This window comes from Cupressus sempervirens, chromosome 5 (genome assembly GCF_028749045.1).
Source record: "Cupressus sempervirens isolate cs-2001-9-10 chromosome 5, ASM2874904v1, whole genome shotgun sequence".
Lineage (NCBI taxonomy): Eukaryota > Viridiplantae > Streptophyta > Pinopsida > Cupressales > Cupressaceae > Cupressus > Cupressus sempervirens.
The window spans coordinates 277,864,167-277,936,255 of record NC_143122.1 but is presented as its reverse complement, the minus strand read 5'-3'; the positions used below and the strand labels follow the sequence as shown (position 1 = coordinate 277,936,255).

Genomic DNA, 72,089 nt, shown 5'->3' with positions numbered 1-72,089 from the left:
TATTCATTCAGTTGGATACCTTCCAACAAAGGCTATAAGGAATTAATTAAAATAATTAGGCATTTTTATGGACTAAATGGGATAGTGGTAAGGGTTTTATATCTACCTCTTAGTCTCATTGCATACAAGAAAAATATAGAGGAGACTTGGGATTAATTGATCCAAAAATTCAAGGGTTATTAGAGTTTCTAAAGGGGAAGAACAATGGAAAATTCTTCTTTGGAAAATGATAATCCTTAGTACTATTAAGGGAAAATAGAAAGTTGTGGGTTGGTTGGACAAGTTACTCCATGCTCCTTTATTTTCTGTTAAGGCTTTGTCTTCTCTTCAATCAATCTAGAAAGTGTTACAAAGGATCAACCATCTTTTAAAATGGAGAGATGGTTTTCTCCAATAAGGTTTCAACTTTTCCACTTACTTGCTTGACAACTAAATGGATTATTGGAATTTCTAAAGGGGAAGAACAATGGAAAATTCTTCTTTGGAAAATGATAATCCTTAGTACTATTAAGGGAAAATAGAAAGTTGTGGGTTGGTTGGACAAGTTACTCCATGCTCCTTTATTTTCTGTTAAGGCTTTGTCTTCTCTTCAATCAATCTAGAAAGTGTTACAAAGGATCAACCATCTTTTAAAATGGAGAGATGGTTTTCTCCAATAAGGTTTCAACTTTTCCACTTCATCTATTTGGTCGAATAGGCATATTGTGTATCATGATGAACCTTTGTCCTTGAGTTTTCCTAAACTATCTTACTTGTTGTCCAAAAAAGGAATTAACAAGGTGGGAGATCTTTGGGACTTCAATATTTTTTATTAGTTTCCGTGGAATGTCATTAGAGCCCAATTTAATTTTAACAATAAATACAAATCCCCTTATCTTCATGGATTCTTTAGTGCCTCCAAAATTGTCAATGAAACTTTGAACTCTGATTAAATGCAATGTCTTCAAAGAATGGCTATGATTTTCAACATTTCCATTCTTTTCTTTTCCTTTGAAAATTTTATATTTATAGTTGCTTCATATTATTCCCATGAAGTCTCAACTAGATAAAAAATGGAATTGCAAATTTAGTGAATTTTTTTGGGAAAAACTTTCAGCTAAGATTTGGAAGTCAAAGATTAATGTAGAAGCCTAATTAATGTCTTGGAAGATACTACATTGCAAGTTGTTGGTAGGCTGAAATGTATTATTATTCAATCCATTAATTGTCCTTTTTGCAAAACATTTGAAAACATACAACACATCCTTTGGGGTTCCTATTTTTTGAAGAAGTTATGGAGCTCTATTTTTCATTTTCTACTTATTATCTTTTATAATACTCTTAACTAGAAGGAGGCTTTACTTGGATTTGGATTTCAAAATAATGACATTGCTGAAAGTGTTCAACAAACTATTTTATTGCACATATGGAGATTCTATTGTAAAGCAATCTTTGATAACTCCTATGATCCTCAAGAATTTGCAATTCTAAAATTTTCTTCTGACATATTTTATTGTCTTACATCTATTTGCACTCAACTATAGGTGGATTTCAAGAAGAGCATCAATACATCATACCGGATCCAATGCATCTGACATCAACTAGATTAGCTAATCAGAAATCAATGAATTGTTGTGCTTCATAGTCTTCAGCCTCTTATCCAAACTTTGAAAAAAAATGTATGTGATTAGATCCATTCATGTCTATGTATATTTGTTGTCTATATTTCCTATAGTTTCTCTAGGTTTTTGTTTTCTCTTTTCTGTAGTTCTTGGTGAATTTCTCTTCTTCCCTATATAAATTACATTTTTTCAATAAAAGAATATTAATGGAAACAAGAGAAGGTATGCAAGAAAAAAAAAACTATTATTATGGTAGTCGTGTGTTGGTTTAGTTAACTTGAGAGTGTTTTGAGTAGGGGGGTTTGTATGATGGTATTGCATTAAAAAAAATTATATTGTAGAGTTGTCATTAATGATGAGGGAAGATTGTTGGAAAATGTTTTCATCTCTATCAAAGGATGGCTATAGAGGGGAGCTTATTTGTTGCATAAAAAACTAAAGTTTATCATCTGTTCATCCACCATTGTAAAAAGGAATCAAGATTTTAAAAAATGAAATTGTTGCTTGGATTGACCCTCTTCATGTTGGCACCCCTCTTGAGGAATTAAAAATATATTAAATTATTTTACAAGAAGCCTAGTTTTTGTGCCCATTTCATGAGATGAAATTTAAATAAAATAAAATATGTGTTTTTTTAATTGGGCTGACCTCTTTGAATGTATCCCTTAGATGAAGGGGGTCTTTTGGCATGCATATATACAATTTAGCTAAGAATTTGGAAAGCAAGCAATGCCTTGAATATATTTCCAAATTTTAAAGTAGATAGTAAGAAGTAAAATTATAAATTTTGGAGCATATTTAATCCAAGTTTGCAGTAGATCTCAAGGGATGATTATGAAAATATATAAGTATAAATATTTTAGAATTATGAGAGAAATGTTGAGTGGATCCATATAGATCTTTAAAAATATATAAGAAAAAATGGTTGGGTTTAATGAATGGGTTCAAATAGACAAGTTAGAATAGAAAGAAGTTCTAAACATTTGTCATATCATTATTTTGAAGGTTTGGTGTATTCTATCTAAGGAAATTGGGAGACTTGATCTTCTCATTCAAGGAGTTTTATGTCTCTTGCCAATTTAGTGCACAATGGTGGAGATTGGTGTTTTGAGTGGGTCGGTAACTAGGAATCATCAATAGATTGGATATGTGTCTCTTCTAAGTTAGAGTCTACAAGATTTGTAGGAAGATTTATGCAGGAAATATTTTTCCATGGTTTCTCTCCCATAAGGGTATCCACATAAATTCATGTTTTTCTTATGTTAATTGGTGTATTATGTAATAGTTGAATTTTATGTTAAAATTAAAGAGAAACCATCAAAATTCATGTCATACAGATTACTTGATACTAAACATTAGAGATAAGTATGTCTATTTTTATTTATTTATTATGTATTAATGATCACGTTTAGTTAGCATAACTATCTAGTTGTTCCTTTCTTTATTATTACACATTTGTTTTGGTTGGCACTAGATATTTTATATAACTTGATTTTCTTTCCTATAATAATAAGCATCATTGTTTTATCTTTATGGATTGTCAACATCTACTTGGAACTAAGAAAACTCTATACTATGGTATTTAAACTTTAAAAAATATGATATTATGTGTTTGAATATAGTAGCTATTTATTTATGCAGGGTTGAATTTATGAAATTATTTTAAAAATGTATATATGTTACTTTAAGTCATATAATTTTAATAGATAACAATATTTTAAACATTTAGAATATAAGTAAAATAATTCTGGAAATAAATTATAAATTACAATTTGCAAATAATATACAAGTATAATTCAAAAAAAGAAAAATGGTGAAAAAAGCAGGAAATGAAAAAAAGTAGTCTTTTGCGAAAATCACTCTCGAGCTTATCAAAAACCCTTCTATGAAAAAAATGTAATACCCATACATGGCAACAAAACAACACCAACCATAGAACTAGTTAGAAGATAGGCGCACCCCTACTCAAGAATAAATTTGATGTGTTAGCAGATGGCGATCGGAAGGTAAAATTTGCACAAAATATGGCAATAGAGCATAAAGCTCGGATAGCTTAAAAAGAACCCAGAACTAGACTTGCTTCTCAATCAAGGATAAGAAATTTTAAATTAGGAAGACATCAGTCTGTTGAATTAGCGAAAATCCAAGGGTTTCAACAAAAACCTAGAACACCCAAAAAATCAATGGGGTTGGAAACCCTAATTCGGCTTCAATCCAAATGCAATGCAACCATTCAGAAATCACATAATAGTAAGAACCAATAGGAATGGAAGACTGTCATCAACAAAAAGAGAACGAGGAAAATGTATAAAAATCAAAATCCAATGACAGACAAAAGGAATGAAGGACTATATCAATGCCTCAAAGACCAAGATGTATTTTTCTTCAAAACAAAATACCCTAGTAGAACAGAACAAACAACTCCATGGAAACAAAGTAGGAATTCAATTCAGTCCCCCTAGATTTTTGAACCAAACATCATACTTATTGACCATACCCTGGTATGAACTTGGGATCCTACAAATAAGCAAGAGGTCGATGTTTCTAGGCCAAAAAAATGGAATCAATTCAGCAAGAAACCAAAGCAAGATCGAGATCAGTCTACATACGACCCCATTAAAAGATGAACAACATATCAAAAAAGATGAGTGAAGGAAAAAACCTTAAAGCAAGTAACTATACACGACCATAATCATTAGTAATATACGAGACCATAATCATCAATAATATGGAGGAGGACTATACGAGACCATAATCATCAGTAATGTGGAGGAGGACTATACGAGACCATAATCATTAGTAATATACATAGCGAAGCTAAATGGAAGGAATGCGTAGAAAAAGGTGTTTATGCTCACTGGAATGACCCAGATAAATATAGAGCCAATATAGAAAGGTATTTAGCAAAAATGTCCCATGCACAGGTAAGTACCATATTATCCCATGATAAGCATTATTGGTTTTTACAATGTCCAAATATAGAATCTAGAAATGAAATGTTGGATTTAACCAACTATTATTAAAAAGGATATCACATAGATTTCTTAGAATGGAAACCAAATTTCAATGTAAATGATAATAAACATAAATAGGAAACCAAATGGATGAAATGTGTAAACATACCACTAGAACTAAATGAAAACCACATTCTAAAAAGAATAGGTCAATCTTTGGGAACATTAATAGGGTTGGAATCAAACAAACACAAATCACATATAATTAGATTTCTAATAAAAACCAATCATAACGACTTTATAAAAAAGAAAATTATAACAAATAGATCAATATATAACTTAACATTCACTAACTACATAGGAGAAATCAATAAGATAATAGGAACTGATTTTAGGAAAACAACAATAAAAAACAACATCAAGAAGCTAACAAGGGTAGGCAGAAAAGAGGATGAGAGACTTGAAAAAAATAGGATAATAAGATCACCAAAAAGGGTCAAAGTTAAAGATGCAGGAAAAGCAAAAAGAGAGCAAGAAATCCAAACAAAGGGTGTAGAAAGGATAGAAGAGGCAGAAGAAGGATTGATGATAAATATAGACCACTAACATTCACTTGAGATATATAGAAAATGTCAAGATTGTAAATAGAGCTGGATTCAATAGATGAGATTAAAAGCAATATCAAAAAGATAAAGAAGCTCACTCATGACATCCTGCTATTACAAATGAACTGGAAGACTACTACATCATAGCATAAGAAAATCATACAAAACATAAAGGAAAAAGTATTTTGGAGACTGAGGCAGAGGAGATACCAAACAGTAGTAACATACATTTTAAACAAGAAGAGGAAGAAATTAGCAACAACGAATTAGGAAAAGAGAACTACCAAGAAGTGGAACTAGTACAAGGAAGCATCCTAGAACAAGATCAAACAATGAGGCAAAAAAAGAAAAATCTATGCATCCCACTAGCAGACTCAGCTCAATGGAGTAACATAAGCATCAGGAAAAAAGCAAAAAAGAATAGCCACAAAGTATGGCAGACACCAAGTAATGGTAAGGACATGTTCAATCAGGATGAAGAGGAGTCTAGGAAGGAGTTAGATATAGGTAAAGAGGCATCAGAAATAGAACATATAAATAAGAAAACAATTATGCAAGAAGATGAATAGGAAAATCAAGCAGTGGAAGCAAGGGAAGAATTTGGACTCTTGGTGGAAAACTCAACTAGGAAGAATGAAACAAAAGAAACAAGGTAGGAGGATTATAAGCAAAATCAAGAAGCAAAAGAGGACCTAATGAATAATCTACTTATCAAAGAAATCCTAGTAGAGGATCAACAGTCACTAGAAGTATTAGAGATTGTAGCAAAAGTAATCAACCAAACAAGGTTGGAAAACTTGGGCTTAGTAATGAATCAAGAAGGCATAAAGACACCTATATGTGGTAAGAAAAAATAGAGAAGAGGATAAAAATCATTGAAAGAATTGAGGGAAGTAGCAAGGCAGGTAAAGGATCAAACTAAAATAAAGGAAATTCCACAAGGAGGGAAGGGGAAGAACCTTCCCAAGGAACAATGAAAATCACTACATGGAATGCTAGGGGCCTAATGCCCCTAGCAAGAAATGTTTATTAAAGCATAATCTAACAACTTTTAATATAGAAATCCTATTAATCCAAGAAAAAAAACTAAGTAAAGAAGAAGGCATCATACTAGGGTAGAGACTAGGAATATGGAAATCAGAATTTAAACCATCACAGGCATTATTTGGAATAATTGTAAAGTTAATGTGGAAAACACTATTTCTCACTCAAATTGGATGGGTAGCAGAGTGTCTAGCAATAAAAAAAACCTACAAATGATAGTAATCAATGTCTATGGACCTATAAAAACAACAGAAAAATCAATAGTCTGGAGTGAGATAATCGACTACATTAGAACATTACAGGAATAAAATATCATTATTGGAAGCAAATTTAATGCAATTTTAAAGAAAGATGAAAAATATGGTGGAGTCAAAATAGTTTCTAGAGCTACAAAAGATTTCAAAGAATGGACAAAAAATAATTCTCTCATTGATATTCCAACATCTAATGGAATATATACCTGGAATAATAGGAGACAAGACTTTAATTGCATTGCAAAAAGATTGGACAGATTCTTCTTCAAAGAGAATTGTACAAGCTAAACAGAGAAATCAAGGTAGAGATATTGCCTATTGTAGGATCTGATCATTTTCCAGTAAGAATCAAAATCAAAGAACAAACTAAACCAAGCAGAAACCCATTTAAATGTGAAAAGATGTGGTTCGTGGACAATTTTTTTATAAATAATATAAAAAATTGGTGGCAAGAAGAACAATTTTAAGGATCTAATTTTTTTTCTTTGTGTCCAAACTTAAGAGCATAAAAGTAAAAATTCTAAAATGGAATAATATCCAATTCAAAAATATCTTCAAAGAAAAGGTAGATATAGAAGAGAAATTGGAAAAATTAAATAAAGAAGTTACAAAAAATGGAATGAATAATGAAACCCACCAACTTGAAAAAGAATACCTAATAAAACAAGAAGAAATATTGGCCAAAGAAGAAATATTTTGGTAGCAAAAATCTAGAGAAAAATAGCTGGCAAAAGGAGACCATAACACGAAATACTTTCATAACAGTACATTGCAACATAGGAACTATAATAACATATCAAAAATCAAAGATAAGTAAGGAGAATCTATTGATAATCCAAATAGCATAGAAAATATCTTTGTAGAACACTTCAAAGATATTCTCAATAATTATGAAGCATCCAATAGAACCATGTAGGAAGAATTGCTGAAAACTATTCCCAAGCTAATCACACCTGAGGATAACAAAATTCATAATAAACCATTTACACTACAAGAAATCAAAATAACCCTCATCAATATCAATCCAGATAAATCTCCCAGACCTGATAGATTTCAAGCATTCTTCTTTCAATAATGCTGGGAGATAATAGGAGAAGATTTATGGAAAGCACTGGAAGCAACCAGGAATGGAGGGAAACTTCTAGCAGAAATTAATAACAATTTTTTAACCCTCTTACCCAAGAAAAACAAAAGTGTAGAACCAGGCGACTTTAGACCTATAGCTCTCTGTAATACTATTTACAAGGTATTCTCCAAAACTTTAGCTAATCATCTTAAAATCCTTCTTCCTAAGCTTATATTAGAAGAATAAACAAGCTTTGTACAAGGGAGATCTATCCTAGATGGCATCTCAATCAGCCAAGAAACAATCCATTCAGCAATAAAAAATAACGAAGCACGTATGCTACTAAAATTAGATATTCAAAAAGCTTATGATAAAGTGGATTGGAGATTCCTATGCGAATCTCTTGAAGCTTCTAGTTTTTCAAAACAATGGATAAACATCATTTTTCAATGTATTTCTACCCCAAAAATCTCAATCCTTGTCAACTGAACACTAGAAGGATTCTTCAGTATTTCAAGGGGGCTCAGACTAGGTGATCCTATCTCTCCTTTTCTATTTATCATTATGGATGAATCCTTCAGTAGAGCAATCAAATCAGCACATCTCCAAAACAAAATCATAGGAGAAAAAGTCATCAATAATGCAGAAAATACCAGCCACGAGCAATTTGTTGATGACACAATTCTTGCTGGAGTAAGCATTAAAACAAAGACAAAGAACTTCAAAACTATCCTCAACAATTATTTTGAAGCTTTAGGGCAAAAAATCAATGTAGAAAAATTGGATTTTTTTTTTCTTAAATACCACAAGGGAAAGAGAAGATTATATATGCAATAGATTTGAATTGAAAAAGGGTACATTCCCCTTCAAATACCTAGGAATACACCTAGAAAAAGGAAATCAAAGAAACAAAGGCTGGAAACAAATACTAGAAAAAATAGACAAACAAACTGAAGCCTAGAAAGGAAAATGGCTAACCAATGTAGGGAAAGTGACAAAAATCAAAGCAATGTTATTTGCCTTACCTGCTTATTATCTTTCCTGCCTGCAACTGCCAAAGAACACAAATCAAAAAATTGAAAAGAAGTTTAAAGATTTCTTTTGGAATGGTTTAGAAGACAAAAAGAAAGTTACATTAATCAGATGGGAAAAGATATGTAGACCTAAAGAATTAGAAGGTCTAGGAATCAAAAACCTAGAATGGCATAATGAAGCCCTAGGAGCCAAACAAGTGTGGAGAATGTATCAATAAAGAGACAACAAATGAGCAAGAATCCTTTACAATTAATACTTAGAAATAGAGGAAAACACCTCAATATTTAGAACTAGGAATCCCCCAAAAGGGCCGACAGCATGGAACTTCCTCGTGAAGTGTCGCCCCCTCATAACCAAATACATAACATGGGATGTTGGGAAAGGATACAAAGCACTATTTTGGGAAGATTCTTGGAATGGACTTCCCCACTCGAAAAATCAGGTTTGAATCATAACATCATTAACCATTTAAAGAAAAAATGGGGATCCAAAGTTAAAGATTACATCACAGTAACTCAAACTTCTATAGAAACCTCCTGGGAATGGAAATCCTTATCCGATTGTGGTTTGATTCAAACAAATCAAGAGTTCCTAGAAAAATTTTGAAAGATAGTCTGATCAAAGTTAAAAATAGGGAAGATAGGCTAATATGGGCAACATTCAAAGATGGAACTTATAAAGTCAAAGAAGGATATAAACAAGTAACTAACTCACAAGAATGAGAAGCTTTAAACATCCCAATGAACCTGTGTTGGGACCCAACAAGGCTTCCCAAAGCTAGCATCTTTCTATGGGCAGCCATCCAAGAAAAAATCCTCACAGCAGACAAAATTAGAAAGATGGGAATAGAAGGACCATCAAGATGTATTCTATGCAAAGAAGAATCAAAAACTTCTGAGCACCTCCTTTATCAATGCAAGCTTGTAAAGGAATGTTGGACTTGGCTCAAATCAAAGCTTAATTGGATAGCACCCTTACCAAAAAGTTGGCAAAACCACGTAGCTGGATGGCCAAAACACACCAACAAAAGTGTATATGGAAAACTATGGAATATCACCCCAACAATCTTAGTATGGGAGATATGGAAAGATAGAAATAGGCAGGTTTTTCAAGATAAAGAACTTAATTCATTATCACTCTGCAACAAAATTGAAGCAAATATAGTCGAAGTTATGAATAGTGACTTAAGAAAAAAGATGATAGAAGAAGGCTCATTTACTGATTGGGATGCCAAAATCAAAACACAATGAAATATTTTAATAAATCCACCTCTAATATACAAGAAGAAGAATAAAATGGCTAGGAAAGAATGTAAATGTATACCACCCTTGAAAGGTTGGAAGAAACTGAACCTTGACAGGGCCTCCAAGCAACCCTGGCAAAGTAAGAATAGGATGTATACTTAGGGAAGAAACATGCAACTGGATCATGAAAAGAGAAAGGAGCGACATCAAATAATATGGAAAAATTGGAAGTAGTAGAAGAAGGTCTAAAGATATGCATAAAGCTAATAATTAAAAAAATTATAATCAAAGGAGATTCACATATAGTCCCAAATGTTCTTAGAAAAGGAAAAACCCCAAATTGGATTATAAATTCTTGATTGGAAGCTACTTTAAAATTATTGGAAGAATTTAAAGAAATAAGATTTTCTTATATTTTCAAAGAAGGTAATAATGAAGCAGATCAACTAAAAAATACAGGTACAGATGGAGAATATATCTTAACCTTTAATCATAGTTAAATCACAAAGTATCAATCATTAAATACTAGGCATCATGATTTTACAAATTGGTAAATATTTTAACACTTGCCTCTATGATTACACAAATTTGGCTTCTTGAAGTATAATCACCTAGTTGACACTTCAATGATGATCTAGAAGGGAAATTATCATCAAACGATCTTAGATATGGTGTCATTATGCGAAGTTCTAGATCCTTCATTCCGAGGGTATATTATACCACTCTTGAATAGACCTCCTCATTTCTACTCCCTCCCTTTTAGCAATTAGGCCAATATAGCCTCTCCATTATGGATACTAACATATGTCTATATAATGCCTTTGAAAGTAGAATGATGGCATTTTGTGCTTTGGTCAAGCTGAAAAGATGGAACTAGTTGTTTTGACCAATTGATGACATGAGCAGAGTAACTATTAGTAGGGTACTAGGAGAAGGGGTATTCAATTATGAGCATTCATGGTGAAAAAATAGTGATATATTAGGGCTTTGGATAGGATGTTTAGCTAGGGAAAGACATTGTCAAATTAAGCCTCAATATATTCGACCCTAGTTGGCTAGTAGGATTGGAGGAAGCTATCTTCAATATTGATAACAAGCTTAAAATTCCATTATCGGAGGTCAATATGGAATATGTACTAGGTAGCCTTAAACTCATAAGAAGCCCAAAATGCCCCTACTTGGTGATTTGAGACAACATTCTCTTTTATAGAGAATGGCCAAAAATGGAGGCAAGTGTACATTTTCTTCTGCAGTGGAGAGCAATCATCGAGGACCCAACTAGAGACTGGCTCTTGAACTACCTTCAAGATTTTGATGCCTACATCCACTCGGAGGTGAATTTCACCGACTTGGACACTATTGAATTCTGCCTTCCTAACTATGACAGGTCAAGTAGGGTGAGGAATACGTATGAATTCCCTCCGAGTTCAAGGGAAAAAACTTTGCAAGAAGCCATAGAGATAATTATGGTCTTCAAAAAATGGAGCTAGGTAGATTAACAACTAATGGGTGCCTTGACGTCTTTATTGTGTTTCTCCTTTCCCTATTTAGGTAATATAGCCTCGTAGATGATAATTATGTAGTTTATTCAAGGTTTTGAGAAATGTCTGTTACTTCCATGTCAACGTATATGTATTATTCTTAGACATGTAATGGCTACATTTTATCCCGGTAGCTCATATACTGTATATAGTCAAAAAAATGTCAATCTCGGCTGTTTCTAACTAGCTAGCTTAGCTTTTTGGGTTTTCTAGTATGCAAGCTTGTATTACAATATTTTAGACTATATCAATATGAAAACTATATTTAACATATCTTGTCTCAAAATCTATCTCAAACTGGGTTGATTTCTGGCAAGAAAATATTCAGTAGGGATTAACTAAAACACGTTTAACTTTGCCCAAGTTTAAAGGCAAAGATTTGGCACAAGAGAACAAGATTTCATGACAAATTAAGACTCCAAGAATTAAAATAAAAAAATGGGTACATTAATAAAATTAACATTAAATCATTTCTTTTTTAACACCTCCCAATGCATACAAGTTAGCATGTATACTCAAATTTAACTGTAAATTCAATTAATTGAGTCAAATATATTTAAATTCCCTATGTATAGGAAACCTAAGAAAGCATGGAACTGCTTAAATTTAGGCACTCATTTTTATATTATTATTAGACATTAAACCAACTTGGCTCCTTTGTGACTAACCCCTCTCTGGTTGTAACAATATGACCTTTGATTAGATTTTATTTTAGGATTAATGATTAACATTGTATGGTGGTTAGTTTGTGGTGTTCTTTGTATGCAGGAATGATAACCAAATGAGGTTGTAATCCTCGGAGTATAGGAGAAATGTAAACTTTAAAATCCATCAAGTATAAATGAAAGTATAATTTAAGATACCCATTTGTTTTTTTTTACCGGGGTATGCCCCTTTGATTCATGTATAATAAAGGACTATGGTCCCAGGCTAGACTGGAAGTTTTCTTTCTCCGTTCTTTCCTACCAGTGCCCATAAGAACAGAGACTTTTGTAATACTCATTAATTTAATATAATTTAAGGCTTTGGCCATTTACTAATCAAAAAATAATAAAAATACAAGTAACATACTATTTAAATATTACAACAAAGAACAGATTTGCTAAAATATCAAAATTAATATTTACAAAGATAAACAATATGCATATATATAAATTAAAAATTAGTCTTATCAAATATTTTAAAAATATATAAAAGGGTGGTTATCATATACTATTCATTGATTATCTAGAACTAAAGCATGCCATGGACATGCATAGATTTCATGTCTTTCTAAATATGGTTGAATTTCATTTTTGCACCATCTACTACCATTGAATGTGGTAGATGCTTTATCTTCGATTTTCGATTTTCAAGCTCCCACCTGCTTTCCAAAAAAAATTCTTAAGTTCCACAAACATTAAAACATCTTAATATAACGAATGAAAGAAAAAGTAAAACTATGCAATAAGCTATTGTCTAGTTTGAGAACTGAAGTTATAAGACATAGATTTTAGAAAATCAATATTTACAAGTTGGAAATTAGAAAATTACTTATAGTCGTTGGACACAAGATGTAAAAACATGAATAATTGCATTTTAGCAAGATTGCTTCCTGGGCACAATCTAGGACCAGAACCAAATGCATAATATGCTCCTGCCTTTGGCCTAGGTCCCTAAATAATAAGAAAAATACAAGAATTAGTTTTTTAAATAATAATAGCATATCCATTTGCATGCAAAAAGTAAAATGTGAATAGACAAAAGGTGATGCATTCACAGAGAAGATGGACAATCTAAAACCAAGACAATATCCATGAGTTACTATGGTTCTACATTACAATAATATGGAATACATTATTATAGAAGAATAAAAATAATATTGAACAAAATTGTGAAAGTGTAATGGAGAAGATAACTGGTACATAGTTTGACAACGATATATTAGCTAAAAGAAAAAACAAAGGTAAAAGTGTTACTAATTTGGTCTACTAAATTTATTGATCATCCAAATTAAACCAATGTCTACTAATTAAAATAAATTTTAATATTGAATCAACTCACTATTTAATAGTAGTTATATACTTGTCATGATATAATTACCATGTGATTGTTTGTAATTATAATGTTTCATCTTTTTGCAAGATCCTAAATACTACACATATATGCATCTAAAACCCTCTACAAAATAAATACATGATATTACATAAATTATTTAATAAATTGTGTTTATAATGGTAATATTCATAATTCTTTTTTTAATATATCTTGCACCCTCCACAAAATATAAAATGCTTATTTTAAATACTCTTTATGATTGTTAAAATTATGCACCTATAATTATCCCCCTTCACTTTAACTCATTTTAATTGGTTATCATTTTATATATTAAAAATAATTTAAATGCTATTAACAAGTAGCTTGTATGTGACCCAAGCCATACTTATTTTCCAAGTTGCACTAAATAGTAAGAATAATTTATATTATTCTTTAAATTTAAAATTAATTGTTTTAGTTGTCTGTATATGTGATTATTGAAGTTTTTCACTTTATCTTTGGGAATTTGTATAGATTGATTCTTCTGTATTTTTGTATTCAACCCTTGAGAATTTCTATAAAATGTCTTCTAATGAATATTTTTACTTAATCCTTGGAAATTTCTATAAAATGAATCATTCAAATTCATTTATGAAATATAATGAATACAAGGAGTATATTCTAGTGCTCACCACAAGGTTCAAGAAAATTATCTAATAGACTAGTGAACATATGATCTTTACTTGCATAATCATTTTTTGTATTTTGGAAAAATGATCTAGATTAGAAAGCTATATTTTTAAGTATATTTTAATATATTAATCTAACAATATCTATATCTCAAAGAAATTGATGAATCACTTGAAATAACCCAACTAAATTATATTTCACAATTAATTACTAAATAAACACTTAAATTTTTTTAAATTTTTTTTAAGTTAACTTTATTATATATTTAACATTTCAACTGCTTATTACTAGAATATTTGAAGCTAACTATGATTAATTAACCTATCCTAAGAGATTTATTTATAGAAGTAGTATATTAGTTTATATGTAAATGATTAGTAAACTCAACCAATCCCACCTTATATTTTACTTGAACAATTTATTCTATCTATTTAAAGTTTTTAGCTATAATTATTCTTAAAATTCATCTCAAGATAGTTATAATCATATATTCATTTCTATATTTTAATCATTAGTATTCCTTCCCTAACTAGAACACATAAACAATACTTATATCTACATGTTAATTATCCTTCTCATTTATTTGTATCTATTGGGCCTACTTTTAAATTATATGATAATAACACTATTTCTTTTGTATAAATTCAACTTTTCTCCCATCAGTCAGTCTTAACTCCATTCAGCTGGTAAATGCTAGCTACAACTTAACTAACCAGGATTAAGCAGATAAAAGAGACAAAGATAGAATCAGATAACACATTAATTATCTTATGGAAACCCAACTAAGGTAAAAACCACAGTGTGTGAATTGATCCTCACAAAGCTCACACTCTTCTGAAATGCATCCAGTCAAGAACTTGTCTCGATTAATAGACTAGGTGTCGTCTAGTTAAGGGATTTAGATAAGACCTCTGAAAGTCTTACTCAGTTAAGATAAACTTACTTAGAGGACTTCTGCACACAAAGTAATGTGTCATCCTATTAGGGGATTAAATACAAAATACTTGTTAGAGTCCACCCTCGATAAGATTTACTATTTTAATGATTATTAAAAAACATAGGGGATGATCTATTTAGAATAATTATTGTTATTTAGCATGAATATAGATCTCTTTGATACTCCTTGGACCTGTTTGCTACTTTCTCTGCTCTCCCTTGGCTTTTCAACTTAGACACAATCACATATGTTCTTGATCATTTGGCTACTACACACTTTATCACTTGTGTTTATTGGGATCATTGGCTTCTCCATGACACACTCTCTTTCTAACACTATTCATGACTTATCAATGTCACCCTTCTCACTCTGAGATTGCAATTATCTCAAATATGTGGCTCTCTTTCTATTCAATCTAAAATCTAACCTTCTTCCTTGAAGAACTATTCTATTTTGTAGTATTTACATTCTCTACTTCAAAACCCTAATACGTGAATTCAAATTTTGAATTCTCAAGCCTAATCCTAGCTTGTCTTCTCATAGTTTTCATGTGTTGTTCTTGTCAAATGTAGCATGTATAGATAAAAGTCATAAATATTTTGTGACCACAATGAATTTATCTATTGAAAATAATTCATATTTGAATTCTTTCGAATGTTCATGATGTGACAAAATCAACACTATTAAGTGAAATAATGAGTGCATTCTACCTTCTTTGTGATGTGGCATTCACGAGTGTCTTGATATTATCTTCCTCTTTGTAACTTGGCCTAACCATACTACATGACTATCGTCATTCTATATTGCCTATTTACTTAACATCATTCTTTGTATTCTTACTCACTTAACATGACTCTGTCTAAGTGGTTGTTCTTTATTATTGCCTTTGATGGAATTGAGCTTCACCTTTCTTTGATCACCTTTGTGAATTAGAGTTGCACATATGCTCAATGTGCCTCACCAATCTTGGATTCATACCAGTTGATGTTCCATCTTCACATTAACATCAATGGAAACATAGTAAAAATTTAATGTTTTAGTAACTCCATTAGTTAGTGCTTAGGCTTTAGAAGTTATGCCAATAATCTCCCCTTTTGGCATTGATGACAAAACCTAGGAAACACCTTGTTCAAACTTGATCGTGGCCTCTATGATTATTTCATGCTTAGTAGATATTTTCATGACTTTATCATATTCTTCACTCAAAATCTTCCCCTAAAATGATGCATCCACATCCTTTGATTGGTTTGAGTCATCTTTATGGGTTTACTTGGTTCTGTTGGACTTCTCCCTTTTGCTTCTTTCTTCCTATTCTCTATTCTTTATTGTTTCCTTTGGGCTTCTTCCATTCTTGTGATCTTCTCCTTTTGACCATCACTTATCTTCTCCTATTAAATTCTCAACTTCTCAATTAACTTATCCCCTTTTAATATTTCATCTTGCACCCCTTTTAATTCTCAACTTCTCCCCCTTTGATAACAATGCCAAAGGCACACAATATATTTATGTAATTGCTCCTCCCATGGAGTAGTCCCTATTGTTCATCAATCCATACATGTTATTTTGGTCATTTGTAGATCATGGATTGATTCCTTCTCTTATATCTCTACTTCAGGATTGATATGGGCAATACCCCTAACTTTTCTTGTATACTCAAAGGTATCCTTTTGAAGTTCAATTTTGTGGATATATCAGCTAGTTCTCTTTGGTTCACAATATTGCAACCTTACCTCTTTCTCTTGTAATTTCTCTCTTAGAAAATGATATTTTATTGATACATTCCTTTTCCTTGAGTGCATAACTAGGAGCTTTGATATGTTGATTGCACATGTGTTACCACTGTTGATAACCACATGTTCCTAATCCCTTCAAGAAGTTTTTTTATGCAAATAACTTGAGTGCATTTTATTGTTGCAGATATGAATTCTACTTCCATTTTTTATTGTGACATGTAGTTTTTCTTCTTGCTAGCCCATGCAACCACTCTTCCTCTAAGAAACAATGCAAAATCGATCATGTTTTTTATGTCATATAAGTACCTCCCCTAGTCAACATCAATAAAGAGACATAAAAAACTTATGCAATATTTGGTCTACTATGTACAACATAATACAATTTACTAATCATGAATTGGTAAATAGTTTCATTCACTTTAGGGATCTCATATTCTTTTGATAATTTACAACTGGTCACCATTAGGGTGTCTACAAGTTTATCTTTTTCCATGTTGAATGTCTTCAAAATCTCCTTTACATACTTTTTTTCCTTATGAAAATTCCTCCTTTTAGTTGGGAAACTTAAAGTCCAATGAGGAACTTGATCTTATTGATCATGGACATTTCAAATTCTCTCTTTATTGCTTCAAAAAATTAAATGTTCATCTTATCATCTCCTTTAAAGATGACATCATCTAAAAATATTTCAAAGATCAAAACACTAGCTCCTATTTACTTCTTTAGGTATATGTTGTTGTTATCGCTTGTTATTACAAAGACAATTTGTATCAAGTACGAGTGCATTCTCTCATACCATGGTCTTGGTTCCTACTTTAGTCCATACACAATTTTCTTTAGTTTGTAAACATGGATATTTCCTTCTTCATTCTCAATCCCTTCTAGTTGTTCAATGTACATTTCTTCTTCCATGGTATACTTTGAAGTTCTTGCATGCTAAGAAGGCTAGGAGTATCCTACCTCCTTCCAATCTGTGCATTACTGCAAACATCTCTCTATAGTCTACGCCTTCTTCTTATGCATATCCTTTGAAAACAAGTTTGACCTCATTTCTAACTACTTCTCCATCCTCATTCATCTTATTTATAAATACTCACTTTGTGCCATGACATTCTTGTATTTTGGCCTAGTCACCAAGGTCTATGTTTCATTCTTTATTATTTGGTCATTCTCTTCCTCCATGACCTTTCTCCAGTCTTTAACCTTGAGTGTTTCCCTTATAGCTTTGGGATCCATGTGTGAGAGAAGACATATTGCCTCTCTCATCTTTCTCCTTGTCATCACTCCAACATCCTTATCTCCAATGAACTGATTAGTTGAGTGGTTTCTTCTCACATATTTATCACTAGTTCTCCTTTAGTAGCCTCTTCTCTTGGTTCCTTAGGTTGAACTCCTTCTTCCCATGCTAGTAGAACTTCTTATACAACTTCTTCTTCCACTAGTACCACTTCCACTAAATCACTTATTGGAATGTATTCAAATAGTTTTTAGTCTTTTGGTTCCTTCTTGCTTTCCTCTTCATTCTTCTAAGAGAACTCATATACCTTTACACTAGCAGATTCTACAATTTTGTTTATCTAGAGTTTCAAACATTACTACACTTTTCTAGATTGGTAGAGTTTCCCAAAAAGACACCCTCAAAACTCTTAGGTTCAAACTTCCCTTGGTATTTGTTTGGTTTGATGTAACATTTTCTTTCAAATACCTTGAATTAACTCACCAAGGGCAAGTGTTTTAACCATAGTTCATAGATAGTTTTCTTTGTTCCTTTATTTACTTGTAGCCTATTCAAGGTGTACACAACTATACTCACAACTTCTCACCAGTAGATCTATGTAATGTTGTTCTAAATCATCTATGTCATGGTACAATCTATGATCATTTGGTTCCTTCTTTCTCCAAAAATATTTTGTTGTGATTTCCTAGGAGATGACATCTCCCTTTTGATCTCGTGCTCTTGGCAATAGCTCTCAAATTCTTGTGAGGTGAACTCACCTCCCTAGTCTGATCTCGGGCACTTCAATGCCTTACCAGTCTCCCTTTTAACCTTTTCTCTATAGGCCTTGAACATATGAAATACTCCTAACTTTTCCTTCAGGTAAACAGTCCATAGAAAAATCATCAATGAACAACATAAAATCTCTATTTCCAAATACACTCTTTGTCCTCATGGGAACACACAAGTCAGTGTGTACAAGCTCTAAAAATTATTCAAAGTTAAATGACTTGAAAAAAATCTTGAGCTTGCCAACTATCCTAGTTGACAGTCTTTATACATTACATTGTTAGGTTTAGTAATAGGAGGCAAGCCTCTTACACATTTCTTCTTTCCTACCTTAACAATGCTCTCAAAATTTACATGACATAACCTTCTATGTAACAACCAACTATTATCATTCTTAGCTACTACACATTTATTCTTAGAAATATTGAGGTAGAGAGGTTATCTCTTCTTTTTTCTCCCATAACATGTAGTCTACATGTCTTATCAAAGATTATCCAAGACCTTTTGTTAAACTCAAACTTATAACCTTTATTCATTAGCTAAGATAAACTTAGTAGGTTATACTTAAGGCCTTCTACTAGATGTATGTCTTCACAATTAATTGACTTATTTAGGGATACATTACCCTTACCTATTACCATACATGGTGAGTTATTTCTAAACTTCATAATTTCCTCTATCATAGGCTTCCACCTAATGAAATTTTCTCCCATCACCATACATATAGTGAGAGAAATCATTATAAATTATCCAATTCTTATGGATACCATTTTACTTATTAGGGCTCTCTTAATCCTTTCTTATGGTATGGAAACAAAGGATATTTCATCCTTATCTTCATCAGTCACACCCTCCTCAATAATACAAAATTGCTTCTTCTCCTTTCCCTTGGAGCTTGGCCATTTTATTTTGTTCTCCTTCTTAATAGGCTCTAGATGTTGTAACAATTGATTAATTATGTAGTGTCTTTGATTTTACACAAAATGTCATATCATTACCAGTCAGTGTATGTTGAGCTCACTCAGGCATTGAAGACAGTTTTCTGTGTCTACTGAGCATTCTAGAGTTTTCCTAGTTCAGAAGGCAATATCTATGGAGTTCACTCGGGTGTCATAGAAGAGGTTTGCAGAAGTTGAGTGTAAATCGAGCTCACTCAGTTAATGAAGGAAATATTGGATGGAACCAATGTTAATTGAGTTGACTTGGTTACCAAAGGAAATTTGCAAATATGCAGTGTTGATTGAGTTCACTTGGTTAACATAAGAAAATCATTTTTAAGTTAGTGTCTACCAGGTAGGATTGACTAACAAAGGATTTTCTTGTTTTGGCATATTAAGTTCAATTGAATTGTTTGTTGGTTCTAGCCGACTGAGGAGATGAATATTAATTATTCTAAGTTGTATTCTAGCCAACTTGACAATATGAAAGATATAAATATAAGGTCAAGTTGAGATTTAGAAAGTGTGAATGCATGGAAGATAATTGAAGATTTAATGATGCTAAGAGGAAGGAGATCATAAGGATAAGCAGAATATCCTTGAGAAGCTGAAAAGACACATTTGATCAAGAAGGATCAAGTATACAAGCCATAATTGAAATCTGTAATCAGAATTTCAATTGCATCAGAAATCAGGTCATGTCATTGTTACTCTCTAACCATTGTAGTAGTGATCAAAATCTCTTAATAGATTTGGTTTAATAACTATTTGTAAATCCTCTAACAAGGTGGCATTTCTATTGAGTTGTCTAGAGACCTCTAACAATGCCACTCCTAATAGGGTGATTAAATCCTCTAATAGGGTAACACCTAATAGTGTGTTTTATAACCTTTAATAGGGTTGGCTCCTAACAAGGCTCACTTCAGAAGAGTGAAAATTAGTAACTAGTTGCAACTAGTGGTTTTTCCCAAATTGGGTTTCCATGTTAAATCTTGGTGTCAAATGTGTTCATACTATTTCTCTTATGTGTTTGTACCTAAGTTAAAATAATAGTAATCATAGATAATATCTTAAGATTTGCATATTAAGTATTTTCCAATCATGTTCAGTGTTTACCAAGTTACAACATTTTCTATGTGTTTACCAAGAATCAATAGAGTTAAACTTTTAGAGTTTATTTTGTACTAACATCTAAGGGATATGGGATTTATTTTTTTAGTAACTGATTCACCTCTCCCCTCTCAATTACTCCTCTTATATTTCCAACACTAGACATCTAGCAACATGGTGTCATACCTTCTTAGAGTTAAAAAAAATTCAATGGAAGCTTACCTTTGTATTTCCCCTTAACTCCTATCATTCTTTTTGTGTACAAAGCCTCCAACTCTTCTTGTTCAACTTCTTCAACATAGAGACTCTCTAGGTATCTTCTATAGTTGGAAGTGCTTCCTTCCTCTCTTCCTCTCTAGGTTGCACTAAGTGCAATTGAGGCTTTGAATGCAACTTCAACCTTAGGTTAAATTTTGTCAAAGTTGCCCAGCTCAAATGCAATGAGCTTTCCTATTAAGGCATCGAGAGATACCTCCATTTTCTCTAACAACCTCAGTTCTTGAATGGTTGAGACCCTTATGGCATACTTTGGTAGAAAGGTTCTCAATGTATTTCTTACCACATCTTCTTCATGTAGGATTCCTCTAGAATCTTTGATGGTTATAATCATATCTTTCAACCTCTTTCCATAGGTTTCAATGTCTTTTCTACTCCCTGCATCCTCATCTTGTCATATTTTCCTCTTAGGATTTTAGCTTTAGCCTTTTGAAAATGCTTATCACTTCATATAGATGATTTTTAATCTTTTACCACATCTCATACACTTTTTCCAGGTCCTCTACATCTTTGTATTCAACACATGACAAAGTGTTGGCTAGAGCATCCATTGTATTAGTGCGAGTCTCCTTCTCCTTTACTTGATCTGTGTTGAGTGGGCTGACAGGTTCCATGTATTTGACCTCTACATGCCTCTAGTATGCATCTTTTGAGAGTTCTTAGATGCAACCACATTTTTCTACACCATGAACTATAGTTTTCCTTTGAAACCTTCAGTGCTCCTCTTTTAAATATATCTTTCTCCTCAAGTTGTTAGCCTATTTCCTTTAGAGGAATTGTGTTATGATAGCAATTATTGGTCTACACACAAATAAATTTATTGAGAGGGGTGGTGAATCAATTTAACTTTTCTCTCTTTATCCCACTGACTAGTCTTAACACCAATCAACCGGTACATGCTAACTACAACTTGATCGATGAAGATTAAGCAAAAATAGTAAAGATAAACATAGCATCACATAACATAGTTATTATATTGTAGAAACCCAACAAGGGTAAAAAAACCATGGTGTGTGAGTCATACCTCATTAAAATTGTACTCTCTTGAAGTGTGCTTGGTCAAGAGCTTATCTCTGTTAAACGATTAAAAGGATACTATTAGGTGTCACCTAGTTAAGGGATATAGAGACGACCTATGAAAGTCTTTCCTAGTTAAGAGAAACTTGGTTAGAGCACTTCTTAACACAAACTAATGTGCAACCCCATTAATGGATTCAATACAAAAGACTTATTAGATTCCACAATCAACACGATTTACTATTGTAGTGATTACAAAACAATAGGGGGAATGATATAACTAGAATAACTACTATTAATTACCTTCAATGTAGACCTCTTTGATTCTCCTTGGACATATTTGCTACTTATTTTACTCTCCCTCATCTTTGCAACTTAGACATTATCACATATGTGGTTGGCTTGCCTGACTACTGCACGCTTTGTCACTTGTGTTGATTAGGCTTACTAGATTCCCCATAACACACTCTTCTTTTGACACTTTCTATGACTTCTCAACATCACCCTTCTCACTCTAAGATTACACTTAGCTCAACTTTGTGGCTTTCTTTCTATTCATTCTACAATCTAATCTTCTTCCTTGAAGAAACACTCTCTTTTATAGTCTTTGTGTGCTTTGCTTCAAAATCCTAATCTGCAAATTCAAATTTCAAATTCTTGAACTTACTCCTATCTTGTTTTCTTATTTTTGTCATGTGCCATTCTGGTCAGATGTATATTCATGGATGTTTTGTGACCACAATGACTTACTCTACTAGAAATAATTCAAAGTTGAATTCTTTTGACCGTTCAAAATGTGACAATATCAACACCATTAAATGCAACTGTAGAAACTCAAAAATTGGCAAAGACATAAAAAACACAATTTTGATCAAAGGATGCAAATTAAGGATTAAATCAGAAGGAAACAAATGACTTTCAAATCATTCATTATATTAAGTAAAAAATCAATGAATCAATCAAATATCAAATAAAATGGGACCTAAATCATTTTAAAAGGAGGAAAAGCAATTCAGAAATCATTAAATGATTTTTTTTTAAAGGGAAAAAACAAAAAGATGAAAGTAAATGGAATAATAAATAAATCAACATAATCCATTTATCCTCTCAAAAGTGAAAATCCCTTTTTCCACATTTAAAAGAATTGAAAAATCCTCTTTTATCCTCACAAACTAAGTTCGTTGGACTTTTCCTCTTGGTTCTTTATGAGATATTTTCAGTTTCACCTCCATCCTCCAATCAAAGGTAAAATCTTGATTCTTACCCCAACCCCTTCTAAAATCCTATAAATAAGAGGGAGATTCAAGAGCAAAAGGACCCAAGTTTTAGGCATTTGCATTATAGGCACATTTTGAGTTATCATCTTTTAGCATTGTCATTATAGCAAGTTCATGTCATTTTGATAGCATTTTAGTTTTCTTTTCATGTTATTTAGTATCATTTTACCACATGTTTAGCTTATTTCATATTCATTTAATAGCATTCTAGATTTGGTTACACGCATATAGTTTGCATTTAGTCATAGGTCTTGCACACATTCTTGTAGATTTGCATTTTAAGCATACTCTCATTCTAGAACTATCACTGAGATGCTAGTCTAAGAGCATTCTTAGTGGTTGTAGTTAGGGAAACATAAGACATTCATAGAGTTTCCATTTTGACAATGATTTCTTGGGTTTAGTTTAGTTCATTGTCATTTTATCTGCACTCTACATTAAAGTCTCATGAATATGCGAATTCACTATGTACAACAACGATGAGTGAATTCTACCTACTTTTTGATGTGGAAGTAGCAGGTATCTTGCTATTAGCTTCCTCTTGTTGACTCAGTCTAACCATAATGCATGACTACAGGTCACTCTATCTTGCCTACATGATTGACATCATTATTTGTATGCTTACTCACTTAGCATGACTCCAGCTAAGTGGCTATCCTCTATTATACACCTTTTCTAACCTTAACCTTCACCTTTTTATGATGAACTTTATGAACTAGATTTGTGCATATGCTCAATGTGCCTCACTGATCTTGGCTTCATATCGGTCAACATTACTTCTTTTCCTTAACATCAATAACAACATAGTCATAACTAAATATGTTGGTAACTCCACTAAGTGGTCCTTAGTATTTGGATAGTTATGACAAAAAAACTTAGCACGTGGTGTTAGATAAATCCACTTGGGGTGGAGTTAGTTGTCATCTCATATCTCTTTATGTGTGAGATCCACCTTTAGAGCTCCTATCACATTATCATCCTCTCATTGTTACACATGTTGCATATATATTTTTTACAATAGAGGATGATCCATATTTGGTAGATGTGTGATTCCACCTTGTGTGAGTGATAGGTCACATGCATATCTCCTAGTTATCATGGATTGCCTATATATTTAGGTATATCTAATTTTTACTCATTGATTTTGTATCCATTATAATTTGATTAAATATTGGACCAATCTATTACTCATATCATTTTGTCTCTGATAGTTGTGTAATTAATTGATCTTCTATATCTTGGCATTTTCATTTTTTGCCTTATGAAAACTCTTAGATGGTATCAAAGTCATAGGAGTATATCCATTAAAGATCTATTTGCTTTAATTTTTGAGGGCCACAATTTAGATCCAGAGGTGTAGTAGTTATTGGGAGCATCTAGACCAAGATCTAACTTTGTCATTGTGTCTAGGTGGTAATTTTGACTATAAATTTGCCTATATTGGGAAAAAGTTAAATATAAGGCAAAAAAAAATTGCAAAATGGGCTTAAGTAGTCCGATTTGTAATTAAGCATGATTAATTTTTGTCATATTTTCAATTATTTTTATTTTTTGATCTTTATTTCCATTTTTTTTTCTATTTTTGGATCCACATTTACATTTATTTGTTCAAATATTTTCTACAAAATTTGGAGTTTTTTTGTGGGGAACCCACTTTGGTTTTTTATTGGAGATTATTAGTGCTTGCAAAATATCTAAGATCATTAAACTATAAAATCAGAGTGGCATTGTTAGTTTGTATAGGTGGTGAGATCGTCAATGAGATTTAGGCACCCATCTCTAGGTGTAGAAACACAAGTGTCATACCACATAATCGACAATTTGATACAATTCAAGCTCCACACATTTGGCAACATACACATCAACCATATATGAATCTTGAGTCACTATGGAAGGTTTCACTCTATACAATGATGAGTACCTTGTCCTAATCAATGTGGGACAAACATCTTTGTTGAATGAGTTTATATTCGTGTAGACATTAATTGCAATTTGACTCATTCAACAAAATACACATTGTGGAATTGCAATTGTCACATTACATTCAAGTATAATGCAAAAATACCTTGTTCATCAACTAAACTTATTCTAATGATGCTATCTAAACTACGTCCAACACAAAATTTTATTGCATGTTGGATAATTCTCTTAGTGCTCCCCTCTACAAACCAACTCTACTTTAGATCTATCACACTTGGAGGAAATAGGTAACAATCACATATCACCATGTGGCAAACAATAGTATGTCTAGTTACCTTATACCTATGACATGCATCAAAAAATCCAACAAATCATGTCCGACACATAGCTTCCTCTTATTCACTAGTGGACACATTAGTAGTCAGATCACCTAGCCAAATTTTTTTTGTCTAATGTCAATTATTTTGGATGATTAACTTTGATATTCATTTGGATGACATTGGGCATTGTTTCCTTTGTTCTAATAGTCATATGACCATAAATTTTAATTAGGTGGTTGCACAAACATTTTGTTATGTTAAATTTGGTGGTCATTTGACCATCATAACTAGTCATTTGAGTATTGTTGTGACATTCATTTGACCAACACATTTAATCTTACAATTTTATTAACATTAGTAGGGTGTTGAGAATTTGGACCCCTCACCATATGCAGTTTTGACTTGGTAGTCCAAATTTGAGAGGTCCTAACTTGATCATATATGATCCAAATTGAGTACCCTTTTTATTTTGGATAGAATATCTTGAATTTTAAGTGGTGGTATTTTTGTTTTGGAAGACAATTTTTGGTGACTATACCGATCCAATCCTTGATTTTGCAACTTTGGAGGCTTCATTTGAGCTAATTGAGTCTTTTTTTTTTGGTGGGGGGGAGGTTTGTCACTTGTACACTTGTGCCTATTTTTCTCTAGTTCTCTTTCATTAATCCATTATAGGTTCTCTTGTATTTCCACTATTAACTCAACATAACTATGCTACATGAATAGATAAAATATGGAGTATATTAATGGTAAATGGTTTTAATCATTGTGTTGATGGTAGAATTAAAGAGCCCATTGATGATGAGAATGCAGATAAAAGATGAATTACCAAAAACTCAAAGGCTATAGGTATCTTGAGATCATATTCTCATGATGATATCTTATATCACATCTCAACCATCAACAATGTAAAGGAATCTTGTGATAAACTTATAGAGCTATGTGTTAAAGTTGATGAGGAAAAGGGGTACTCAATTGAATTTGATCTTGTCAAATTGGATCTTAGGAACTTTGACTCAATTGAAGACTACATCAACAAATCCAATTATTATAGAGCACAACTTAAGTATTATGGTAATTTTAGGAGGGATCATAAGTCAATCCATCATCTTATTCAAAATATTTCTCTCAAATATGAGGCTTTTGTTTCAAGTTACAATAATCATAAGTTGACCATGGGAAGTGCCTTCACAAAGACTTCTTTTAAATCATTTATAGAAATGTTGGTCTTAGAACAAGAAGAATTAATAAGTATGTGGATTCTAAAGTCTTTAAATTATATTAAATTGGTGACTAATCAAGGGAATCAAGGAAAAGCAATGCAAAAGCAATGGAAGGCAAAATCACAATCTAACATACAACAAGAGGAAATCATACAAGAAAGAGTTTCTCACTTGTGCATATTGCAAGAAGAATTGACATAAAGAACACTATTTCTACATGATTGATATTGAAAAACTCAAAAATCTTCTTTACAAGAATAGAAAAAGTTCGATCTTCAAGAATAACTACTTTATCCTCTTCTTCACATTCAGATTTGATAAAGTAAGGGATCACAAAAATGATAAGGGAAAAAGTTAAGCCTTAATTTCTACCACAAGTCATGATTTAAGGAGATGAATTCTAGATTGAAGAGCTTCTTATCATATGGCATTTTTATAGTTTACTTTTTCATCATTTGATCCTTATCATATGTGACCAATTTTGATGGGCAATCATGTAGTTAAATGAATTTGAGTAGGAAAAAAACATTAATAAGGGGGAGGGAAACTTCAAAGATGTGTTGTGTGTACCTCACCTAACTCATAATATCCTTGTTACAGGATAGGGTTTCCATTACACAAAAAGATTGACCTACCAATGCATGATACAACCATGGGACTTATAGAACACATGAGGTGGTTAAGACATGTCACAAATTTTGGATGGGAATGTTGGCAATTTTTCCAACCACTCCCCCCTCCCCTTTCAACATTACTCGAGGAGATTTGAAATTGTGACCAAGCTCTAATACCACTTTTTACAAGCTAGCGTTGTCATTACACTAAAAGATCAACTTGTCAATGTCCAATACAACCACTAGAATTATAGAATACACGAGGAGGTTAAGCCATTACATGATTCCCAAAGGGGAATACTAATGATTAGTTGAACACTCCTCTCTTTCTTTCAACTCACTAAATGTGCAACAAGGAGGACTGTGGAATTCACACATAATTTAGTTATTATCAAAGACTTGGAGAGTATAGATATCATTGCTAGAGGAGTAGTTGATCATGCATCTTAGTTATATTACTTTGTAGACTTTTCTCATGATGATGAGAATGATTCTTCAATAGATTTTGAGCATACTTCCAATGTTGATTCAAACTTTGAGAACTTTGGCTACTTGAGCTTGGGTATTCTTAAATGTGATCTTGAGTTCTTGATCCATAAATTCTTTCTCCTCTCATTGAGATCATTTCTATTGTTGTTCCTGATGATGCTTCCATTCATACAACCATGGGTTCAATTGATTCAGTGGAACAAGATAAATTCCTTGCCTTCCAAATACATTTCCATGGGATGACTACTTAACAAACATTGTAGGTTTGTTTGTGGAGTCCTACATTGCATATTTGGTAGACACTATTGTTGGAATTCATCTTCTCTTTGGTGAAGATGATCCTTTTTTGTAAGGAAGACATTGACCCTCATCTTCATTCTCTACTTGATAATTCTTTCAAGGTTGACATGATGGTGGATACTTTGATACAATAGATGAAGGAGGTCACTTTATTTTTAGAGGAGACACTTGAGTATTTGAAACATGCTCTACATTCATCTACAATTGATCTTGACTTGTCCTTTTTAGCATAGTGGCCTACTATACATGATTTGGAGGAGGCACCTTTTGGTATTGACACGGGGTCACTTGAGTAAGTTTCAAAGATTCCATATATTTTGAGGTTTCTTTCTACATATTGGAGAGGCTTCATTGATGCACCTTTGGTATTGTTTCTTTGTAAGGGGAGGAGTGTTGTTCTACACCCGTGGATAAATTTCTACATCAAGCCTATAACATCCACCACATGTGTACATTATATATTGGGGGGGGCTACTTGGTCTCTCTTCCACTTCTTCAATTTTTTTGGCCATGAGATTTTTTGTCTTTCTCTTCTTTATGAGAGATTGTATTGCTTTTGTATATTGTACATGGGTACCTAATATGGTCTAGTAGTCAGGACCCATTATGCATTTTCATCTAGCATTATGAACTTAAGTGTATTCCCCTAATTTGCACGTGGGGGAGGGTGTTGGTGTAATTAAATATTCACTAATTACACTTTACTTAAGTTTACTTAGGATAATGCATTGCATATTAGCTCTCATGTAGACATATAAGATTTTCAATTCAATGTAGCACATGGTGTTGAAGAAATCCACTTGAGCTAGAGTTAGTTGTCACCTCATACCTCTTTATGTGTGAGATCCACATTTAGTGCACTATCACGTTATCATCCTCTCATTGTTGCATATTCTTTATTGTACATTGGAGGATGATCCACCTTGGGTGGACATGTGATTCCACCTTGTGTGATTGATAGGTTATCTCATGATTGAATTAAGAAAAACATATTTAACATGCATTGCCTATATATTCAAGCACATCTACTTTGTATTTATTGATTTGGTATCCATTATTATTTGATCAACTATTGAATCAATCATTGATCATATCATTTTTTCTCTCTTATTTGTGCTATCAATTGAACTTCTAGATCTTGGTATTTTCATTTTTTTCCTTGTGCAAATTCTTACAAATTATAATGGATAAATATAGTGAATCTTACCTAGAGTGACATATTATAATTCTCCTACTATGAGCCAAATTAACATAGATTTTATGGAGTTGTGTGCAATATCGACTATTGTAGTAAGAGCATTATTCATTAGATATCATATTACAAGCTCTAATCTATTTACACACCATCATTATATCATGACTAAGAACACTAATATCATTATCAAATTGACATCACTATCTTAGGCACCTATATGCTTTCTTATGATCTTTGATCTTCGTTCATTTTTTTTAAATCAATTCGTCTAGGGGATTTTCCAACGTAGTATAAATTATTACTTAGTGATTTCCTAAATAGTGTCTTGCAACACCACCCCACTATGACATCTGAACATCAATGTAAAACATATAAATATAGCAATCTTCAATTTTCCTAATTCATTTTTGTGGTTCAAGCTCAAGACAATATCCTAAGTTCAAATTTATAAATGTAGATCTAGAATAAAGCAACCTATAGTTAAAATATTTGAGGCATTTTTCTAGGTTGGGAAATGTTTCGTATGCACTGTTAAGTTATTTATAGACATTTATTCTTTCATCCTAGTTTTAAACTTTCATTTATTAAATTCTATAATTTTAATTTTACATTGACTATTGTAATCCCTACTCTAACTTCAAAATCTCATTTAATTATATTAAAGTCTATTTATTTCTATCATGTAAAATAAGCGCTTTAAACTATCATCATGAAAACTCCTTGATTAAAAAAAAGAAATGGCTACTAATTAATAATATAATTATACTTACATCCCATCTTTCAGGCTCGAATTCTAGAGGGTTCTCAAAGTATTGAGGATCAACATGATTAGTTCGCAACCAAATTATGACCTTCCATCCTTTAGGAAATATGTAACCTAATAATAAATTAACTTTAGTATTCTATTTACATAAAAATATAGAAGATTATTGAAAAATGAATAGTATCAATAAATGAGAAAACAAATAATAAAAGTATTACCATTGAAATTAGTATCTTTTGCTAAAGTTCGAAACACAAAAGATGATACATGAGAAACCCTGATTACTTCATCAATCACCTGCACCAATATGTAGACTAAATAAATAGAAAATCAACTCATTTGGATCACACCCATTAGAAAGTACTAAGCGTTGTCACTCAAGAGAGAATACTATTAGATAAGTTATAAAACGCTTTAAAATGTGAGAGAATTCATAAAACGCTTAAAAGTGTTTTTCAGCACAACCTTTGAAGTATAAGTCATGTTTTTAGTATCGTCATAAGTTAGGTGCTCATCTTTGCCTTTCTTCTCTTTGATCAACTTATTTTCCTCCTGAAATAAAAATATATTTTTTTGTTAAAATATGGTATACTTTTAAGTTTCTGTGAAAGAAAAAACCATTAAAGAATGTTTGTTCTCACCCTTAGTTTATGGAGAACAGAGGGATATTTTGCCAAGTAATAAAGGGCCCAAGTGATTGAAAGAGATGTGGATGCATAACCAGCTAAGATAAGTGACACCATATTATCTAAAATTTCCTCATCACTCAACTTTTCTCCGTTGGAATCCACAGAGTCCATCAAATTTTGAAGGAAGTCCTCCTTCATGATGCTCTTACGTGCCCTTCTATCATGCATTTCAGATAATATAATTGCTGACAATTTCTTCCTACACTGCACCCATTCAATACTTCAGAATAAGATTTGAAAAACCAAACATCTATGCAACAACGAAAATGAACTTTTATCTATAGAATTGATTTGAGCTTTTTTAATCTTGGATAGGTACTTGATCTCCATAGAGGTGCTTTGTACGCGCGTGGAAGTTATTCAAATAGTTTTCCATGCACTCAGTTCAATGAAGAATTTGTAATTTTCGTTAAAAAGTACATCAGTTATATTTTTTATTAATGTAGGCTTATTTTATCTCTGTGAAGCTAATTTTAGCTTGGAGACTTTGAGTCACCAGATGATTATAAATTAGAGTATATGGAGGAGGAATTATACAAGTTGTGAGGAAGAGAATTTTAGGTGAAATTAAAGAAGCGGAAAGAACATTTCAGCAAGGAAAGCATAGGTTATTCTTCTTGTAGATAGAAATTGCTATACTTTCTGTTGTGAACTTTTAGATTTTTTGTAAGACAGTTTTTGTCACAAATAAATTTGCACAAATTGAGAGTGAGTGTTTGGACAGAGAGAGAAGATTGTGAGGCTGAAGTTATCTATGTAGAAGTGTTGTGGCAATCTTATAATCTGTTGTATGAGTTAGTACTCTAAAAAGGTGTCGTTGCAAGTCTTCCCACTTTATACTTGTGTTATTGGTTTCAATTTTTTGTTGTTTTAAACTAGAACATTAACTGCTACAAATCAGATAAATAAGCGATATTCTTCTTTCTATTTTGCATAAAAAAATTAAGTAGTTAATCTATAATGAGATTATAAAAACTAAAAATTTTGTCAGTTAATTTTTCTTATAACAACTTTCTTACAATTTCAATTGTATGTAACATAAAAAAAAAGAAATATTGAAATAATTATATGGCCATCAAATTTAAATTCAACTGTGTTCAGATTTTTGTTCAGTTGTAAGCTAGGCTTTCCCCTTAATAGGCTTAGGTTTAGCTCTGCTTTCTATCGTACACAATTCAAAACTATAACTCTCAAAATTTCACAAGGAAACTATAATGTACTGTAATTGTGATCTGAAACTATTTGAGAACTGAAAAGAAGAAAATAATACCTTGACAGCAGAGTTGAATGCAGTGCCTGGCAAGTTAATGGGCTGAGCTCTAAGTCCAGCCACAAGTCCCGTGTATAACCTTCGCATCTCTTTTAACATTGGAGCACTTTGAAAACTGAATAGCAATCTACATATATTACCAAATTGCACCTAAAACAGAGGACCATCATATTATCATTAGGTTAGAAAGCTTGTATTGAAGTATCTCAATTGATCTCATGAGTTTAGGTGGCTTCAAAAAAGAGTTTTCTTATACCTCATTGACTTCATCGTAAGCAGTGATTGCACCCTTGAGAGCCCAATTATTAAGGGCTTCTCTTAATGAGGGCTGTAAGGTTATGAACATTCTCCTTAATGACTCTGGACTGTTGATGGCTTCCATCACATAACGCCTGATTCGTTTATGTTGAGCACCATCCACCATGCCAATTGAATTAGCCCCTATCACCTGAGGAGAAGGCCAGCCAGCAGTTACACTGTCACTCTCTGTTCCACTTGTCATAAATTTGTTGGCCTCTGGAGAGCATGTTATGATAGCAGGGGACCCAAACAAATGGGTTCTGTAAACCCCAGTGTCCCCATATCTGGAATGTAAAGTCACATTCGTATGTTAATCCCCTCGGTACCATTTTTTAATATATTGTAAAAAAATATATAAATTAAAACCCATCTTTGTATGCTCAGTAGACCTTATATATTGAATTTCAAGCATAAAGAAGAAAATCAGTATCTCTATTTGGGAAAAAAATTTAAAATGATAACCAATCTTTCTGTGTCAAACATACCTTAATAAATTTACAATATTTGGAATGGAAAGATATATATCTATTGTGATATTGCTATAAGGATTCAATTGTGTAGTTTTTTGAGTCAAATTCATTGACTCATGTTTCATGAGTAGTGCCTGGCACGACCCTATCTTTCATGAGAATAAATAAAACGCTTAGTACTCATTGAATCTAGGTGACTGACTACTAATGAAACACTAAATCGTTTGTGCAAAACACTACTCATAAAACACTAGTCAATGAGTTTGACTCAAAGAACTGCACAATTGAATCTTGATAGCAATATTCCAATTTGATTCCTATAAGAAATATCTCTTACTTATATACATATGTCAATCCCCTATTTAACCCACCTTTGTGTGCTCAACACACATTAAATATCAAGTATAAAAAAAGAAAGAAATCTATAATATCTACAAATGCAAAGTTAAATACATATGTTAATCCCCTGTTCTTTTCTGTTTGTCACTGAATGAAAAGTTAAATACATATGTTAATCCCCTGTCCTTTTCTGTTTATCACTGAATTTTTTTATAAGTGAAAACTGAGAACCTATCTGTGTGTACCCAGCAGACATTATCAAATTCAAGCATAAAGAAGAAAGGAGATTTACAATATCTGTAATGCAAAATTACATGCATATGTCAATTCTCCCTCTACTTTTTTTATAAAAGAAGGAAAATCTATCTTTGTGTACCACTGTGCCATATCCCAACATACTTCATTAAATTTCAACCATAAAGGAAAAAAAAAGAGTTTTACAAATTACCTAGCAATTCTCTTCCATATGAAATCATCAGGCCTCTTTGCAAACTTGAAACACCATAGAAAGTCCAGCAACTCTCCGATGAGAGGCCAACCCATATGACCAGGAGGAAGCTTTCTGCCATTTTTGGAAGTTAAATGTGGGTAACAGTATCTCCACTCATTGAAGGATCTGAGCACCCATATGACCAGTGGGAGAAGACCCAATCCAAGTCCCACTGCCCACATTGTATCCATCGGCATTGATTTCAAATAAAATCTGATTTGTGGAAAACATAACTAGTGCTCTACTGCTACTATTACCTTTATATACTGGAGCGGCTTTGTCTTCTTCTGAAGACAACCAAAAGCAGGAATATTCGCTTTGCTTTATTATACTAACTATTGATCACAATGGGAGCTTTGTCTTCTTTTGGAGTCCGCCTTGGGAGGCATATTCTATACCAGATTGAAATGGTGAATATTTAATATGTATGAAAATACATGAGGAAGATGATCCCTGCGAAAAAACTTCCACGACCATTTCTGCAAATACTGTGCCTACGTTACCATACTCACAATACAAAATAATTTTATATCAGGACACTTGGAGCCAGCGAGAGACCTCATACATTAGATGCGGAGAAATATAGATATAAACGGCTAAAGTCTGACCTATTGATAATGTCAAAATTTAAAAAAAACAGAAAAAGCACCCTTTAGGTTTCAAGAGCAGTGCCAGTTTAGGGAAAGTTCACGATCATCATGGTCCCATAAGGAGCCTATCCATCAGTGAAATGGCTATCCAGTTGAAGGAATTGCAATTTATTAATTATTTATAAATTTTAAAGTAACTGTTTTGTAATTTTAATTTAATTTTTAATAGTAGAATAATGTTTATTCCGTTTGCTGGGTAGACGCTTCCATCCATCAGCATCATCACCATTCGTATATTTAAATTTCTATTGGTTTGAGGTTTTAGGTTTGAGTCCACTCGAACTTAACACATAATGATAATTAATCTCAACAAATAATAATAAATAAATAATTTAGGTTTCTGCCCATTACCTATCTAGGTTCCTAGATCTTCGCGTTCATCTGAATTCCAAAGGCCTTTAGTTTTCTTATTTGCATTTTTCAGAGTTTTGAAGATTGTTTTTCTAATTAAAAACTTTGTTGTGAGTGAGCAATAGAATGTTTTTATGGGTTTCATCTTCTGTGAGATGGGCACAAGAATGTGAATTTTCTTTTGTAGAGTCCAATCTTCTACCTTATTCACATTTTATGGGTTTCATCTTTTGTGAGATGGGCAAAAGAGTGTGAATTTTCTTTTACAAAATCCAATCTTCTACCTTATTTTGTAAAATGTGGAGAGATGTATTGCCTTTCCGTATATCTGAATACTCTATTTTCCCACACCTTCTCATTGATTAGTGGGTTCTATAAAATTTTTGTTCTTGTTCCATTTCTTTTGTACCTTTAATTTTCTACTAGAGCAAATTTTCAAGTACATATTTTTTTTACAAAAGTTCACCTTTAATAGATCCTTTCTTAGGGTTTTAGTCTTTTGTAGATGATGACATATGCACAAAAAAGCAAGACATGAGCTATGGTGTGTTCATAAACTCTTTTATTTTTTCATTTAGAGAAAGCTAAGTTCGGTTTGAGTTGTGCATATTGAATTCTTGAGAATTGATCTTATTGTTTTTATTGTCCCTCCAGTTATCTATGTCTAAGTGGCTTCAATTATAAACATTTCACCCAATGATTGACCTGCGAATCTTATATTTTCTTTGTGAATTCTTCTTCTCCATTATATGTCTTTCTTTGAATAGTCATTCACATGTGCATGCATTAGATAGAAATGAGACAAGAAATCGGTCATCTGTTAAGTAGCTTTGAGAATAGAAGCCAAATCAAACAAATAACAATAAATGATGGTGAGGGCAAAGCTTCAAAGGGTAGTTAGTCAAGTATGTTTTCAATTTTCCAATGAAGAGTTAGGAGGTTGTGGGGAGTTAATTGGTGTCAATAGTTTTTAATGCGGTTTTCGCTAAATCAATCTCTTATATTTTCAAGATGGGTAGCTATATTTTGAGATTCTAGGGCATCTGTACTAAAATAAAGTGTAAAATTTTTTCTAACTACATTTGTTTCATATTCAAGCATAACTTGGCTCATTTCCTTGTAAGAATACGTGTGAATCGAACTAGCTAAGTTTCAATTTTAAATTTGTGGGAATTTGTTATCTTCCCTTGTTAGAGTCTTCACAATCGTCATATATATTAGATTGCCTAAGAAAATATTACTTGCAACCAAGACCTACTTTCAAAGTATTAAATCTAATGTAAATAGAAAACTGGGACTAGTATATGGGTATGAAGAATGCCAGTGACTATATTCTTGTATATACACTATTGAGGCTATAATCAATTTCTAATACCCATGTTGTAAATTCAAGTTTATAAATAGTCTAGGGTTCATAGCCTTATAGCCTCTATATTAGAAATCCAATTATTTGACTAAGATTTTTATATAGATAATTAAAACTATAATAAGTTCATTATCTTATTGCATTGATAAACCAAATCTTGAGTAGTGATTCTATATACATAACTGTGTTACTTTAGAGCAATCTATCTAGATTCTAAAATTCCAATTACAGATCATAGCTTTATATTTCACTTGTTGATTCACACAATCAAAATTAATTTACATTCTAAATGATCCCAGGGAAATGCAACTTTTTAAAAGGGAAGTCGGTCCATGATCCAGAGGGGCCTCTTTTTCTAAAAATGAAACCTCTATTCATATTCAATAACACCAAATTTTTCATGAGGAATGGTTGTCCTAACAAGAAATATTTATACTAGAGATTAAAACCAAATGGCTACAACCATCCATAATTCAATGCTACAATGCTTTTAGAATTAGTTAAAGGAAATGTTTGGACTGTAGTGGGTTATTTAGTAGGCTATAACCAAATACAATCTCTTTTGTGCATCCGAGCATTTTTTTTATTGTATAACTTTACACTGATGACTCTATGGTCACCTATCTTAAAAGTAATAAAGGAAGAATTTAAGGGAGTTCCTAGTGGAGTTGTAAATATCTACCTAAATGTTTTAAACCTATAATGGATGAATTTTCTACCAAATACATATGCCCTTGATCTATTCAGTGGACACTAATTTCTATAGTCAAGAGTCTACATTATGAAAGACGATGTAGTAGGTTTCCATAATTGTCAAGGAGTCAATGTGATACGATTGGGCTTCTATTTTGCATTCAAATATATTATTAGTTCTTGCCATGGGCAGGAATACTTATGCATTCATGTTAGTGCTTATATGACATTAGCATTGACCAAATCAAATCAAAGAATTTAAAAGATTATATGAAACTTCAAATGTTTATATCTTTTTCTAATTTTTCATTATTTTATAAATCATATTTTTCATTCATTCTATTGGTCCATACTATTTTTGGTGGGGAGAAAATTAATTTTCTTCAACAAAAATATAATTATTTTCTAACAACTTCATCAAATGCATTAATTACAACTTTATCTTCTCCACATTTGTTACAAGTTGATAAGATTTTTTTTTTCAATCATTTTATCTTCCACCTCACACAACATGTCTAATCAATATTAATTACCACAATCTAATTTTCTTACCAAGTTCAAATATAGAAATAGATATTTTTAATTTCTTATTTTAAATATATTTATTATTAGTTTTACATTGATGTTTATTTTTGACCATTTGATATGACTTATTTCTAAAACTTCAAAAGTTCAAATTATATATATAATGTCTTTTTAATATAATTTCAATATGTTATATCTTTGTATTTGAATTTCTAATTTTTATAAAACTTTAATTTTTTAATAAAAGTAGTTAAATTATTAATATTATTTTACTTTTATAAAAATAAATTAAACAATATTATTTTTAATTATATTTTATAATAGTGTTTGTAATATGTATAATTGATAAGTATTACAATTTATAAATTATGTCATTTATTATTATTAATATTTTTTATTTAAACAATTTATCATTTAGTTTAAATATATTTAAAACTTAAATATATCTTTTAATATTAAAATTAATAATTATATTTTATATTAAAATTAATAATTATATTTTATATTAAAAAAATATATACTAAAGGAAATAACCAAAAAAAAGAAATAATTCAATTCTAAACGATATTTAAATTATTATTAAGTTTTTATAAATTATGTATTAAAATTAAATAGTTATATTCTATTTCTTATTTATTACATCATATTTATTCATCAACATCAAATTTATATGTATTACATCTATTTATTATTTACAAATGTACATATTAAATTATATAGATATTATTTCATAATTAAAAATTACTTAATTTTATTAAAATTTTTGAAATACAAATCATTAAATAGTAAACCTTTTCTAATTGTGTAAAATTAAACAATTAGTTTTACTTGTAAAATATTTTTATATTTCAATACATTTCATTTTTCTTATACAAATGTGAGTTTTAATATAAAAATTAAATTCTTAGTTCCATTAATTAAAATATAATATATATATATTTTTTTATTATAACCATGATTTTATTTTGACTATTTGTTTTATTAAGAAAAATAATTATATTTAACTCTCTCTCTCTCTCTCTCTCTCTCTCTCTAACACACAAAACTTATTTTGGTATCAATCTATCTTTTTTTTCCTCTGCATATATGTTTATGTTGTTATTATAATTCTATACTATTATTTATCTCTATCTATATCTCTATCATATTTTTTGTTTAGTGCTAATGATTAAAAAATGCTTTATCACTTCTTCAAGTTCTATAATTAAAATATTAGTATGGATATCTTTCCTCATTGCACATATTTTAAGTTGTCAATGTAGAAGGTGCAAATTTGCCTAAAGCATATGTATTGGTCATATTATGATATTAAGTACTTAGTGCCATATTGGGGACTTTGGCCTCTTATTCTTGGGCTTAAATGCCCAAAGATATAATAATATAACATGAGAACTTAACAACAAAATATGAGCCATCCTATTAGATCACAAGTGCATTTCTAGGATGAGAATTTAACAACAAAATATGAGCCATCCTATCAGATCACAAGTGCATTTATAGGCAAAAAATAATGCATTCACAATGTTCGGTTAGAACTATTTAACCTTATTCTCACTCATCTACACCTCTACAACCTTTATGCATTAGGCAGAAACTATGACGCATTGTGTATCTTGTTATATTTGTCCTTGAAGGAATTCATTTACAGTCAAATTTCCTGGAAACTTATTTTCTACAAACCTTCATAGTAGATCATGTTGAGAATGGTCAATGGTCCATAGGAGACATATGCAATAGAACCACATTGTGGTTGTTTACACTAGTGATTGCTAGACCCAATTGATGCATAAAATAAAATAAAACTTGTGATGCATAAGGGATTTTTATCAATTTTATTTAGTGTTGAATCTCTTTTGATATATTGCTTAGGATCATTTCAATAGGATTTTGAATTAGAGGTTACACACATCTTTAGTGTAGTTCATAAGGTTTGGATTTATGAATTTAGGGAAAATTATAAGGTGGTCTTGAAAGAGGAAAATATAGTAACGTTCCACTATATTTGTGGGAAAGAAGGAAATTCTCAAGCTATAAATTCAATCAATTAGGAAACCATTTTAATTTTTTTCTTAACATGTGATATAATTAGTAATCACACCTTAGTGTGCAATGGGTGTGTCATAGAGATATGAATGTGTTGGATAACTAGGAGAGGGGGAGGGGGGTTGAATTATTTATTGTAGGTACCTTTGAAATAATTTTCACCACTTAAACTTATCAACAATTAATCTTAATAATTGAATCTTATCATTCAATCAACATTAAACTAACCAACTACAGTTTACAACAATATGCCTATGAAAACATGAAATAATATGTAACACATTCCTAAACACATTACAAGCAATATTATAATGTGGAAACCCAATTTGGGTAAAAACCACTATGGGGATTTTCACCCACAAAGAAATTCACTCTTCTAAAGTGAGTTCTGTTAAGAGCCAACCTTGTTAAAGGTTACATACACATTTACAAGATGTGACCTAGTTAGGATAATTTCACCAAAGATAAGTTAGATCTATTACCCTACAATGAGTGGCCTTATTAAAGGACTTAGTACATTCATTAGAATGCCACCTTACAATGGATTTATAAATAATATTGTTAAATCCACTCAGTAAAGAGATTTTCTATTACAATGGTTAGAAAGTAACATTGAAATGATCTCTAGAAATAGAAACTGCCTTTTCTTGTTCTGATTTCCTTTTTGCTCCTTAACTTCTTCACACTCTTCCTTTTTGGATGATAAATACACACTTCATCTAATTCACTTTCCTTCTTCTAATTTGCACTTTTCTTCAGCTCTATGATGCTCAACATATCCTTCTTTATTTGTTCAACTATCAGTAACAGTGACCTTCTTGCTCATAGTTTATTTAGACAATGTTTTGTCACTTAATCTCTTTCATTAAGTTTTCCTTGAATTACTCTCATCCATCTAATCACATCTCATCTTGCATACATTGACTTTGTCACTTGGTAAAATGTTTTATGCATCGTGCCAACTATAATTCACCCTGGAACTTGAACTTTTCTTGGACCACAAACAATTCCTTGAATCTTCTCCATTCAATCTTACCTATGTTAGGATTAACCTCAGATGGAAATAACAATTACATGCAAATATAACCCATACTAGAATATAGTAGATCGAATAAAAGAGAATACACGACACCAAGATTTAACATGGTTCACCCAATCCTTGGGTTACGTCCACCAACAACAAGTCCAGTATTATTATTATCTAGTGATTACAACCTGATTACGATTCGTAATCCCTTATAGCTCAATACTATTGTAAGAACCAATTTTCGCATCACACATTATAAAAATCTCTAACCCTAAGAATTTTTATACAAGATTTTTGCCACTTAAAAAATTAGGGTTATAATGATAGAAAAATAGTAGCTGATGCTATTTTGCAAGATAAGGTCATTTTTGGCTTCAACGGTGTTGCCCCTAAAAACCCCTATGGGGGTGTTGCCCCTCGACCCCACCTTATACTACAATAGGGAACACACTTGGGGCACTACCCCAGGACCCCATAGGGGTTCTTCCCCTTGACCCTCGTAGAAATAATCTAGAGGGAAACTATGTTGAATAAACCTCTAAGTTTGATTAAGCTCCATATCACAACAACCTAGTCAATTTTATTTAATGATTTCACTAAGAAACCTCTTTCCTTCCTTATAATCTTCTATATCAATCCATATTCATGCTTGATATCATTCCACAATTGTTTTTACTAAAACTATTAATCTCTATTGACCGCTGTTCTTTCTTTACTGAACAACCTCACTTGCTTAGTTAATACTTTCTCCTTAATTGCAATATTTTCTTAGTAACACCTATTTACTCAATGAAATCAACACTTCCTTGGTTTACTTACATGTGTTTGGTATGCTTCCATCAAAAAATATCTTAGCTTACAGGCCATCATTTCCATCTTGGTAGCGCACACTTATTCCTTGTCTTTTCACTTCACAACTTTAGTCCTTTATTATCAACCAATAGAATTAACTTGTAAATCACTCTTACACTTCATCAAATCATGCAAAACAATCAAACCAATATTATCTTTTCAAAGATTGATTCATCAATTTCCTATCATAAGCTTATACACTTAACATCACTTCATTTCATCTTCTATCTTTTACCAACTATTTCTTTTCTTAACACCACATCCTTCAAATGATTTGGTAACTTAGATAAAACAATAAGCCAATAGAATTGAAATCAATGAAAATATAACAACTAATCTTATTCTCCTACATCCTTTTCATTTCTTTATTATCTAACCTTGTTCATCATTAGCATTAGTTTGGATATCAATATTAATTATTATACCAATAACCCCCTTTGGCATTGATGAAAACACATATGATATTTACCATCAAATACCATTAAACTTCATCAACTATGATCTTCCTTAGAAACACATCTATAACCCGTCCTCATTTCATTCTATCTTCATATTATCCCCCTTTGGATAATATCTCCCTACGATCTACTATTCATTTGCTTATTTCTTAGACATCTTCTCCCCTTTTCTTCATCTCCCACTCTTCCATTTATTTCTCTCCCTTTTATCTTTATTTCTCCCTATCTTTCTATGCTTCTCTCCCCCTTTGAAAATAATGCCAAAGGTATTTACAAAACTTAATCTAAAATTTGTAGTTGTACCTTGTACCTTTCTTGTACTAATTACTTTTGTTTCCTAACATGTTTCTCCTTTCTCACATCTTTAGCTTGCTCCTAAAACATGAACATCAACATGAACTCATAAATAAATAATCTGATATAGCATGAATTGATGCAACATTCATGTTTTCTCTAGTGAACTTTAGACAGGGGAATGACCCATAGTTTACCACTTAGGTACTCAAAAGTATCCTTGGGTAATGGCTTAGTAAATATATCAATGATCTACTCTTTGGATTTCACATATGTCATCTTCACTTGTTTCTCTAGTACCTGTTCTCTCAAATATTGATACTTGATTGATACATGCTTTATCTTGGAATACATCACCAGGGTCTTTGAAAAGTGTATAGAACTAGTGTTGTCACAATAGATTTTTTATAGGACCATTTGCTTCTATTTTTATCTCTTCAAGTAATTGTTCAATACATAATATTTGAACTATTAATTGCAGTTGCTACGTATTTAGCCTCAACAGTTAACTGTGAAATGAAACTTTTGTTTTTGCTTATGGATGCCACTACTCTTTCTCCTAAGAATAAAGCTCCTCCACTTGTGTTCTTCATGTCATCCATCTTACCTTCCTAATCAGCATCAGTGAACAACTCTAATTCAAAATCTCTAGCCTTTTTGTACCATAAACCATAGTCTCCAATTCCTTCTAGATATCTAATGATTCTCTTCACAACAATCATACGTGTCTCATTAGGATTAGAAGATAATCTTTCCACAATACCAACACCATGTGCAATGTCTGGTCTATTAAATAGAACATATAATAACTTACCAATCATTGATCTATATAATGTTACATTTACCTTGGTAAAGTCATTTTTCTTTTATAGTTTGCATCTAGTTATCATCGATGTACTGATGAGGGCACAACCCAAGACAAAATGAACACAAAAGGAAAAGGGGAATATTATTATTAGAAGTGATATGCTACTAAATTTATTACAATGAAAATAGACTCAATGGTGTGCCCTAGGGGCTTACAATGTTGTCCGATTCTAGAGAAAAAATACTCCTCATAGTACCTTCTTCCAAACTCCATCAAAGAACTGCATTTACAATGCCAGAAATGACCTTAAGTGACCCAAATTAGGTTTAGGGTTAGGATACATTTTAGATTATTCCATTTGGCATCCACCACCAAAAAAAAAGGTTCTAGAAAACATGTCAGAAGTTAGTGCAAAATTAGAAGAATCTAGAAATGGTAGTTCAACTTCCAAGAGGTATAACTTTTGATCCGAGACTTTAATTGATGAACCATTTACATTTTGAGAAAGCTCCCCAAGCACTCTATAGCCCTATGGACCATCTTTTCTCATACCCCATTTTTTTGGGTCTATATGAAGCCATTTAGTGCCTCAAATCTGACTTCAAAGCACTCTTAGGGGGTCTCTAGACAACTTAAAACTACAATAACTTTCAAATCGTAAAGCCTTTTGGCTTGATTCTTTTTCTAGAGTGCTTTAAATTACAAGTATAATCATCCCTCCAACTTACACCCTCTAACTCATCATAATTATGGCTCAATTACAAAATAACCTATTTTCTAATTGGCACATCCCAAGGTGCTAAAAAACACTAACCCAGAAAACCAATAGTGGAACTATGAGAGTTGGAATCTCTATTTGACCCAAATGGGTATCTAGAAATAAAAGTACATTAAATAGAAACTAACACTAAGCATATTTTTGGGTGATACAGAAATGCTCTTACACCACTGGATGCTCCTACATCAGACACCTAGGGTAAATTGAAAAGTAACCTTGTCACTTTATAGTTGGTAGAGGAAAACCTAAATGGGTAACCTCCACTACAGATATCCAAGTTAAATCTTCCACTGGTCATCCTTTCCATTTCATTAGGTATTCTTCATACTGCATGTTTTTGGTACTTCAACCAATGCGACTATCCAAAATTTCTTCAATCTCTTCCTTCTTAGAAGCAGGAATTGGACATGGCTCCAGCATTGGCTCCTCCTCTACACTGTCATCATGATATTCTGTCAAGTCTGCAATATTGAAAATAGGAGAAATGTGAATCCCATCTGGCAACTCCACCTCAATAGCATTTCCTAAATCATGTTTCTTCAAAATTTTGTAGGGACCAAATTTCTCCATCTTTAGCTTGTTGTAGGTATCCACCAAAAATCCTTCCTTCCTCAAGTATACCATAACCCGATCCCCAACTTTGAACTCCTTATCTCTTCTCTTTTGATCTGCTCTAGCATTATACTACAGGTTCATCTTGGCAATATGTGCATGTACCTTCTCATGTAGGTTCTTGACATGTTCAACAAAGTCTTCTATCTTAGCACTTGTCCTCTCTCCTTGTTCCATCTTCCTCAGCTCTGGTGCAGTCCTTGGACTACTCTGATACATAATTTGGAATGGTTATCTGCCAATACCCCTATTCACAAAATTATTGTAAGAAAATTTTGATTGTAGTAGAATCAAATCCCTTCCCTTGGGCTTATCTCCTACTAAGCACCTTAGTAAATTGCCCAAACTTCTATTCATTACTTCTATTTGTTCACCAGTTTGTGGATGATGTACATAAATGAACTTTAATTATATCTTCAACTTCTTCCACAAAGTCCTTCAGAAATACCCAAGAAATTTAGTATCTTGATTAGAAATAATACTTTTTGGGAGACCATGTAGCCTCACCACCGCTCTAAAAAACAAATCTACAATATGCAGTCCATCATGAGTCTTGTGTGTTAGGATAAACCACAGACAGAAATAAAAACTACATGCAAATATAACCAATAATAGAAAATAATAGAACACACAGAAATGAACACAAAGCACCAAGATTTAACGTGGTTCACCCAATCCCTAGGCTACGTCCACCAAACAGCAAGTCTGATCTTATTACAATCCAGTGATTACAACCTGATTACAATCTGTAATCCCTTACAGCTCAATACTGCCGCAAGAACCAATTTCGCATCACAACATAATGAAAAATACCCAACCCTAAGCCCTTTTATACAAGTATTAAACTGCTTTAGGGTTATAACATGTCGGCCATAATATGTACAATACTTTTTTGATCAGTCACCACAATCTAACAATCTCCCACTTGGGGACTAATTAGGCTCCACACTAAACAACAATCTCCCACTTGCAGACTGATCTTGTAGCAATACAACTACCACATGGGGCTTCCACTGGATCAAACCATCTTCGATTTTGCTGTTCTTTTATTCATGTTCAGTCTAAAAGACCAACCAAAGCTAAAGAGGAGTTCAGCTTCTCCCTTGTTACAACCTTTGTCAACATATCTGCTAGATTGTCATTGGTATGTACCTTCTCTAGCTTTAACTGTCCATCCTCCAAAACTGACCGAATGAAATGGTATTGCAACTGTATGTGTTTGGTCTTAGAATGCAGAGCTGAATTCTTAGCAAGATGAATGGCACTCTGACTATCTGTAAACAAATAATTATCCTTCTGAGGATGTCCGAATTCTTCTAAGAAGAACTGAAGCCATATCATCTCCTTGGTTGCCTCTGTAGCAGCAACATACTCTGCCTCTGTAGTGGATAAAGCATTAATCTTCTGTAACCTAGAAACCCGGCTCACGGTTGCCCCACCAACAGTAAAGACATAACCTGTAGTACTCTACCTGGTATCAATATCCCCTGCCAAATCCGAGTCAACATAGCCCTGTAAATCAGTAGTAGAGCCCCCAAAGTGTAAACACTTATTGGATGTCCCTCTCAAATATCTGATAATCCACTTGACAACATTCCAATGCTCAAATCCTGGATAACTCATATACCTGCTAACGACTCCCACTGCATGTGCAATATCTGGCCTAGTGCATACCATAGCATACATCAAACTTCCTACAGCTGAAGCATAGGGTACCTTGGACATCTTATCCTCCTCTTCCTGTGTCTTGGGACACATCTCCTTAGTCAATTTCAAATGACTAGGTAAAGGTGTGCTGACAGATTTAGCATTCTCCATACAGAAACGTTGCAACACCTTCTCAACATAATCAGCCTGAGATAGCGTCAAGGTTCTGTTCTTCCTATCTCTACAAATCTTCATACCAAGGATTTATTTTGCTGCCCCCAAATCCTTCATAGCAAATGCATGTGCTAACTGGCATTTTAGACCCTTAATATGATCCATGTTAGACCCAGCTATAAGCACATCATCAACATATAGACATAAAATAATGTAGCTATCATCATCCAACCTCTTAAAATAAACACAATAATTTGAATAACACCTGTTATATCCATGCTCATGCATAAAACTGTCAAACTTCAGATACCATTGCCGAGGTGCTTGCTTCAAGCCATATAAACTTTTCTTCAATTTGCACACTAAGTTCTCCTTACCTTTGACCTCAAAACCCCGTGGCTGAGCCATATATATTTCTTCATCCAAATCACCATGAAGAAAGGCTGTTTTAACATCCATCTGCTCTAAATGCAAATCTTCAGTAGCCACAAGACTTAAAACAGTACGAATAGAAGTTATTTTAACAACAGGAGAAAATATCTCATCAAAATCAATTCCCTTTTTCTGTGCAAATCCTTTTACAACTAACCTGGCCTTAAATCTTTTCTTACCTCCTTCCTCTTCTTTCAACCTGTAAACCCACTTATTCTATAAAGCCTTTTTACCCGCAGGCAACTTGCACAAATCCCATGTCTTATTTTTCAGCAAAGAGTCCATTTCATCTTTCATTGCAGACTCCCACTAAATCTTAGTATCCACCTGCACAGCTTTATCATAACTTTCAGGTTCACCAGCATCAGTAAGTAAAATAGAATACAAAGAGGGAGAAAACCTTTGTGGAGGTCTAATTTTCCTTGTTGACCGTCTAACATTTACTGGTGTGTGTGGTATTTTTTGTTGTAGTTGTTGCACATCATGAGGAATGGCTGGAACATTAGCTTTTGGAGTATCATCCAGCACTACATAATCATCTTCTCTCTTCTCATGTTGCTGCAGCAGATCTTTGTACAACACTTTCTCATTGAATATGACATTCTGACTTCTAACAATTTTAAGATTTTCAAAATCCAAAAGCCTATAACCAAATTCATTAATGCCATATCCAACAAAGACACATTTCTTTGATTTAGCTTCTAGCTTGGTTCTATTTTCAGAGTCTATATGAGCAAAAGCTTCACAACTGAAGGTCTTGAGAAAAGAATAACTCACCTTCTTACCAGTCCATGCTTCCTTTGGAATACCACAACCCAAAGGAGTAGAGGGACCTCTATTAATCAAATATATTGCAATATTGACAACCTCCGCCCACATGTGTAAGGGCAACCCAACATGCAACCTCATGCTCCTTGCACGCTCCATTCCTTGCACGCTCCATTATAGTCCTATTCATGCGTTCAGCCACTCCATTTTCTTGTGGAGTCCTTGGAACAGTTTTCTGTCTACGAATACCATTAGTGGAGAAATAATCTTCAAATTCATGACTGCAATACTCACCACCATTATCAGATCTGAGACATTTTAATTTCTTACCAGTCTCATTTTCAACCAAGCATTTCCATTTCTTAAAAGTTCGAAATACATCAGATTTCTGTCTAAGGAAATAAACCCATAGTTTTCTAGTTGCATCATCAATAAATGTAACATAATAATGAGAGCCACCAACGGAAGATACCTGAGCTGGTCCCCATACATCTGTATGCACAAGCTCTAATTTCTCCTTTTTGTTTTCCTTCCCTGTCTTTACAAAACTCACTCTCTTTTGTTTTCCATACACACAACTTTCACAGAAATCCATATTCAGACATTTTAGACCTGGTAAAACTTTCTTTGAATGAAGTACTTTCATACCTTTCTCACTCATGTGCCCAAGTCTATTGTGCCACAGCGCTATATCAGAATCTACAACAGCTATTTGTTCTCCTTGCTCAACTACAGCAATTGTTCCTAAACATTCATTTTTCTCTGAAATAATCAAAGTAGAAGGAACAATATGACCTGTACAAAGATATAAGGTGCCTACTTTCACACCTTTTGCTACTACAAGGGAACCTTTTGAAACCTTCCAATTTTTATCATTAAAAGTAACTACACAACCCTCATCACCGAGTTGCCCTGATGAAATTAAATTCCTACTTAGTTTTGGAACATGTCTTACCTCATGTAGTAGCCAATGATTCCCATTCTGCAACTTAATCTTAATTTTTCCCTTTCCAACAATCTGACGGGGTTCATTATCCCCCAAATAAACAAGCCCAAAATCCCCTTGGACATAATCAATGAAATAACCTCTATGAGGTGTAGCATGAAATGAAGCACCAGAATCTAAAACCCATGAATCATCAACACTCTCTAAAGATAGAAGCAAAGCATCCTCTTCGGATTTGTTACTTACCACATTTGCCTCCTTGTCTCCATCTGATTTATCTCCTTCATTTTTCTTTCGATTCCAGTAATCTTTCTTTTTGTGCCTTGGTTTCCCACAGTACCAGCAATCATTTGGTCCTCTCGATTGAGACCTCTTCCCCTTTGACTTTCCTCTTGATTTCCACGATTTCCAGAATTACTTCCTCTTTCAATCATTCTGCCCCTGCTTTGTGCATTTAAAGCACTTCCTGATGTAGATCGACCTGAGGATTTCCTATGAGTTTCCTCACTTAAAATAACACCGATCACATCATCATATTTTAGGGTACTAGATCCAGGAACAAAATTACTCAGAGCCATTACCAAGCCATAAAGAACACAAAATCAAGAGAGCCCTAATTTCTTCATCAAAATTGATACCCACAGAAGATAATTGACTAGTAATAGTATTAAACTCATTTAAATGATCTACAACAGATCCACCTTCTGCCATTTTCATATTAAATAAATGCTTCATGAGAAATACCTTGTTTGAAGCGGAGGGCTTTTCATATAGTTTCGCTAGGGTTTTCATCAAATCTTCTGTCGTCTTTGCTTTTGTAATATTAAATGCCACCGATGGTGCCAAGCATATCCGAATGCTTCCGAGTGCCTTTCTGTCCAAGAGATCCCATTCAGCCTCTGACATAGTTCCCTGATTCTTAGGTTTGCCTTCCAATGGCTTGCATAAATCCTTCTGATATAGATAGTCTTCCATTTGCATCTTCCATAATTGGAAGTTTTACCCATTAAACCTGTCAACCCTCAGCTTACCCTCATCTTCCATCGCTCCCACTCAACCATGAGACTCCCACTTAATCGTGAGACTTTCCTACAGAGGATAACTGAAAGACAACCTCGTTCTGATACCACTTGTTAGGATAAACCACAGACAGAATTAAAAACTACATGCAAATATAACCAATAACAGAAAATAATAGAACACACATAAATGAACACAAAGCACCAAGATTTAACGTGGTTCACCCAATCCCTGGGCTACGTCCACCAAACAGCAAGTCTGATCTTATTACGATCTAGTGATTACAACCTGATTACAATCTGTAATCCCTTACAGCTCAATACCGCCGCAAGAACCAATTTCGCATCACAACATAATGAAAAATATCCAACCCTAAGCCCTTTTATACAAGTATTAAACCACTTTAGGGTTATAACATGTCGACCATAATATGTCGGCTACCATGTCGGCCACGGCCCAAAAAAAATTTTCGGAACCCCACTATTTATGAAGTATGTACAATACTTTCCTGATCAGTCACCACAATCTAACATTATGTCATGGAATGAAATGTGTCATCTTGGAGAACCTATCAACCACCACAAATACTGAGTCATTACCTTTGTGTCCTCAACAATCCAAGAACAAAATCCATACTTATGTTTGAACACTAGAAATGTGTCACACTCTAAACCCTTTTATCCAAGGGATTCCATTAGTTTAGAATGCTTGGATGCTAGCTTAGAGCTCCCCATCCATGAAGTGCAAGAGAGTATGCTTCAAGAATAAGAGGGCTCTTAGCTGAGCCTTAGAGATACTCTTCTTGCTAGAAACCATGAAATGGGAGGTTCCAAAGATGAGATGCAAGAATGAAAATGTCCACAAGGAGTTCCTCAAGGATGTAATGCAAGTATGCAGACTAAGCTAAATGGATATGTAGAATGTAGCTATTCTAAGAAATGATGAGAGTGTTACAATCCAACTATTATGCTATGTGAGCTAGATTATAGTATAGGAAACTAAGCTATCATGCAACTATGCTAACATGCCATATGATCTAAAAAACTAAATGTGATGGAATGAGAGAATGAAGACAAGAAATGGAAGTTCTCCTCAAAGCTCCAAAGAAACCTATCAGAAAACTTGTAGCATAACAATATTCAAATGGTGGATGGATCCTTTAAGGGGGAAATCTCTCTCCCTTTTAAAGTCATACGAACAGTAGAGATCAAGATGAAGATGATGGATGATCAACAGTGGAATTCAAAAAGAGGAGTGATCCATGTGCACACACAAGTCAACCAATAGAATATATTTTAACTTGTCATATAAGACAAAAGTCACAAAGCCTTTTCTTTTAATTTTAAAATTAGAAAAAGGGCTTTATGTGTGCACTTTAAGTGGGTTAGAAGAATGGGGTATTTTTTTAATTAAAAGGGGACATGTTCTTTTAATCAAATAATGAACTTAGGATAGCATAGTCAAACTATAGGTTATAATCAAATTAATTGATTATTAGCAATTTGGTCTAGGTAAATGATTAATTAAATTAGCCAAAATGTTGGGAAGGGGGCTAATAGTCTAGATGACCATTTTTAGGTGATTACAATGTCCTCCCAAGGCTTCGATGGAATAGGCAATGGTTGATAGAGTCCAATATTTTGACTAAATCCTTTGGTTGTTTGACATGCTTGACAACTCTACACAAACTTCTTCACATCCTATGACAATTGAGACCAAAAATAATGTTCACTAATAATGGCAATGGTCTTATCTCGACCAAAGTGTCCTACCATCCCTCCACTATGTTTCTCCTTAATCAAGTTCTCCTTCATGGAACTCCTTGGAATACACAATTGACTGCCCTTGAACAACATATCATCCTGAATCATGTAATCTAGCCACCTAGCCTTGTCTAGAGTAACAGGTTCTTTACAAGCCTTCCAAGCCTCTGCAAAGTCAGCATCCTTAGGGTAAAATTTTTTGAGTTCATCAAACCCAACCACTTCAACCTACATTTTTGTCATGAAAAATTGTCTCCTACTTAATGCATCTGCAACCCTATTAGACGTTTCACTTCTATGTTTCAACACAAATGTATAGCTTTGCATGAACTCTTTCAAATGTCTCTAATTCAATTTATCTTGGCTATTTAGGTATTGCAATGCTTGATGATTAGTATAGAAGACAAATTCTTTTGGCAACAAATAATACCTCCATTTCTTTAAGGCTTAAACTATTGCATAGAACTCTTGATCAGAAACATAATATTTCTTCTTTGCATGATTCAATTTTTTACTAAAATAGGCAATAGATTTACCTTCTTGGCTCAACATAGCCCCAATAGTACTGTCACTAGCATTGCAATCCATCGAGAACACTTTGTTGAAATTAGGAAGTGCCAACACAGGTTTCTTTTTCACCTTCTTCTTTAGCAATTCAAAACTCCTTGCAGCTCCTATAGTCCATTTGAACTCTTTTCTATCCCCCCTCATTGTTTTAGTTAGGGGTGCACATGTACCACTGAAATTCCTAATGAACTTCCTATAAAAACTAATCGAACCATGGAATGACCACACTTTAGTGGAAAACCTTGGAGTAAGCCATTCCAAGATGACCTTTACCTTCTCTGGGTCCATCTTGAGACCTTTAGTTGATACAAAAAACCCCAAATAGACTAACTACCTTTTGACAAAGCTACACTTCTTCAAATTAATCAACAATTTCTCTTCCCTCAACCTTTCAAGGACACTATGAATGTGAAATAAATGTTCATCCAAAGACTTACTAAAAATCAAAATATCATCCAGATGGACAATAACCAAAATTTCCAAAAATTTCTTTAGTACCTCATTCATAAGCCACATGAAGGTGCTTGGCACCTTGGTCAATCCAAAGGGCATGACTAACCACTCATATAGACCATCCTTGGTCTTGAATGTAGTTTTCTACTCATCTCCCTCTAGTACATGTATTTGGTGATACCCACTTTTGAGATCTATCTTTGTGAAGTACTGAGCTCCACTCAAGTAGTCCATAAGATCATCCATCCTTGGAAAAGGAAATTGTTACTTGATGATTATTTTATTTATAGCTCAAGAGTCTATACATTCTCCACTCTCCATCCTTCTTTGGTGCTAGCACTATATACTACACATGCACTTAGGATCTCTTCAATCAAACCTTTCCTCAACAACTGCTGAACTTGTCTATTTAGCTCCTCAGTCTTAGTAGGAGTCATCCTATGAGCAACCTTGTTAGGAAAACTAGCTCTAGGGACTAAATCTATTTGATGACTAATTTGCCTTATTGGTGGCAACCCTTCTAGAACATTATCAAAGATTACATCTCCATACTCACTTAATAGATCCAAAACCTCAAGTGGAACTTCACTACTACCTTCCTCATCCTTTCTAGGAATTAAAGCATAACACATATGCTGATGTTTCATGCCATCCAAAAAATTTCCTCCATCGACAAGACATACCCTAGCACTATTGCATACCTTTTCACCCTCCCTTATCAAGGCTTCAATTTGTAGCGAACTCCATCCCTTGTTAGAGGGTATGTATTTGCATGACCATCATGTATAGCATGCCTATCAAATTTCCATGGTCTTCCCAATAACAAATGGAAGACATCCACTAGGATGATGTCACAGAGAGACTCATCATGGTAACTCCCAATCTTTAACTTTACCAAACATTTCTCACTAACTAGGACCTTATGATCATCCTGTACCCAAGCAATCCAACAGGGATGGGGATGTTTCTCCCTCTTGAGCTTTAGCTTGAGACCATTTCTTCTGACACCAAGTTGCCAGTGCTCCCACCTTCAACAATCCAATCACAACATTTAACCTCACACTTGCACCTAGTACAAAACAAACTCCTTTATTCAAGTTCAGTCTCACCACTCAGGAAGACACTTTCATTAACTAGAACCTCTCTTCTTTTTGCATCCTTTGAATGTGATGATTGTGCATCATCATCCACATGAGCAACCCTTACTTGACCATTAGCTCTCTTATCTGTCCTTCCTTGGCGTTGAGGGCATTCATAGGTATGATGACCTTCTTCATTGTAATGATAATAGGTACCATGGAAGTCTCCTCTTCCTAAACCTTGTCCACATCCTCTACCTCTTCTTCTCTGATATCCAAAGTTTTGATTATGGGAGCAGTTGAAACCCTCGTTCCTTTGGTTTTGATTAGTACCCACATCTTCATTTTTCTTATGGTTCTCATTTCAGCCTCCAAATGACCTACCACCTCCCCTTCCTCCTTGACTATGCCCTCTTTTCCTTCCATCAAACTTTTTGTTTAACTTCTCCTCAACTCACAAGGAAAATTGGTATGCCTCTTCAATGCTAGTCATTCTAACTAGACTTAACTCCTCCTGAATGCTAGGTCTTAACCCTTTAAGGCAAAGGCTTCTCCTTGTTTACTTCTGCATGCCCCACCCCTAATAGGGACTTGGTAAAACTCCTCTATTTGTTCCTACATAGATTTTCCCACTTGCTTTAACCCTTGCATATTCTTGAACAAATCGAGCTTGTAATCAACAAGAATGAACTACTTCTTTAGTGTGTCCACCATGCGATCCCATCTTGTGATTTTCTCCCTTCCTCTTCTATTTATTTCTAACTGAACCTCTTGCCACCAAATTTTGACATGGCCTTTCATTTCAGCCTTCACAAACTTAAGCCTATCAGGCTCCCTGATATCTTCATACTCAAACTATTCCTCTAGCTTATTGATCTAGTCGATCAACTCATCCAGGTTTAGATTTCCTGAAAACACGCCGACATTGATTTTAGGTCTTTTTCCTAGCTTGAAAATGGCCCTAAAAATCTTCTCCTCTACCTATTTTAGGACTTCTTTGTCTCCTTCCACTTCCTACACAATATTTCCTTCTTCTTTATTTTAGTCCTCACTTTCGTCACCTATGACAATATTCATCCCTCTACAGATCTCCTCTTGCAATGCCTAAACTTGTCTCTAGAGGGCTCTAACCTTAGGAGGAACAACTCTTCTCACTATATCAAAAGCCACAACCACATAGTCTTGGTGCAAACTACCTCACAGTCAGTGCTCTGTCTACACACTTGGGAAAACCTACTCTTATACCACTTGATGAGGGCACAACCCAAGACAAAATGAACACAATAGGAAATGGGGAATATTATTATCATAAGTGATATTATATTACATTTAATAAAATGAAAAAAAACTCAATAACATGGCCTAGGTACTTACAATGTTGTCTGATTCTGGAGAAAAAAACACCCCTCACAATACCTTCTCCCAAATTCTACTGAAAAACTGTGTTTACAATGCCAAAAATAACCTTAAGTAACTCGAATTAGGTTTAGGGTTAGGAGTACATTTTTAAAATATTCCATTTGGCATCCACCACCAAAACAAAAGGTTCTAGAAAACACATAAGAAGTCAGTGCAAAATTAGAAAAATCTAGAAATGGTAGTCCAACTTCTGGGAGGCATAACTTTTGATCTGGGACTTTGATTGATGAACTGTTTACATTTTCGGAAAGTTCTCCAAGTTCTCTATAGCCATATGGACCATATTTGTTTGTCCCCCATTTTTTGGGCCCATACGAGGCCATTTATTGCCTCAAATCTAACTTTGAAGCACTCTTACGAGGGTCTCTAGTCGACTTAAAACTACAATAACTTTCAAACCGTAAAGCCTTTTTACCTGATTCTTTTTTTAGAGTGCTTTAAAATACAAGTATAATAATCCTTCCAACTTACACCCTCTAAATCATCATAATTATGACTCAATTACAAAATAACCTATTTTTTACATTGACACATATCATAAGGTGCTCAAAAACACTAACCCATAAAACCAATAGTGGAACTATGAGAGCTGGAATCTCTATTTGACCCAAATGGGTATCCTAAAATAAAAACAAATTGAACAAAAACTAACACTAAGCATATGTTTGAGTGATACAGGATTGCTCTTACACCACTGTATGCTCCTACATGATGTACCTATTGGAAAATTTTCTTCAAATTGTATTTTGCTATTGATGTTATGCAAATTTTAGTATTATCCAAGTAATGAAGAGCTTGTAGTATTAACCCAATATATTTAGTATTGACCGAGCAGTCGAGTAATGAAGAACATTTAGTGTTAACTGAGTAATCGAGAAATGAAGGATACCCAACTTGCAAGATTAACCAAGTGATTGGGCATTAAAGGACTCCCAGTGTTAATCAAGTGTTTAGTCATAATATTGATCAAATGACAACAAAATACACTATTCTAATAATTAATTGATTAAGGCCAAGTATTTGGATGTTTTAAGATTATTTGAAAGGGTGTTCAAGATGAATTTTCAAAGCTTATGTAATATAAGAAAGGTCAAGTAGTGAGGATATAGTATGGAAGTGGAATACATGGAATAAGATGGATATGTGATCGAAAGGAAAGGAAAAGCATGAAAGTGTGGAAGATAAGTTGCAAAGAATATTATGATCAGTAAGGATCTAGAAGTCAAGCTAGAATGAAGATCTTAATCTATAAAGGAAGTTGCTTCGTAAATCAAGTCAAATCACCGTTAACTTCTAGCCATTGTAGCAGTGAAGAAACCTCTTAACAAAGTTAACTTAACAATCATATTGTAAATCCTTTAACAAGATTACATTTCAAGATTGAAATGTTTGAAGACCTTTAACAAAGCCACTCCTAATAGGGTGAACTAAATCCTCTAACAAGGTCATACTTAATAGTATGTATTGCAACCTTTAACAGGGTTGGCTCTTAAAAGGGCTCACTTTAGAAGAGTGAAAAATATTGTAACTAGTTTCACGTTGGTTTTCCCAAATTAGGTTTTTGTGTAAATCTTTGGTGTCATCTATGTTCGTGTTATTTTCTTTATGGTTATGTTTCTACAACTAAGTTACTACAAGCTAAAATAGATTAATATTCATAAGATTTTTTGTTAATCGAGGTACAACAATTAGTTTTAATCAAGATGGATAGAGAATTGCATTATAAATGAACATTTTGATTTGATATTTAGAGATAGGGAACTATTTTGTGGTAATTAATTCACCCCTTCTCTCTCAATTTCTCTCTTCATTTCCAACAATTGGTATCAAAGAACTTGGTGTTTACAGGAAAGGTTTCAAGGACCTAATATAAAGATTAAGATGTCATATAGAAGGGAGATTCCCAAGATTAACAAATAAAACTTTTCAACATGGTAGGAATCGATGAAGCTTCACCTTTTAAACATTGGAGATACTGGTATGTTCTACTTGGAAAAAAAATGTGTGTCACTAATCGAACCTATGACTATGGAATAGATGAAAGAGGAAAAGGATCATAATATGCAAAGAGCCAAGGAATAAAGTTTAAGAGGAAATTTTGATCAAATGAAAATGAAATAAGGTGAGAACATTGTCCAATATAGTGAAAGAATCAAAGAAAGTGTGAGTGCAATGAGAGATGATGGAGGAATGATAACTAATGAAACCGTGGTTAGCAAGCTACTAAAAACTCTTCTTCCTATTTATGTAATTAGAGTTTTGAAAATTCAAGAGATGAGATGAACTCATAAATATAATATAACCTTGGATGCACTTGTGGGAAGATTGACTTCTTTTGAATTGGATAAATTTGATAACTATACTCCTAATCCTACCAACTTTGAATCAACATTCAAAGCCAAACTAAATCTTAGTAGAAAAGGAGGAAACTTAAGAGGCAAGCATGTTGATAGTGAAGAAAAAGAAGAATTAGATGAATACCTTGAAGTCATTGAAGTTTTACTTGCAAAAAGAGTATCAAAAGGGAAAGGAAAATTCAGAGGCAAAATTCCACTGATTTATTTCTCATGCGAAGAGGTTGGTCATATCACTACTACATTTGGACCTGAATTTGATGGTAGGCCTTCACAATTGCAACATTCAACTATCACCCAAGCAATAGAGGCATGAATTGGCTCCCGTTGGATGGGCGTCAAACTTTTGCTACTGCAAATTGTGATGGGAAGGGTGTCTGTTGCAATTGCATCAGATGATGTTGTCATAACTTGAAAGAAAGAAAGGAAAAGAGTCCATCTTCATGTTGTTCCAATTGTAATGGTAAATTATTACAAATACAATGACTCATGCTTTCAATCTTCCATCACAATTGGGATGTCTGTGTTGTAGGGTTGATGGCTATCTATTAGACAGGGTTTTTGCAAGTGTGATGAATATGCAACAACAATACTGTGTGAGTGATGACTATCCATCAAAAAAAAAATTCACAATTGTTGAATTAATAAAAAAAAATTGGCACCATTGCAGCATGGGACAATTCGTTACTCAAAATGTCCCCGGGGACAAGTCGCCATTGTGAACTTGTCTATATAAACATCATATGACATGCTAATATATAAATCTATTTGTAGTGCTTGCCCCTAGTTCACATTTTTTTATCATTGTTGAACTCTTTTAGAACTAGTTTTATGTTGTTGGTTAGCAGCATTCTTTTGAGATTATCAGATATTGTGCTATGGATTCAGTTTATTATGTGATGTGATTATTTAGACTCTACATTTCATATATGTATGATGATTATTTTTAGTGTTCGCAATTATTGATGATTCTTATTATGGATATTTGATGCTTTTATGCATATTTGATGATTTTATTATGGATTATCTTTTATGATTTTGAGATTTATGATTCCATGAGCTTAGGGTAGGTAATCTACTTGTAGTGTCGGAAAGTGGCTTCCAATGGGGGCCGGGGCCCTAAGTGGCTACCAGGGTAACTCATTGCAAGTTTGGTTAATAAGTGATAACATTTACACACTAAATGGGGATTAAATAAACCTAAAAAGATAATTGTTTTGATGTTCTCGCCCATGCCTTGAGTACTTGTACAGGCTAGGATGGGAGTAGTGAGAATGCATGGTTGCGACCGTGCATTTCGTAGTATGACTCGTCAGTATGAGAGGATACTAGTGGCCGCATGAGATCAGTATGGACCCATGGAGTTTAGCTAACTACTAGGGTAACTTGTACGTGATAAATGCGATGACACTTTCCCGCTTGCAGAGTAGGTTTCCTACATGTCTTTGTGTGCCTCTAGGAATTAGATGTCGGTTTTGTGTGATGGAACCTTTGCGTTAGTATACTTTTAGGATTACTAGACTTATAGAGATTTGTGCTTCGTGAATTGATATCCTATTTGGGACTTGAGATTATCTCCTCAGCATGGTGGGAGTGGACCACTTAGGTTCCACGCGGTCAGGTGGTAGTGTATTTTCACTCTTATCATTTAAGATCCGTCTGAGACACCGTGGTTGGAGTATCCTTGGTTGGTATTTATTCTTCATTATGTTCTTGGAGCATTATGATAGATAATATACCTTATGATGGATGTATTTACTGGTATGTTTCTGAAATTAATGATTTGCTTTACTTTGCATATGTTAGTTGATGATTTATTATGCTTTACTTTGCATGTTAGTAGGATGTTTTAGGAGTGACATTCCTACTACGTTAATACCGATGATCTCTTCAGTGCTTTGGAATGTTACACACGGAGGGATGGCTAGGATCCACAATGGTCTAATGATGCTATTTACGGTTGGGAGGAACCATGCACTTAGTTATTTATGTTTGTGATATATGGTTATCTTTTGTGATGATGTATCATGTATGATATGTGGTTTCATTTATGTTATTGCATCATGGATTAATATTAGATGATGATGGTGTACTTTATTTACTTGGATGTTTATTCTTTTAAGCTTTTCATACCCTGTGATATGTACAATGGATGATTGAGCTAAACTAAAATATAATTACAAAAGGACACTTGTATATTGTTTAAGTACATTGGATGTATCATTGTTATTTCATAAGGATGAGATGTTAGATGAATAGTTAATTTAGATGTGATACAACGTTAAGGGATCTTTAAAGAATGTAGCCTGTTATGTATTTATGTTATGTTTATTTTCATTTGAATTGTTTCTATTGCTTCCAAAAATGTTATGAATGGTTTTATCTTTCATGTTTAAAAAAAAAAATTGTTTGGCAAACTTAGTAAAATTCTTTGGATCCCTTGGCAGGGCATTACACTATTGGAACCTCCCTGTATAGGCCTAAAAAATCATGTTATCATTATGTGCCTATGAGAAGAAGGTCATCATGGCATCCTTGTTCATCATGTCAACCTCCCCATGCACACTCTACTATTAAAATAACTACTTTGTAGCCTACATGCACACTCTACTCACTGTACTATTTCCCCAACTAAGTGTTCCATATCCTACAAGATTATAGTTACCCACAAGTTTGTCAAATTAAAAATATTTCAATACAATGGATCTTTCCTACTACTTTAATGTTCATTATATATTTATTCTTGTAGACACAATTTCTACATTTTATAATATTATTGTGTTTAACTTCTAATAATAGTTGTGCAAGTTTATTTTCTTGTAGAAAAATACATGAGAGAAAGGGAAAGAGTTCATCTTCACATCATCCCAATTGCTATAGTAGATCGTCACAATTAAAATGATGTAAGCTTTTAGTTTGTCATTGGAATTGTGACATATTTGCGACAATCATTTTGTGGAAGTGATAATTATCCATTGGAAATGGGCATTGAAAGTGCAATGGGTATGTGACAGTTGTGCTCTGGGAGAGATGGCTATCTATCAGAACAAGCTATCAAAATTGTGATGGGTAGCTGGAATATTTTTAAAAAAAATCTTGCTTGTCCAATGAAGATCAGTTAATGTTGAGCTTCACTTGGTTTTGAGAATAGTTTAATAATCTCTACTAATTAGGGCCAACTACGTGAAGGTGGAAACTAATTTGGACCCACCCCTCCCCTCCCCCCCAACATCTAAATTCCCTGTTAACATCTAAAATTAATTGATTCCATTAATAAATTCCCTGTTAACATCATACCATTGATTTGATAAACTTGTGAATGCCACTCTGAAACAAGAATGCACGTGCAACTGTGTTTTGTATACATGGACAATAGGCAGACTTGAAAAAACCCACCATGTTTACATTTATTTAATAGGTCCATATAAACCTCTAACAAAAATGCAAACATGTTAGGTTTTTTTAGCTTCACTTGATATTGTATACATATGAATTAAGATTTCATATTGAACTTTGGCATCCTTCTACATTGCCTAAAACCAAGAGATTCACACAATTAGTTGTCATGTAATCATAGGTTAATATTGAGCTTCTCTTGATTCTAAGAATAGTTTAATATTATCTACTAATCAGGGCCAACCGCATGAAGGTGGAAGCTCATTTGGCCCCACCACCCCCTACCCAACATCTAAATTCCTCATTAAAATCTAAAATTCATTCATTCAATTAATAAATTCCTCATTAACATCATACCATTGATTTGATAAACTTGTGAATGCCACTCTGAATTGAGGTGCAACTACATTCTATATGCATGGACAATAGGCAGAGCTGAAAAAACCCACCATGCTTACATTTATTTAATAGGTTTATGCAAACCTCTAACAAAAATGCAAACCTATTAGGTTTTCTTAGCTCCGTCTGGTGTTGTATGCATATGAATTGAGATTGCATATTGAACTATTGTGTCCTAAATTTCTCGAAACCAAGAGATTCACACAGGTAGTTATCATGCATCGTGTCTTGCATAAAATGTATCCTCATCTAGGAATATCCTCATCATGTCCTACATAAAATGTATCCAATATTACAAAATGTCCCCTAAGAAATAATAGTTCAACTGAAGAAAACACATGAAATATGAGAGAAAAAATGAGGAATCTACTTACCAATAGGTGCTGGCATCACATTTGTGGCCATGCTACCTGTTGAGTGAGTTTTATTGTTAATCTATTATACCAAGATCTTTATGTTTATATACATACATACATAGACACACACACATATGTGTATGCATGTATGAATGCACACCCCCCCCCCCCCCCCCCCCCCCCCACACACACACACACACACGTATGTATGTATGTATATAGAAACATATACAAGGATCACAAGGGCACAACAACAAGATGTAGAGATCACAAGGGAATGACAAAAAAATGTAGCAATTACAAGGGCACGATAATGAAATCATAGATCTCCACCGATCTTCACAATCCACAAGATCTCTTTGTATATATACATACATACATACATACATAGACACACACATGTGTGTATTTATGTATATATACACATATATATACATATACATATGTATATGTATATGTACATACATACATACATCTGCATATATAATTTTATCACCTTGGAAATTTATATTTGATCTTACTAGCTAGGAACAACTGATTGTTCCTAATATGATATGTTTTTGTAAAATTTCTTGTGAACTCTACCCATTTTTTCTAGTCTATATTATTTTTGTGCAGGATCTTGAGGTAAGTCACTTAGCATGGGGTGAGTGAGTTTTATTGTTTTATTATTTGGATTCTAGAATATTTATGTAGCTAGATCAATTTTCCTGTTGTGCAAAGATCTCTTTGTATATATACATACATATATATGTAATATATATACGAATATGCATATATACATACATACATACATATACATAAATAATAGTAATATATGTATTGCATCTAGATTTTCTTTGTCATTTCTTATAAGAGTAATTCAATGTTGGGAACCACTTTAACATCCTTTGTATGGTTTAGAGGTAATGCAATTGTGGAAGATGCTTCTATAAGGAATGAGACTCATGATTATGGCATTTACAGAGAAGCAGAACTTGCTTCTTCAATTCCTTATACTCAACTCTTCACTAAAGTTATTCTTTCAGTAGTGAGAATAGTTGCTACAAATTCCTGGGAACCAAGGGACCCTAAACCTATGCTACATTTTCTAGAGACATGGGAGAAGTTACTACTGGTTTTAGTACTTCATAACATTCTGGATCATATAGTGATGCCCAAATTAATAGCAGTAGTAGATACTTGGAATCCTTACAGGGAGAGTGTTCCAATACATGCATGGTTACATCTTTAGCTTCTATTGTTGGGCCAACATATGGATCTTTTATATCCAATCATTCATTATAAATTGGGGAATGCGCTTCATGCCTGTCATGCAAGAGGTGCATCTGCATATGCAATTTTTTCACTTGGGAAAATTGTATTTGATACTACTAGCTAGGAACAACTGATTGTTCATTTTATTGTACCTAATTTGATGAAGGTTCTGTAGGAATTTGTAAACAACCTAGCTAGTCAGTAACTAGTCCCATTTAGTTGAGTTGTGGCTAGTTTCTTTCTAAAAATATCTGCAATGATATGTTTTTGTAAAATTTCTTGCTAAATCTTCCTGTTTTCACTAGTCTGCATTATTTTTGTGTAGGATCTTGAGGTAAGTCACTTAGCACAGGTTGAGAGAGTGTTATTGTTTTATTATTTTGATTTTGGAATATGTATGCAACTAGATCAATTTTTCTATTGTGCTAAGATGTAGTAAGCACCTTTAAAAATATCTCTAAGATATACTTGTTTAGAAGGAAATATAAAGAGATACATGTTTAGAAGGAAAATCAAAGAACATTTGCATAGCCCTTGAAGAAAACCACAGAGGAAGGGATTGACAACAAAATTTTAGGGCAAGGGCATGACACAACAATGAAATTACAGAGCCAGGGCATGATACGATAATGAAATCACAAAGCAAGGGCATGACATGATAAAAAAATCACAAAGCAAGGGCATGAAAACATAATAACACAGAAAGGGCACAATAGTGAAATGCAGAGATCACAAGGGGAGAATAATGAAATTGTAGAGCAAGGGTACGAAAAATGAAATGTAGAGATCACAAGGGAATGGTAACATTCATAGCTCTCCACCCTCTTTTGCGCGTAGCTCTCCATAATCAAAACAAATGGGGAATGATTTATGTCATTTTTAAAAAAAAAAAATACGCATGCAGGTATTGCAATTATGAAACCAACATCGGTATTGTGATGATGTTGGGGACAATTGCTAAAAAAAAATCAGAAAAATCACCACAAGTTACACTGTCGTCGCAAATTGGTGTCACAATTTGACCCCAAATATTGTAATGTATTGCTACAAGATGTCCAAAAAAAGAAGATAAAGTTGATAAAAGAAATAACAAGTTCAAAGGCAAGAAAGACTTCAAGAACTACAAGGACTACAAAGACAAAGGTAAGAAATCTTGTTACATTGCTAAAAATTATGATAGTGATGATAATAAAGAAGTAGTTTCTATTGTTATTAAGGATGAGTCTGATAATGAGGTAAATGAAAAGATGACACTTATTTCTCATGTTTGAAAAAATGATACATGGATCATAGATAGTGGTTGTTCTCATCACACGACTAGTGACAAAACTAAGTTTGAACATCTAGAACACTAAAATGGTGGATGTGTTAGGCTTGGAAAAAATGAACCATGTTATGTAAAAGCAAAAGGAATCATAGCATTAACTAAAGTAATCAAATGTGAAAATGCCTACTGGATTGAAGGATTAAAACTTAATCTACTCAATGTGACACAACTAAACAATATAGGATACAAGGTAGAATTCATGAATGGAAAAGTTAAACTATTGGATGGAAAAGGAAACTTGGTTGGGACTAGCATTTAGACAAAACATAATTTATTTTACCTAGATCTCATTGAAAGTAAAATTTTATTAGCTCAATTAGAGGAAATTTGGCTATGGCATAAAAGGATGTAATGTTAAATTTGATTACTTGGTTAGCATAATCAAGAACAAAAGAGTAAGAGACATACCAAATCTGAAGAAACCTGAGATGGGCATGTGTAAACAATATCAAATTGGAAAGATGAGTAAAATAAGTTTTAGAAGGTAGGTATTTTAACTCTAAAGAATTTTTGGAACTAGTTCATATAGATCTTTTTGAACCAATAGGTATAGAAAGCTACTATGGAGACATATGATTTATTCTATTTGTTGATGATTGTAATATTCTAGAAAGATAAATTTGATGCCTTTCAAAAGTTCAAATGGTATTTGGCTAGAGTTGAGAAAGAAATAGGGAAGAATATGAAATGCCTAAGATCAAATATAGGAGGTGAATTCAATGAGTTCTACAATGAAAGAGGAATCAAAAGATAGGTATCAACACCTAAGGTACTAGAGAAAAAATGGTATATAAGAAAGAAGGAATAGACCATCATAGAATGTGCAAGAACAGTAACGAGTGAGAAGAATGTTGCACCAAAATACTGGAGAGAAGCAATCAACACAGAAATTCATACACTTAACCAAGTTCAATTGAAGAAAGGTACTAAAAAAAAATCTAATGAATTATGGTATGGGTACAAGCCTACTATTTGTTATCTCATAGTATTTGGAAAAAAATGCTACATCTTGAAAGATTTAAGGAAAGTAAAACTTGATTCAAAAAGTGATGAAGGTATATTCCTAGGTTACTCCAATAAAAGTAAGGCATACAAATGTTTGAATATTGCTACTCACAAAGTCATAGAAAGTACACATGTGAAGATTGATGAGTTTGTAGAAATAAGTGAAGAAAAAAGTAGAAAGGAACTTGAAGACTATAGAAAGTTTGTTTACTATGAGGAGAAATCTGAGACCTTAACAAAAATAGTTGAAGCATAGAAATAACAAAGTGAACCTAGAAAATCATTGGAATTACAACTTGAGTTGCAGCTCAATCAAAGGAGCCAAAATCATAGGTAGTACAACCTGAGTCCCTGGTAGTGCAAGTTGAGTTACAAACATATCAGCCAAAGGAGCCTGAGAAAAAGACAAAATATCATGCTGAGCCAAGTGAACCTAGTTCATAATTAAGAAAGAAAGACCCAATAATTGCAAAATATGTTAGAAGACATCATGCACCTCAATAAATAATTGAAGGTGGGATAGATGGTATACTGACAAGGAAGAAATTAAAATAATACTACCTAATCTATTGTACCTATACCTAAGGATAAGAATGCGATTGACACAAAATGGATATTCATAAATAAGTTAAATGAGAAAGGAGAAATATTCACCCTTGTTCTAAGACTTGAAGGATTCCAAATACTATTAGTATATGTTGCAAAAAAGGGATTCAAAGTATATCAGATGGATGTAAAATCAACTTTCTTAAATGGAATCCCAAAAGAAGAAGTCTACATTGAACAACCTAAAGGTTTTATTTATCCAATCAAAAGAGACATGGTACGTAAACTTCACAAAGATCTATATGGACTTGTAGAGCATGGTATGAAAGGTTGTATGAGTATCTAGTAAGAAATAATTTTGAAAAGATAAATGATAATAGTAATTTATATATAAAAGGAAGGACCACATGATAAGATATTTCTTGGAGAAATATTTGTGGATGATATCATATTTGGAGGAAATGAGATGTTATGTACATCGTTTGCTGAAGAAATAAAGAAAGAATTTGAAATGTCTATGTTTGGGGAGAAAAAATTCTTTGTTGGCCTACAAGTTTGTCAAATGAAGGATGACATATACATCACTTAGTCAAAGTACATCATGGAAACATTGAAAGCATTTGGAATGGATGATTCCAAACTAGTTGGAATACCTATGTCTACTAGACATAAACATTCAAAGAATGATGATTCAAAAGAGGTAAATGAGACTACCTATAAATCAATGATTGGAAAAATTCAGTATGTGGTACACACGAGACCTGATATTGCATTCACAATTGGCATAGTTGTAAGGTTTTCTTCTACTCCTAAAGAAAATCACATGATGGGAGTAAAAAGGAATTTGAGGTAGCTAAAAAGAACTAAAGAATATGGTTTATGGTATAAGAAAATGAGGAAATCTTGAGTTAAGAACCTTTATTGATGTAGATTGGATGAGAAGAATTGATGACAAAAAAACACTAGTGGAGGAGCATTCTTTCGTGGAAAGAGATTAGTATCTTGCATAAGAAAGAAGCATAATTGTATTTCTCAATCTACAGTAGAGGCAAAGTATGTTGTTGCATCAGTTAATTATTCTAAAATAATATGGATCAAGAAATTAATATTAGGAATGAAAGAGAAAATCAAGGAACCAATGATTATCTATTGTAATAACACAAGTGCAATCAATATATCCAAAAACCTTGTGATGCACACAAAGACAAAACATATTGCAATCAAGTATCATTACCTAAAGGAATTGGTTGAAGACAAAGAGAGGGGATTGGCATATGTGGACACTAATGAGTAGATAACAACCATAATTACTAAGGCTTTACCTAAGGATGCATTTATCTATCTAAGAGGTAAACTAGGGGTTATTCCCCTATTTGATGCTCACTAAAGCACAAGATAGTGATGCATCAACCAAGTTTGAATGAACTTTAGGTGTGAAATGTAGAGCATATTGTAGATGAATCAATTCAAAAGGTACATAGTAACTTTAAAGTTTGTATCCTTTGGAATTTTATGTCAAAGAGGAAGAGTTTAGTGTCAACAAGGGAGAGTTGATGTCAAAGAGGAAGAGGAAGAGTTTTGTATCACAAAAGGAAAATATTTAGATGATAAAATTTACAAAAAGAGGGAGAAAATGACAAAAGTACACAACAAAGTAATGACATATGTAAGAGAGAGAATTCATTTGACAGCAGTTGAGACAAATCTGTGTAGAATCTTAGAGGGAGTTGGTATGGATGAGAATCAAAATGAAACTAAGGATATTATCTAATTTCTCATACTCTTATCAGTGTATGTTGACATGTTGTGTTGCCATCAATGCCAAAGAGGGATATTATTGGAAATTATTCTCCAATTTGTATGTTGTCATTGATGTTATACAAATGTCAGTATTAACCAAGCAATAAAAACTTTCAATATTAACCAAGCATATTTAGTATTTACCAAGCAGCCAAGTAATGAAGAACATTTAGTATTAATGAAGTAGCTGAGAAATGAAGGATATCCAACTTACTGTGTTAATCGAGTGATCGAGCATCAAGGAATTCTAGTGTTAACTAAGCATTCAATCACAATATTGACCGAATGACAACATAATACAATTGTCTAATAAATAACTAATTGAGGCTGACTATTTGGATGTTTAATGATTATTTGAAAGGGTTTTCAAGTTGACTTATCACATCTTGTGATATATAAGAAAGGTCAAATAGTGAGGATATAATGTGGAAGTGGAATAAGATGGATATGTGATCAAAGGGAAAGACAAATCAGGAAAGTGTGGAAGATAAGATGCAAAGAATATTCTGATCAATAAGGATCTAGAAGTCAACCCAAAATAGAGATTTGAATATGTAAAGGAAGTTGCTTCATAAATCAAATCAAATTATCATTAACTTCTAACCATTGTAGCAGTGAAGATATCTCTTAATAGAGTTAACTTAACATCCATATTGAAAATCCTTGAACAAGATGATATTTCAAGATTGAAGTGTTTGAAACCCCCTAGACAAGCCACTTCTAATAGGGTAAACTAAATCTTATAACAAGGTCATATTTAACAGTCTGTATTGTAACCTATAACAAGGTTGGCTCCTAATAGGGCTCACATATTTGGTGTCATGTATGTTCATGTTATTTGATTTATGCTTATATTTCTACAACTATGTTACTAAAGGTCAAAATAGATCAATATTCATAATATTTCTTTGTTAACTGAATTATAACAATAAATTAGTTTTAATTGAGTTGGATAGAGAATTGCATTATCGATAAAAAGTTTTATTTGACATCTAGGGACATGAAATTATTTTGTTGTAATTGATTCATCCCTCCCCTCTCAGTTACTCTCTTCATTTCCAATAGTACCAAATAGTATTGAGTCTTCCATCCCAAAACTTTTTAGGATCTCCTTAATATACTTTGAATGTGTTATGTGTATTCCATCATTGGTATATTAAACTTCCAATCCAATGAATAATTTAGTTTCTCCAATCATTGAAATTTCAAATTCCTTTCTCATTTCATTAGAAAATGATCTATACAGTAGCTCATTTCCTCCAAATATGATATCATCAACAAAGATTTCAACTAGAGGTTCCTTATCTTTAGATTCACTTTTTATGTACAAGTTACTATTTTCACTAGTTCTATTTAAACCCGTCCTCAGTAGATATGAGTGGAGTCTTTTATACCATGCTTGGGGCTCCTATTTTAAATATATAGTTCCTCATGCAATTTATATACCATGTTTTCCTTGTCTTTGTAAACAAATCCTTCTAGTTGCTCAATGTACACTTCTTCTAGTATTCCATTAAAAAATGTAGACTTTACATCCATTTGATATACTTTGAAACCTTTATAAGTTGTATATACAAGTAAAATTATTACACATTCTAATCTAGCAATAGGAGAAAATGTCTCACCATAATCAATATGATCCTCCTAAGCATGTCCTTTGCACAATAGTCTTGCTTTGTTCCTTGTCACATCTCTATTTTCATCCATCTTATTCGTAAAAAATCCACCTTTTACAAATAAAAAGTTTATCCTTAAGTCTTGGTACTAATGACTAGGTGTTATTAATTTCAATTGTATCAATTTATTCCCTCATTGCATTAATATAGTCTTCATTATCTAGTGCATCCTTGACTAAACTAGGTTCAAATTCATAAAGCAAACATGTATTATCACTTAACTTCTTTTCAAGAATCTTGCGTCTTTATTTCTAATTATTTGATTTGGTGAATGGTTCCTTCTGACATACTTTGCTAGGACATACTCAATTCTCTATTGTTTAATATTTTCTTCATTTTGCGAGTGTTCAACTGGTTCCTCAGTTTCTTCTTGTTGATGCTTAGATAAAGTGTCAACTCCTCCCTAAACATATACAAATCTTTGATAATCTCCAAATTCCTTTTTTCTATCTTCTTCATTCTAATTTTCAAACTCATCAATCCTTACCTTTACACTTTCCACAATTTTGTCAGTAGCCTTATTCAAACATTTATAAGCTTTTCTCCATGTGGAGTATCCTAGAAATATGCTTTCATCTCCTTTAGAATCAAAATTTTTATTCCTAGCATCTTTCAAATTGTACCACATACTTCCAAATATTTTAAAGTAGCTAATATTAGGTGTATGCCCATAACAAAGTTCATAAGGAGTCTTATTTGTACCTTTCTTCAATTGTACTAAGTTAAGGGTGTAAATAGAAATACTAATGACCTCTCTCAAGAGTATTTGTGCAACATTTTTCTCAATCAATAATGTTCTAGCAAAGTCAACTATTGATCTCTTCCTTCTTTTAGTTATGCCATTCTATTGCAAAGTTCTCAATGTAGCGAGTTGTCTTTTGATTCCATTTTCATTGTAGAAGACTATAAATTCATCAGAGATAAGTTCAACTCCTCTATCATATTTTAAACACTTCAGTTGCTTACCTATTTCCTTCTCAAATATTTCCTTATACCATTTAAACATGTGTATCCATCATATTTTACTTTTAGAAATATTACAAACATTGTCCTTGAGGAATCATCAACAAACAAAATTAAATAAAAACCACCATAATAGCTTTACACTCTCATAGGACCACATAGATCAGTATGAACTAACTCTAATATATCATTAGATGATTAATACTTTCTTGAAAAAAATGATTGTAATTTTACTGATATGACATTCCTTACATAGAATTTTATCTAGCTTTCTTAATCTTGGTAAACTCCTAACTCTTTTCTTTTTACTAATCTTGATCAAGATCAAAGTTTAAATGACATAACCTTTTATGTCATAATAAGCATCTTCAATTCTTGTAATAACACATGTAGAGTTTTGATAAAATAAGTCACCTTTTGATTGTTCACCAATTCAATCAAATCTCCAACATCATATATTTTCACCTTTTAGTCTTGAAATTCCAATCAGTGACCTAGGTTATTCAGTTGTGCCACATTCAACAAATTGTAATTTATCCCTTAAACCCAATAAGAATTATCACACTTAATCTTTTCATTCAACACAATGGGTCATTTCCCTTTGAAAAAACATGATGTGTAATTTCCAAGTCTAATACATACCCCAACATATTCTTCTATGTTATCAAACTTTTCAACATCACTAGTCATATGATGTGAACAACCAGTGAACTAATATTCCATGTGCTAGTCTTATTAACTTGATAAATATGGTATTTTTCATCTTCATACCTTTCTTCTTTTGAATCATCCTTCAAAGCAACATAAACAACTTCCTCGCCTTCTTCTAAGTCATCAAATTCCTTGTTGTTTTGACCTTTCTCAACTCGGTAACATACTTTCTTCACTTTGTCCTTGTTGTCTCTAAACTTCCAGTATTAGCTATTATTCTTGTCCTTCTTATCATTCATGTCATTGTTAGGAAACCTAGACATTAGCCCCAACTAATAATGTAATTGAGAATGTCATTATTGTATGTAAAAGAGTCATATTAGTTGTTATGTTATTATTGATTTCAAGCCTTAGTTGTTTAGTCATTATGATAATTCGGTAGAGTACCATATCATTTGACTAATGAAGATGATAGAGTTGATAGGTAGGGTACTTGAATGAATTGGTCTATGACATTATAATGCTGGTTTGATTATTTTTTAATCATGTTACATTGTGATTAAGTTCATAAATAGCGAGTCCATGAAAGAAGGACCATAGTATTAACCAAGTGATTATATTTGTCACCGAACACTTGGAAAAGCATAGTTAAAGTTCAATGTTAACCGAGTAATTATAGTGTTGATTGAGTGATGTATTACCTAAATCAAGTTGCAATGATCACTAAGTGAAGAAAAAAAGAAAAGATTAATTTGAGGCTGGAAAAAGATGAAAATTGAGAATGTTCGAGAAGCATAAGGGATAAGGATGAAGTTTGTTATGAGATCAACGATTAATAATTTAGAGATGATCACATGGAGAAGATTTGTTATTTTTAGAATGTGCACAAACTTTGAGGTGAACTAGTATTCACCTAATGAAAAAGTTGAATGAATCTGACATCTATTATTATAATTAAGAAAAAAATTGGAAGGAAAAAGTTAGCTATTTGAGGAGATAAACGAGACCATTTTTGGTTACTTCTTGTTTGTTCATATTTTTTATGAAGTGTAAGAATTGAAGAAAAAAAGATAAGGTGAACCAAGTGGAATAGTGGTGAATGGATCAAGCAAGGGAAGTGATAATGTAAAAGAGATCTGAAGGTAGAAGTTGGTGAAACATAGATCTGAACAAGCAAGGTAGGTATAAAGCTAGCAGATCATTTGACTGTTACTTTCTTACAATTGTAGTAGATAAAATCTTTTAACCAAGTGGACCTAACAAGTCTTTAAATATTATATGATAACATTGATTAGTGATGTTTGTAAGTCCTTTAGAGCAGATTACTCTTTAGTAATGACAACGATTGATAAGGTCTCAATGATTTTTGGTTAAAATCCTCTACTTAGGTCACACCAAAAAATGTGCATATAAACCTTTAACAAGGCTGGCACCTAGTAGAGCTCACTTTAGAAGAGTGAAATTTCTAGATTGCCATTCCTAGGTGGTTTTTCGCTTCATAGGTCTTCCACATTAAAATATCTATGTCAGAATGTGTGAATGCTTATGTTTTACAAGTTGATTTTTATATTATTTACTTAATGTTGCAACTCAGTATAAGCTAAGTTAATACTCCAATACTTAGTAAAGTAAAGCACATTGACATTAAAGTTTGAAGTAAAAGTTGATATAAGTTTGATTTGAGATGTTGAATGTAGTTACTGAGTTATTTCTATGAAATATTATGAAGTTTAATTTGGTACTAAATTGTTTTAAGGCCTATAGGATAATTGGTGATAACTAATTCACCCCCTTTTCCCCTTGCTCTTAATTATCTAACACTAGATGCAATATGAATAATCTTGTTGCACTTGAAATATTTCAAAGGTAATTTACCTTTATGCTTTCCTTTTCCTCTTATTAATCTATT

The 72,089-nt window shown here is 32.8% G+C and overlaps 1 protein-coding gene and 1 pseudogene across 1 annotated transcript; one reads left to right on the top strand and one right to left on the bottom strand.

Moving 5' to 3' along the window:
• Positions 1–12,442: 12,442 nt before the first annotated feature.
• Positions 12,443–33,916, bottom strand: LOC149555662 (ent-kaurenoic acid oxidase 2-like). The gene is made up of 9 exons (XM_089833672.1): positions 33,684–33,916; positions 32,383–32,710; positions 32,127–32,276; positions 30,809–31,060; positions 30,633–30,719; positions 30,386–30,464; positions 30,175–30,281; positions 12,878–12,999; positions 12,443–12,707 (listed from the first exon to the last, which is right to left on the bottom strand). The coding sequence occupies exons 1-9, from the start codon at positions 33,914–33,916 to the stop codon at positions 12,617–12,619; spliced, it is 1,449 nt and encodes a 482-aa protein (XP_089689798.1). The 3' UTR covers positions 12,443–12,616.
• A 156-nt stretch (positions 33,917–34,072) lies between these two features.
• LOC149555661 (protein trichome birefringence-like 23) lies at positions 34,073–39,093 on the top strand (annotated as a pseudogene).
• Positions 39,094–72,089: the final 32,996 nt, after the last annotated feature.

What these genes read in the sequence shown, in the direction of transcription:
- LOC149555662 (XM_089833672.1), bottom strand. Translation starts at nt 33,916, where the DNA reads ATGGATACAATGTGGGCAGTGGGACTTGGATTGGGTCTTCTCCCACTG. An exon ending in CTGTTCTCCATAAACTAAGG is followed by an intron (nt 30,720 to 30,808) that starts GTGAGAACAAAC and finishes TTTTTATTTCAG; the next exon opens with GAGGAAAATAAGTTGATCAA. An exon ending in ACATGACTTATACTTCAAAG is followed by an intron (nt 30,465 to 30,632) that starts GTTGTGCTGAAA and finishes ATATTGGTGCAG; the next exon opens with GTGATTGATGAAGTAATCAG.